We start from the raw sequence: 64,694 nt of genomic DNA, 5'->3' as shown, positions 1-64,694 counted from the left end.
AATTGGCTTGTATCTGGGGAAAGCTGCCTTTTGTTTTCAAACGGTTGTCATTTTTGGGGGGCACAATTTTAAATAATGAATGCAGGTTTCAGGAACTTTACTGCTCTGCTGGTTGTCCTTTCGTACAGTGCACGCTCAGCTCATCGGTACTTAAACCGGGTGCCCCAGAATACAAGCACATCAAATTGGAGGTCGCTTTTATGAAATCTGGTCCTAAGCTCTCGGTGCTTCAAAACATGCTAGCATGTTGTTACCTTTCCAAAGCACTTTGGGATCCACAGAAGACAAGCATCAAGGCAGACCTGCAGCAACGTTACACTGTGAAGCAGAATCACATATCTCCTGGGACTCTCTTACCTTAAAAGTGCTCTCTCCCTTCCCCACTCCTGCTGCTCCCACCCTTTTCAGGCTCTTTTTCACTACTGCTGGGTGAGACCCTCATCACCTATGGGAACTATCCTCATTGTTCTCCTCTTCAGTAGCAATGACAGCAGCAGGTGGCAGTCTGTGTCCCAGGTAGCCCTTCTCATTCAACTCTTGCTGTGGTTTGGATCAGAGGTTTGCCTTTTCCTACTTTTTTTTTTTTTCTTTTCCTGTGAAGGAAAAACAAGTTCAATAGCACTTTTTGATCTTTCTAAAAGGTCCATCTAACTTTAGTTTGCAAAGGAGACTTTTCCTTAATGTTGTATCAAAGAGAGTTTTTCTGCTCGAGAAAGAAATGCCCAATAAATCTGTCCTCGAGCACCATCTGATGGGGAAAGTAATGTATTGACTGGGGACATGTGTTTCACTTTTTCAGGAAACCACATCTTCAGCAGTGACTGGGAAACTCGCCAAATCCACATATCAATTTTTTGTTTCCAGATGGACTCACCAGTACACTCTGTAGAATTGATATTTTACTGCCCTGGTGAGGAAGCACAATGCCCAGTTATCCAGTTTTAGGGACAGTAGGAAAATATATATGTTACACTTTTAATTAGGGTTTTCTGAGAATTTCTTTCCCCCTTAGCTGCTGAGAGGCCTATAAATCAAAGGTAAATAGGATACGAAAGTAGGTATAGCAAGGGCTAGAGAGTAGAAAGACAACCAGTTATCTGCTTTAAGCAGATATTTGAAAGAGAAAACAAGAATAATTTGCCATGAGACAAAATTTTAAGGGCTCTCCAGGTAGGAGCAATAGTAGATAGAAGCATAGTGCAAGCTCTACAGAAAGCACTGGTGTTCAACAAAGCAAAACTATGCTGCATAACAATTTAGAAACTTATCCTTCTCCGCTGAAGCCACGGAGAAATCACACAGAGAAACAAAGTTAAAAATTTGGCCACAATACCATGCATGCTGTTACGAAAAGTATCTTGGGGTCTCTGGGAGCAAACGCGCTGCCCCCTGCACAGCCTTTTTCAAGAGGTCCACCAATGCCAGACTCCAGCAACATTCAAGGCTGACTCTGCAAGAAATGCTTCAGCTGATCACCATTTCCAAAACTGTCTAAGTTCTGTGACCATCCCCCCGCTCCTGAAAAAAGATGAAGGATTTTGAAATTGGCTGGAGGAATGGGGTTTATACTGTAAGAGCTCTGATCCTATAAAAATACGCTTGTGGATATACTTAAAACATGGCACCTGCAATACAGTCCCAGCCAGGCCAACAACAGATGGGTTGCAGGTGGTAGACAGATCTTCTAATAGGACAACATGATGGGAGATTGGGTTAGCATCATTTCTCTCCCAAGCAGGCAAACACTGATGCGGTTCCCATACAGCATAGACATGCTTTGGAAACCTTTTTATCCTGTGAGATTTGACAGAATATGAGGGACTAGTAGGAGGGAAAGTAATAGTTACCCTGGCTGCTCTGGTGAGTCTAAGTGTTTCATGATCTGAAACGTGCTCAGGTTAATATGTATGATTTGTGAGTCACAACAGCACCCTAATTGCCACAGGTTTTGTTTCAAAAAGTTGTTTTTTTTTGCCACAAAAATGAAAATGCATTTTAAATACCCCAGTTTACTTCATTTGTTTCATATCTAAGACCTATTTATTACAAACTGGACAACAGAAGACCAGTTCCTATCATGTAGCACATCTCAAAAATAGTCCTTTGATGCTAACATAGGATTAAAAAAAAACCTAGAAATTTGGCTTCATTTCTCCTTGTAAGTTAACACAGAAGTTTTTCAAAACTTCCCTTTAAAACAAGCCCTACAAACTTTCATTTTTATAAAAAGCCTGAACTCCACTCACAATCATGTAATTCTCAGAGTTCAGGCTACAATCTGCTCCCTTGCAAGATTCATGATCAGCTCTTTGTGAGTCTTCAAAATTACAGCAACAACAGCACAGTCGGATCTTGGGTTTTCAAATTAGTGTCAGGCTATAAAACCTCACTGACCCGGGCATATTCCACAGCACCCGTAGCGGAACGGGGGCTGGCAGCACCTGAGCATACCCAGAGAGGTTCCCATCAGCTAGAACGAGATGGCATCACAGAGTGTTTGAAGTAACGAGCGAGCCAGTTAGTAAGCAACACTCGTCCTGTTTTGTTGCTGCGTTATCTGCTCAATAATCAACCCATTCTCAGAAAATGAGAATGGTACTGACCTCTCTGATGGTGCTGCGGTGAGTAAATTCAGAGAAAAGAAAACAGGACAAGAAACTGAAATCTGCAGAACTGGTATGTTTATGAAGGATCTCTTCAAAGGTAAGCAGTATACACCAACATAGAATAAATCTTACATTTGCTTCATCATTTCAAAGCAACAAAATCAGTACATATCGTATGCTACCAGCTGTTTTACAGAAATAAATTACTATATTGTATACACAGTGTCTTCAACATCAGCTGATCATAAAGGTCAGAAGAGTAGTCACTGTTAAAAAAGTGAAAATTTAAAAAGGTAAAAAAAACCCCAAACCCAACCCTGCCTACAAGCCCCCAGAAACTGACCCAGAACTGGAGCAACAGCAAGCAAGCAAGCAAGCACAAAAAAATCTTAATCTGCAGTGATTTGTGTGTAGAAACTTTCTTTTCTTTAGTCCATATTCAGATCTCTGTTTTGTTACAGCCTTCAGATGCCACAATTGGATTCAAGAAACTGCTGAGTAATTCAGTAAAGCCCACCAGACTGAAGGCAAAATAGCTGCAACTGGTCCTTCAAAAGGGGGAGTCGCATCTCCTCATCTCCAGGGATGTCATTTACTCATTCACTCTCTGAACTTGCACGGTTATGGCAACTAAGAGACAGCACAGGGGATCCAAACATAGTCTCCAGGCACTAGGAACAGTAGCTTTAAGCACTCCAGCATAAAAACGGTAAGTTCTCTATTTTCTTTTATTTCTTCTGTTTCATTCACAGTCAAGCCACTTCTTGGATGAATCCTTGGCTCCTGTGCCTTTTGTGTGAAACGCAGGCAGATTCAAATGATCATTTTAAGGAACAGCTTGAAGAGAAAACAAACATCTCCACTTCACATTGACTTGAACCCCTCTATTTTGTGCTGTAGTTTCAGCAGAGGAAAAGGGGAAAAAGCACAGTGACAAAATGACAGACGTGGAATGTCACTTCATTTTATTTCTATTCCTTAAAAAAAAAAATAGGCAAATTTTCTGTAACTGAGTCTTAAAAAGAAGAAATGTTTCTGCAGCACTTCAGAAATAATTTTGGCCTACAAGTCAAAGACTTTCCTCTGTAGCATCAGTTGCAACATCCCCCTGATACCACAGCCTGCCACAGATTTCTCAATTCGATTATTTAATTTCATTTTTATTTAGCATATATGGAGAACTACTTTTCAAAATAAACCAAAAATATTTGCCGATTCTGGAAAGCATGTTTTTCACATAAGTATATCCAAAAACAGTGAAGTTTTGAAGGTTTTTTTTTAAGTAGAAAAGCAATATCCAGGCAGCTGTATATGTTAGTATAAACTGAATTTTATGGTGTTGACAGAATTCAGCTTTAATCAGGGCAGCAACTTAGAAGGGTAAATGTTGTCTGTTACCTCATATAACAAGAAGTATGATAAAAACTACTAAATCTTTCATATATATTAATTTTTTAGGGTTTTTTCCCTACCTTTTTTCTTCCCCCTTGCTATAGTTTCAAAACAGAAGCTCCTGACTTACAGAAGGGTAGCTTTAGGTTAAAAAAAATTTTTTTCAAAGATGGAAAGAAAGAACATAGGAAATTTAGGGCAAGAATGTTTTGGGGCACCTAACAAGTAAGACAAGAACACTTGAAAATGCCTCAGGTTCCTAGGGAGGAATGAAACACAGATTATTATGATAAGGAACTCTGAGGGTATGTGCTGAAATCATAGCAGTAATATGACACACACTCATTATGTCAACATATAAAATTAAAACAACTCAGAATTCTATACATATTCCCATGGTGGGGAATCACTGAGGTTTCAACAAGAATTTAAATTATAGCAGGCACTGGAAAACGTAAAGAAGAAAAAAAATGCAAAACACCTTATATGATTCTCCTGAAGCAGCAACACCATTTGCACGCATGTGTTCAAGGAGATAACTAAATTCTTTCTAATAACATCCCCCGCCCCAAAAAAATAAACCCCCAACCAAACCAAAAATTATACATAAGTGACTTTGTACTTTCATCAAATAATACTGGGAAAAGCATATGGAACGTTATTAGTGCAAAATAGTTTTTTCTATGTTTCAAATGAAATGCAGACATTGCTGACTGGCAAATAGTATGAGCTTGAACAATGAATAGCACAGGAGAGTGCTACAACTCTTAGTAGAGCTCTGAGAGTAATCCCTCATTAGTTAAGCGTTGCAGACAAATGAAGACTAAAATACCAACAATTACACAGTTTTTCTCTTGTCACTGAAATGTCACTTTTGCCTTCAGAGATGAGAGAATGCATTAATCCAGATCCATGAACTTCCAGTAGCTGCTCCAGCACACCTTTACAGTCATTCAAAAGAATTAAGAAGCAAATTTATTCTTAAAATGAAGGTAGAAAAATTGCACAGGAAATATTAACAAATAATTTATGACAAAATTGCTCAGTAGAAGTTATTACTAAACAGAAACCACCAGGTCAAGTTTCAATACAGCTTACGTTCAGTCTCTGTTTCAGGCTGAATGACCCCGTATTATCCTTACATTGTCCATTTTAGGCCTTCTAATACATGAGGTTAGCATATACCCAGTTCTGTTACCTGGGAAAGACCAGGAATCAGCAGGGGTCAGATGGCTACCCCAAGGTGCCTGGTCATGCTGTGCAGCAAGTTTTGTAGACAAAGTATGCCTAAAAAAATCACGGAAGCAAATGCTTTGTTAATTAAGCTACTGTCACAGCAGACAAGTGGCAGCAGACCACAGCATAAGATATCAAGGCTAACGAGCTGTATTGCAAATTCTCCTTCTGATTAAATAATAAAAATTCACCTCGGATTAAATAATAAGAACCAGTTTCTGTCTTTTAACAATCTATCAATCTAAACATTTCAAATGTGAACTACAAGCGGGATTTCTGTATTTCATGACATTCTTTTTTCCCCTCCAAAAAGGTTAAAAATCCATTTAAAAAATCGAGCCAGTACAATACAGCAACACCTGTCCCTCTCACAAGTGTTCTAGTGGTACAAGTTAGAATAACATTTGTCTAGGGTTAACATCCCTGCAGCAGAAATATTTACATGTACTTGCCTCCACATGAGTATTACGTGCCCTTTTAAACGATCCTGTTGCTACTACACAAGTCTGGCAGGTGTAAGCATCACCCCAGGTTGATTCACTTTGCCTCTCCTGTAAGATACCTCTATGCAATACAAATTTGCAGCTACTGGCTTTTTAACTTAACATTTCCACGGCTACGGTATTTTTGTTTGTTCACGTTCATTATCAGAATAGCTACTAAAGCTAGTACAACCCCTAGACTTGGAGGGCCACAAGGACTGAACTCCTGAGCAACTCCAGAAAGGAGCGGGGCAACTATACGTCCCACTGATGTCACAGACTGTCCCACGCCTAGGAGCGTACCGCTGGCCTCATTCCCACCAATGGTCAATTCAAGGTCAATGATACAAGTACGACCTATAGTAGTTGAAAAGGCTAAAAATGTGGAAGACAAAATGACCATCCATATGCTCAGCGCTGACGCGTACAGGAGAATCAACACGCAGGTAAGAGTGCTGGAGTGCAACAACATTCTGTAGGTGTTGTACTGGTAGAATCTTGTTATTGGTCCAAGCAGACAACCAGCCAGGACTCCAAGTGCACTGCTATAGCTCATCAGGTATCCAGCAAACAAGGGTTTCACCCCAAATCTCTCCTCCAAGGCCAGACTAAAATTACTATAGTACAGCAGTATAGCAACAGACATCAGCAACCGCACTAAAAATATATCCCACAGATCAGAGCATGCGATTTCTTTAATCCTCTTCAGCACTGTTGCAACTTGGATCCACGGAGACCGGAAAAGACTATTGCTTGCCAGAGCTTCTCCGCTAGTTGCTGATTTCAAGTGCAGGTCATGATTTGCCTTTGCTGAGAATCTGTCCATTCCTTTGTTGCCTTGTTGATGTTCCCGATAGCCAGTGCTTTCTTCACTCCAGGGTAACATCCAAACAAGACCTTTATAGATCAAGAAATTAGTCGCTTTCTTTCAATTGCATTAACTTTACGTGAAAGACGTTAGTCTGATTGTAACACTTTTAGTGTAAAGATCAAAATCCAAAAAAGGACTTTAACAATCATTGCACTTTAAAAAACTACAAAGATTAAGTCTAGTTTTATTCACAGTATCAGCTCAGTTTTAAATGTGGTGAAAACAAGGAAGGTAGAAACACTGATGTGATACATTTGCAAGATATAAACAAATCTAAAGGTTAAAGCCAAAATTCTGATTTCTAGTCTTTATCTTTGGGCACATGAAAAATTCCCCTTCCTGTGTCAGAACGTAAAAGTGATACATACAATACAGAGGAGAAGCACCTGGAGGTTAACTGTTTCAAAATTCCCACCCTTCCACACAGGCTCAAATTCAAAGTGTAGTATCAGTAAACAGAATGTGTGCCATAGATGATAAACACATTGTGAATTCAAGGTATTACAAATGACGTAAAAACACAAAAGTGAGGAATGAAAGGACCCAAGATGCAAAATATGACATGCAGCTTACCAGCATTCATAAGGAAGATAGAGGCACAGATGAAAGCCGTTCGATAAAAGCCATCTTCCAGCTCTGTAAGGTAGCCACCAACGACAGGCCCCAGAATGAAGCCCACACTAGAGGCTGCATTGAAGCGTCCCATTACTAAAGGGCGGTCTCTCTCAGAAACCAAGTCAGAAAGCAGGGCTTTAGAGATGGAGAGAGTGTGTTTAAAAATACCTGCAACATAATATAAACAAAATAATAAACACGTATTGCTCAGTCCAAAATATTTCAAGTGACAGAAACTATCTGAAATAGCAATGTTCAAAATCTATTTTTAAGACTCCATAAGTGACAGATTCTTCAATGCTAGAGTCATGCAGCACGTTGGGCCATGACCGTCATCCTGGCCGTTCAAGGGGTTGGACTTGGGAATCAAAATTATTCACGCATCTGTGTTGAAGAAATGCTTCTGCACCCCTGCTGAAAGAAGAAGTAATTTAGCTGAGTGCTGGAGCACACTAGGAATAAAATAGCCACTAAAATAGGAAATCGTGGGTGGGTAATGGTGGAGTAGGCATGGCTTCTCTGTTTATGAACATAGCTCTGTACCAGCTTTGCTGAGTATGTAGATTTCCAGGATTGTGACATACCAAACTCATATGGGAGACTGGTGGGTGGCAAAAGAAGAGCACAGAAGGGTAAGCATACTGCAGGAAGACTAATAATGCAATCTTTTATGCTCCCTCCCTCTGACCAGGGCAATGCTGTCACAGCCACAGTGCTGTTACATTAAAAAGTATTATGTCTACTAAGTAATGAAATAGCAACCAAATAATTCATTAGTAAGTTGTCTTTAAACTAAGACATAATATAAACAGTTCCTAAATCAAGACTACGGGCCATAAAAATGCCCTTCAGTAGATGTGTTCACAGTAATAGCAATGCTTATTATATCAGAATATATGCAAAAGGTATTCAGCTATTATAAGAACTCTGATATGAACCCTGGCACAAACTCATCTTCAGTGCTGCAAACGTACATGCTTTTGCACAACATAAATATTCTGTTGAAGCAGTGACCTAAAATTTCAGCCAAATTCTGTAGTATCACTTTAAGGTATATTTTATACATGGGAAAAAAACAATAATCCACATATTCCATTCCACATTGTAAAAACAGGCCAAGATTTCCAGCAGTGACCTGGTGTATTGTGTACTTGTTATGACTACCCTTATAATAGCCTCTTTCAAGGAAATTGCTGCACTCCTATTATAAAATTCAGCCACTCAAGGTGGCATAAAAGCTGTGACAGTTTTTGAGTATTCATTTCTAATTATTTTCAGAAAAAAAAGCCACGTGAAAGTTTGATTTGTAGAGATTTTTCCATTACTAGGGTACAGTTGGTGCCGCTGGATGATGCTGCTATGTAGCCATCAACATACCATGATTTCTCTAGTAGAAACTCTCAACCTGAGACTAGAGGGAATTTCAACTGCAAAATGCCAAGCATTTACTCACCTACAGGGACTCTAGAAATGGCAAACAGGAACACAGAGGTGGATGTTCCAAGAAGGAAGTAACCCAGTGCACTGAGAAGAATACAAGCAAGCAGGGAATACTGTCTTCCTACTATATCACTCCAGCAGCCCTTTCAGAAAGCAGGAAATTAATATTAGCTTTTTATAACATTTAACTATGTACAGTGAACAATCAGTAACTCTAAACTAAATTGAGAAAAAAGATCAGAGGACTGTCAATGAAAGCTCAGTAAGTATATTGCACAACATTCCCAAGTGCTCAAAAACTGGAAGTGACGAGCAGAATTCTGCCCTGCCAGCAGTGCACCTGCTAAAACTATCATTCTATTCAATGTCATGCATACAGCTTTTAAAAAAATAATTTCTCTCTTTAAAAATAAAATCCTGCAATAAACACCATGAAATATTAGTAGTAGGGGCCCTCTGAACATGTTATCACAACCAACCACAAATATTTCTTTGCAACAATGGTCGCTATATACTAGATGCTTGTTGAGCATCCTAAAAGGAATGATCTTAGCTATGAGGAGTTTGTCATCTGAGTGCAGACAAGTAGGAATTATTTATGAGGAGGGCAAACAGTAAATTTGCATGTAGCATGCTTATAAATCAGCTTGATTCCAAACAGAACATTTTTTAAGAAAGTAGGCAATAGTCTTGCTGTTCAAAGAAAATGCCACAAGACTATAGAAACAAATTATCCCAGGTGGCCTGCATAACAAACCCTGAAACAGTTTTTTTCATGAGATGCTCAAAATCTGCTCTCTTGAAAGCTAGGAGGTACCGGGGTAATATTAAAGGTGCTCCTGGCTAAACAAATGGATCTAAGGTATTGATAGATAAAGCATCCATTCAAGAGGTTCAGCCTTGAAGTTTAATCTTTGTACTCTTGCTTAGATTAGGATGTAAAAAAAAACCCAAATGCTAATAGAAAACAAAACCAAACAAAGCTTAAAGGCATAATGCATTAATTTAGGCCAGATGGCAAATTACAGGGCACTACTCATTAAGCAGGGAAAGCAAACTCTAGATAACAAGCTTACGAAGAGCTGACTCGTGAGACTGCTTTTTGGACAGGCTACTGCACTGAAGAAAACTGTTTTACTAGTACCAACACCGAAGAGAAAGCTGTGCGACTGAGACGTACCCAGTCATGTGTCACTGAGCCCAAACCCGGATTCTAGTTTTTGTCTAAAGATTGTATTCTGTTTCGTTCTGAAAAATTTGATAAGTGCCTATAAATGATACAAACATTTTCCACACAAACTAAAAACTGGATCCACCAACCAAAAATGCTTATATAAACACTATAAACATCTGAAAAATTTCGAGAAAAACTATTAATAACTACATCCTTTTCCCCTAAAATCCATAGAAATACCAACTTACTTAGGAATGTAGGGTTAGAACTCACCACAAGTGTGCTGGAAAATAGTTGCATTATACCATAGAGAGATCCTAAACCAAACAAGTAAAATACCAATGTTAAAAATTAAACTGATATTTTTTTAAATGAAAACGCACAAAATTTTTAAATAAGGAAATACAAGAAAAACTCTGGGAATAATTTACTAGAAGAATAAGAAGAGGGAGCAGGACAAACCAAGGGTGGAGTTTAGCACATAATCAAGGAAATAGTTTCTGCATAGTACAACTATGTAAAGAAGAAGGATGTTGCTTTGTGTAGCGTATTAAACAAAACAGATCTTGGTATTTATAATTGCTTTCTCAGAATCAGGAGAGAATTTTATTATTGGGAGGGTCTAATTACTTTCCACTTGGCGCTTCAACGTGTTACAAGGCACCACAGAAGCCCTGAAGAAACCACAGACCCTACTCTCTCATTTTGGAGGCTAGGAGTTTAGCAGCAGTTAGCAACAGAATAGAAGCAGCAAAGAGAAGCAGAGAGAAACAGCTGCCACCTCTTTCATTTATAAGAATACAACTGAAAACCCAGTTTCTTTCAATGTTAAAAATCAAAGCAGACTGTTGAAATGAAAACATAATTTTTATGAACTGCTGCTTAAAATAATACTCTGACAACTCAGAGCAGAACCAGAATTATTTCATGAAAAGTGCTAAATTTCATCCAAAATAAAAAAGGTAATAAAAGACTGAATAACAGAGCCCATGTCAGCCACACATAGCCATAAAGAAATCATACTTGTATCATTTCGAACAGTACCATAAGACATAAATAAGAACTTTAGAACCACAGAACTTCATCTTACCACTTCATTTTTAAGATAAAATTCCAAACCTTCAGAATTTACTTGTAGACACTCCTTAAAGACGTAATTATTTTGCCAAAAGCCAGCTGCAAGGAATTCAATCAAACTGGGAGCAATCACAGGCTTTGGAAAGCTCAGGAGAACCAGCTGCTGAAGTATTGTTTACAAAGCCTGTAAATAACAATAAAACTAAAAGCGACACCTCCGGCTCCCAAAGTTGCTGAGCTGTCAATTCTTGGTTGCTGGAAATGCACCTGTAAAAGTACTACTGCAAGACTTACCTGTTCTTTCCAAGAATGCTCTTTCCCAAGCACCTGCTTTCGACTACTGTCAATATGCAAGTTTGGACAGGTCTTTGGGTCTAACATAGCATGGCTGCCCTTGCAGTTCTACTTGGAAATTGGCCATACTTTTTATTATTCTACTAGCGAAGAAGAATTATCTTATAGTGTCCAATTTGCAGTAAGGCATAATCCAGTTCACATTACCTTATTCTTTGATAAATCAGTCAAGTACTGTAACTCACCTATTATTCCAGCAACTGTATGACTTGCTCCTAGAGATTTGATATGAAGGTTCATTAATGGAACAACCATGCTCACACCAAATAAATCCTGAAAAGAAGGCAGCAAAAGTTTTAATAACTGATCATTTTTACAAAGATGATGGCAACCTGGCTTAATAACAGTCAATATTTAAAAACAAAATAAATTATTTCTATACCAATACAAGATTAAAAGAAAATTTTTCATGGCCATTGTGGTATGTTGTAACCTCTAAAATGCATCCAGTTTGTACAAAATTACAAAAACACATAAACTGAAAGATAAAGGATTGCCTCAGAGGAGTTAAAACTATGAAAATAGCAACCCTTTTTTGCCCTCCAGATACAGTCATTCTGAAGATATATATTTAAACTTTAAATATTCCTTTAATGTATATTAAACCTTATCTGTTAAACCTTATCTGTTTAAATTCAAAGTAGTTTGAAATTTCAATCACCTTAAAATAATTTTTACTTGTACAAAGACAGTATATTTGGAAAATCTACAGTATTTTAACACTTAACCACAATGGGGAAGAAGCTATGGTAGATCTAAACCTACTTACAGACTGCCTTTGTGTATAACTTAAGAAATGTAGTGAAAAGAAAGAAACATGAAAAAAAAAAAAAAAGAGCAAAGCATAAATGAACAACATTCTGTAAAAGGAGGGCAAAGGACACTGCCCATCCAGAACAGTACAAGGATCTCCTACTCATTCCTTTTGATTTTTTATCTTTTGTTAAGCTAACCACACTGACCCAGTAGTTCTTTCACTACTACTGTCTGGCACAGCATACAGTGTCCTATTTCAGAGGAGGCTTACAGAAGATGTATTGGAGCAAGATCACCTTTTATCAGTAACTGCTTGAGTTGAACTAGACTAGCCTTTCATAGTATGCCCAAAGCCTGAATAACTGTGACAATGTGTATCACTAAGTAAATGCTCAGTCTGTCATTAAGTATCTTTTGATGGTTGAAGTTGAGACTTACAAGGTTAGAATCATTATTAAATACGTCAGCATGAGCAAACACAGCACATAACTTATGAACATCTTCAATAACACAATATTAGGTGTCACCTGCAAACCTGAAGAGAGGTTCAATGACCTAGTCCAGGTCTTTGATAGAGGCATTAAAAAGAACGAGTCTCAGAATATAGCCTGGCAGTACTGGAATTGTCACAGGCATGCAGGCAGAGCAAGACCCATTAACCACTATCCTCCGATGGCTAGTTATTTCTCATTTCACCTATAATTTCTCATGCTGAAAGATAACTGTGCTGTACTTGCCTTGGTTATAGGAAGCTGACATCACAGGCAACAGCTCTTTATTATGACATTTCACCACACTTTCAACCATCCTCTAAAAGGACACCCACTTCTTGGCTGATTTGTGTACGCCAGCTCAGTGTCAGCAACGTACTACAGGGTTGGAGATCCACAATGTTTAGAAGCGAGCTAAGAAGCAAAGCTTGTTCTAACACAACTTTTCCTGGAATATTTGCTGGAATTATATTGCACCTTCCCAGGGCTCATGAATCACTACAGAATACAAACCCTCTTTAAATTCTATACACCATGTTCTTTCTGTAAGGATTTTTTTTTCCCCTAGAAAAAAGGGGTTTTGTGTTTGCTTTTTTTTTTAATTTTATTTCATTTTGGTTGGCTTGTGTTTGTTTGTTGGGGGGGAGTGCTGGGTTTTTTGTTTGTTTTGTTTTTAGTTTACACCAACCACTGGTATTTCAAGGAAACAAGGAGCAGCTCTCCGATAAGCAGAAGGTAACCCTCGTCTTTAAGGGCGCTGCGCTATTCCATTGCATTCACAGGGTAAAAATGACCCCTTTGTATCACGCTGCACGGATAAAACAATGCAGCCGCTACAAGCCAACATTCAGACTCCCCCCAAAAAACTGCAGTTAAAGTGAGGTACCTCAAAACCCAGCAGCCTTATCTAGAGCGCAACGGGGGAGCCGCCGGCGCCCCCGGGGTTCAGCCAGGCAGAGGCACTGGGCACGGGGGCGGCAGGCGTGTGTGTCCCTGTGTGTGTGTGTGGCGGGGAGGGGGCGTCTGCCCGACCGCGGCTTTGCACCATCTCCCGACGGCCCTGAGGGGACCTCACGGCTCCGGAGCCGCCCCCCCTCCGCCGCCGCCTGCCAGCACGGGGCGGCGAGGGGTGGGGGGGGTCCCTTGGAGGACACGGCCGCCCGTCCCGGGCCGCGCCACTGCCGCACCCTGCCCCCTCCCCCCCGCCCCTCTTACCAGGAAGCCCACCACGTAAAGGCACCGCACGAAGCGGACAGATGCCGCCGGGCTTCCCTGGCCTCCATCCTCCTCATCTTCCTCCTCCTCCATCCGGCCAACAGCAGCCCCTGGCCCGCGCCCCGTGGCGGCCCGCGGCGCTGGGCATGCGCGCTGCCGGCGGCGCGGCGGGAAGATGGCGGCGGCGGGGCAGGCCAGGCCGCCGGGGCGAAGTCCGGTGTTGTGTTTGCGTTAACGAGTGTATTATTTGGGTTTCCTTTTCTTCACGCGAGGAGGAGGAGGAATAAGGATCCTCGCAGGTTTCGGAGGCCATCGGGATCTCTGCCGCCCCCCACCATCTGTAGGACTTTGCCCCTTCTGCCTCTTCTTGCCTGTGTGTAAATGGAGAGTTTTGCAACCAGTCACCTCAGGGCCTGAGGCTCTAAGGAAAGCAGGAGGGGCTAGCAGGTAGGGTGGAGGGGCTTTAGAGATAGTTATATGCCCTAGGAACATGGTAACGTGTTCTCTCCCCTGCACTGTTCTCTCATTTGCTGTAGAAAGATTACTTTTAAACCTTGGCACCAGTGAGCCTGCCTCCTTCGTGGGGAAAAGCGGCTGTGTCCCACCACTGCTGTGTCTCTCAGCCCTCTCACGGGGCTCAGCCTGGTGCCTTCATCAAGTGGTGAAGCATTTTCCTGCCTTGTTACATGGCTGGTGGTTGTGGTACCGAGCCAGGCAAGAAGGGCATCCCTCTTTCTGCTTAGCACTTAGCAGCTGTGCTGCGTTTCTCTTCAAGTCGGGGATAGCTGGAGTTGCAGATGGCTATTATGTTGTAATGCATTTGCATCCAAAGAAGTAAAATGGCATTCTTAAACCCCTGAGCCGCACAGGTAGAAGCGAGTGTTGCATTCAAAATACCTTTATGCTGGAGACAGAGGGGATTGTTGTTTTGTTGGTTTTGGTTTGGTTTTTTTTTAACATAGCTGCTAGGCCAGGTATCCGTGAAAGGGCTGCAGTTTTAAATACTTAAAAAAAACAACCCAAAGTGCATAAAGGGACAGGAGATGCTTTAACTTGTTTTTTAATTATCAGTAAGAAGCTGCTTATGAAAAATGATGATGACTTTCAAATTTTAAAAGTTAGCGCCGGTTGATAAAGTGTGAGAATGGTCAATCAATAACTGAAAATAGGATAACTTCAGTTCTATCTTCATGTTTTCAGAAGAAATATATATTACAGGACCGAGGGTCTTCAGCAGATTTAGGTAATAAAAAAGGAAGAATGTGGTTTTCCTTATGGTTATGAAGAAATAAGCTCAAAAAAAGCCCAAACCAAACCCAAAAAGGGAAAGTAAGACATATTCCTAGATATGCAGCTTATTTATAAGATATCAAAACAAAGCTTAGCCTAGCATATGTATAGGGAGGTGTTATCAGAGTCTCCAGAATAACTCAGTTGTTTAATATTCCAGTGACTGTGATATTTTATAGTTGGCTTAACCAATACATCCCATTAATTTAGCTCTCTGAGGCCACTTTGTATAACAAATACTCTCAGTGAGATTTTTAAAATTCTGGATATAACATTAATGAGATCACAGTTGCATACAATTCCTTCTGAAATGGACAAAATGGTTACAAGATATTGAAATATTAGAGCGTCATGGGAATTGGCACTACATTGTCTGCTCAATATTGCACTAATTTTAACTCTGATAGAAGAAATGGAAAGGGCCTGAAGATTTATCAGAGGAAGCTGTTGAAGAGGATGATGATTAAAGGATGTTTGCAAGGGTTTAGGTACTCTTCCTGGGGTACAACGCAGATTGACTTTTGTGCAAACACTAAGCCCAAGTGAAATTTATGAGGTTCTATGTAAATTTCAGTCTCTGCTATAAGTCTCAGAAACCAGAGTTAACAATTCTTCATTCTCAGATTTGGAGGATCAAAATGATCTAATATAATGGGGACAAAATATTGTAGGCAGGAATATTGAATTCCCTGACAATGAAAACTCTCTTTTAGTTTTGTCTATTATTTCAAGCTATCTCCATGCAGAATGGCTTGTAAAGCAGAGAATAACTGAACTTTTTGCTGCCTCAATAACACTGTTCATGGAGAAAAAAAGTATTTAGAAAATATATAGGTGTGTCTTCCTTTAACAGATCTCTTACTGCTTTTGTCCTGGCAAACTTGATTAGATTATTAAACAATTGTGCATATTACATGTTTACTTTTGCATAATATATTAAGAAAAAGGCATTTATATATAGTAACATGGCAAATATCTCCATTGCCTTCGAACTGAAGGCAGATGGTTCCTGCTACCTCAGAGGTTTCCACTCATGTTCTGTCATTGCAGTTACAAAATCTAAGATAAAGGCTCCCAAATAAAGAAATCTTAAGATAATGTTCCCAGATAAAGGGATGGTATGACTGATAAGGGAATTGACTAACAATTAAGGGAATGAAATACAATGAAGACCCTTTATCACAGTCTTAAGGAAAACAGAACCAGTCTGATATCTTTGGGGGCAGAATTACATCATTGTTTGATTAAAATGATGCTATCAATATAGCACACTTACATTACTCTAAGGTATTTGACTCATGGCTACTTTAAGCTGTTTGACTTGTTACTGGATGATTCTTAAAGACAGTAGAGCAATACATACTCAGAAATGGCAAACAGCATGTGGATTCAGAATTGTTTGATATATCTCCAGATTGTATTTGTGAATGGATAATCTCCCCTGGAAAAAAGGGTAAGTCTAGGTGGTCTTCTCATTTCTAATGCTTTTTCCATGACCTGCAAGAAGAGATAGAATCTAAATTATTGATTTTATGGGAAATTATGTAGACTACTATCACAACACAGTCTGAGTACTCAGCTTTCATGAATTATGAATATTCTAAGTGTAAAGGCACAGCTAGAAACAAAGCGTGATGCACGCATAAGGGTTGCACATGTGTTGTGGCAGTCAGTGATTATGAAATGAACTTAGTAGTTGTAGTAGATAACCAGCGACCGTATGTTTTTATTGCTATTCTGTGGCCCAAAAAGCGAACTCCAGTTTTTGATAAGAATAGAGGAACCTGAAGTAGAAAAGCAGGAAAACAATGGTATCAGTTATTTGGTCTGAATGCTTAATGCAACATTGTGTCTAGTTCTGCTGTCCTAATTGAAGATCAATGATGAATAAATGGAGAGGGTTAAAGAAAAAGAAAAAGAAAAAAAAATGCATTTTAATGGCAGAAAGAACATTTCTTACAGTGCTGGGCTGCCAGAGATCGGACTGTCCTCAGCCTTCCCTAGTGAGCTGTTCTTGCCTCAGATTATGAATGGAGGAGAACTAGTCCGGGAGAGAATGTCTGAGGTGCATTTTGCTAATGAGGAGAGGGCTGAAGGGTCTGCAATCCTTTACTAAAAACATCCACTGTGGCAAATGCTTCGTGTCGCGTTCCAAGCAAGGGGTTGAGGCAGCCTGCAGCTGCCTTTTCTCAGACAGCTGTGTGGCTGAGTGTGCTCCAAGCCATGACAAAGTGAAAGTGATGGGAGTAACCTGAAATGTAACAAAGTTTTGAAAAAAAAGATCCTTGCATTCCTTCAACAGGGGAGAAAATTTTAAACCTTATAAATTCTTAAATAAAGTTTGTAAAATACTTTTGTAAGACAGATCTAAGACAACTACAGCAATTTACTGTAGTTAAATGGAACATATTCTTGGATTCCTTCATTACAAATAGGTAAGGTCAAGACCCCCAAATGTACAATTTGTCATCAGATGTAGTGAATCTAACAATGACTTATTTCATTCTGGTTTACTGCTTCAGATCATTAGGGTAACATTCAACAGTCATTTCAACTTTTCATATACAAATTGAGCCCGGTAGAAAAAGTTACAATCCAGTGATCCAGAACAATTTAAGAGGTACTGTAAATGAACTTGAGTTTGGAAACTGCTGTTAATCGTAAAGACATTTAAAGTGTAATCTCTCTGAAAAGATCTGCAGATGTAAGGAATGTGGAAAGAAGCCTTTTTAATTGACTCCACCCTCAAACCTGTAAGTGCTGGTGAGCATAACGGAGTGACTTAGAAAACATTTCTAAAAACCTTGATAAAGGAAAGAATTATTTCAGGTGTTGGGCCTAGTTCTTACCTTCTGGATTTTTTCCATGGCAGCATAACTAAGACCACGTAGTTCCATGTTTCTTTCAATTTGTGTTTAACAGATAAAATAAATACACTATGATTGGTTTAGATACTATTAATACTGCTCTGGAGCAGAGGATGGCCTGGATGACTCCTGTTGACTCTAATCCATTTCTTGTACTACAGTACCCTTATTTCACACACACACACAGAGCCTATGTTTTGTTTTGAGGTTGGTTTTTTTTTTTTAAATCTTAGGAGCTCTGTAGAAGCTGGAAGTGTACAGAAAGGACTGGAAGCTAGTTCCTCAGGCTTCCTGAATGAAATCCTAAAATGTGTATTAAAGTGTCCGTGCAGTAGGTGGAAGGAGTTACTGCCTCAGACATTCATCATACCTTCCTGCTGTGAAAGGGCATGTGTAAAACAGCAATAGAAACATTAAAGGAGGGTGCAGCTCTTAATTTCCGACTATTTCTGGTGTGCAGGTGCATTAACTGCTTCCATGGGAAACTGCCTGGAACACCTCCTAAAATTAGGCAACTCACTCATTTCTGTATAAATTGCACAGAGGGATAAGTCATTCCTTTAAAGCAGGAAACATTAATGGCTTTGGCCTGGCTTTCTTAACAATTGTAAGAAAAATTCAGAGCGCTCATCAAGGATATGAGGAATTCAGATGCACCTTCTTGTACCTCTGATGATTCTTGCAGGGACATATGTTCATCACAACTTGAATCAATATCATGACTCAATTTAAAAATATTGTACCTTCTGAAATTTTTTACCTGCAATGTAGATTTAATGTAAAACATTGCAGAATGGGATACGTGAAACAGAGTGACCCACTCAGTCATACTAAAGTTTTCTCTTCCTTTCTGTGATGCTTTGTAGAGCGTCAAAGACCTGAACGCAGAGAGGGGGTGAGGCAGGGTCCAAATGGGATATGCAACCTCTAGCTTTGTTTGTCTGGGTGGCTGCAAGTGTACCACATGTTCCTGCAGACGTGTGTTGCACCAGATTGTGCTGATAGAACTGGGAGGGAGAGGCTGTAGTTTTCATTGCCTCCCACACAGTAAATAAGCAGCGTGTGTGATATAATCCCTGGATACATAAATACGTGTGGATATAATGGTCCATAAAGAGGATTGTTCATGTTGGTTTATTAGAGTTCCTGTTGAAGCTGTTGCTGGGATATGGGTTGCTTCTGTCCTTAGGTCAGAAGGGTAGTTACCATCATCTATCTCTTCATGAGTTTAGTAGAGCTCATATGAAATTAATGACTTAGTGATGATACCTGTGTTCAAAATGGCTTGATTTCATTCACGTGTAGAGTCTCTGCAATCTCTGCTCAGGTTTTACATGAGCCAACATTGTGCCCCTGCTGCGAAGAAGGTGAATGCTATCTTGGTCTGCATTAGGGCAAAGCATTGCCAGCAAGTTGAGGGATGTGATCCTTCCTCTCTACTCAGTACTGGTGAGGCCACACTTGGTGCTGGGTCCAGTTCTGGGCTCCCCAGTACAAGAGAGACATGAACTTGTTGAGGAGAGTCCAATGAAGGGCCACTAAGATGATGAAGAGGCTAGAGCATCTCTCTTATGAGGAAAAGCTGAGAGAGCTGGGGAAGTTCAGCCTGGAGAAGAAAAAGCTCGGGGGGATCCTTTAAATGTATATAAATACCTGAAGAAAGTGTATGAAGAGGACAGAGCCAGGCTCTGTTCAGTCGTGCCCAGTGACAGACCAGAAGCAATGGGCACAACCTGAAACACAGGAGGTTCCCTCTGAACATCAGGAAGCACTTTTTTACTGTGAGGGCAACCCAGGACTGGCACAGGCTGCTCAGGGAGTTTCTGGTGTCTCCAGCCTTGAAGATATTCAAAAGCTGCCTCGACATGGTCCTGGGCAACCAGGTCCTGCTTAAGCAGGTGGCCCTGCTTAAGCAGGGGGATTGGGCCAGGTGACCTCCAGAGGTCCCTTCCAACCTCAATCATTCTGTGATTCTGTGATTTCTGACCTGATTTACTGTAGTAAAGATTAAAGTGGTCGTATCTCAAACTAGTTATTCCAGGCCCCCTTGTAGTCAGTGGAGAGAGAGAAAAAAATGTAATTGCGCTTTTAGGGTGTGATTCATTGCACATTGAAGTAGTCATCCAAAAATAGGTCAGATGGACTGCCATAAAAGTGCCAATATGACTGTAAAGGGAACCTGAGGTGACCAGCTTAATTGGAGACAGCTACCCTGCAGCTGTCTAGTGTTAGGTAAGATGAATCCCAGCAAAAGATTTAATGGACAAGGTGTACTATACCCTGTATGTCTGCCCAGCACGCTGCTGACGATTGATTGTGTAGGTGCGATGGATAACATCCTGCCCGGCTGGGGAGGATGGACTGGATGAGGATCTGAATCAGCAGGTGAGATACTCCATTGCTGTTCAAAATGTTTTTCTTCAACAGTAAATGGGCAGTGAGGTCTCAGAAGGACTCAGCTCTGAGGCAGCTGCTGAAATTTTTTCTTGGTGTATAGTGAGTGAGACATGCAGCCAGTTCTAAAAGGCTGTTTTTAGATCATGGACATATCTGCCAGCACAGATAAGGAGCTGCCTGCCAATTCCAAACATACACATACAACATTTACTCAATCACACACAAACATAAACAAGCAAATAAACAACCTCCTCCTCCCATGAACTAATCAAGCTTTTTCTCCTTCAGATCGAAAAGGAAGAAAGAGACAGCCTGCTACTGTTTTGTTTTGTTTTTTTCTTCTTTTCTATTTTTAAATACAAGGAGGGGCTCAGATACTATGTTGAAGCTGGAGCTATTTAGATACTTAAATCAAATATGGAGGTTTAGGAGTTTAGCCCTACCTATCTGGAAGGCGCACGGAAATAAAATCATAAAACTTTTGCCAGCTTTGTTAAATGAGATTGGAATCCATCCATTATGTGGGGGCCCTCAATCTTCACACTAAGAATCAACAAAATCAATGAATGTTGGGCTTAATTGGCCAAACTGAGTGTATATTAAAACTTATCTAATTACTTCATTGTCATTATAGTAGGGATAAATTTGGCTAAATCACTTTGGTTTTAAAATGCCAGTCTTTCTGTAGAAATTCAGGAGTTTTGGAAGGAGTTGTGGAATGACCTTGTTTAAGATTCAGAATAATAATATTTTTTCGCTTGATAACCTGGCCCTGTTTTCCCTGCCTTGAAACTTTCTCTTTTCTATTGAGTAACCTTCAGAATTTAATTTAACTGAAGAAAAAGTGACCTGAGACTTTCTGTGAGTATTCAAGTAGTGGATAACATGAATTTTTTAAGCTGACATAACGAGTCTTAACATGGCTTCTGATTCATTCCTGACATAGCCAGGCATAATACTGGAGATGTTAGAGAATCTGGAAGATAGCACTGCCAGAGAACGTGCCATAAATATAAAAGAGAGTAATTACATTAGATCCTCTCAGGATGAACATGCTAAACTCAGACCAGAGTGCATGTGCAGTATATTAAAAATAAATACTTGTACTGCACAGGCTGTCATTTGAATTCAGTGAAACTTTTCATGCAAACTAATTTCAGTGAAGCTACTCATGAGAGTAAGTTACTCTCATGAAGAAATGGGTTAACAGAGACACTGACTTATTTCTGACCTGACACCAAGTAGGTGCAATAAGACTGAAACCAGTCGTTTTATTTCTTTTATTCTTGTGGGTCAGTGGCTGAGTCGGGTGGCTGGAGTTCTCTTTTTACTTCTGATGTAACGTTGAGAAAATCACGTCACCATTGTGAACCACAGTTTCCTTAGTTACAGGTATGAATAGCAGTGCATAACCAACTTTGAAGAAAGCTTTGAGATTTGCAGACTAAAGCATGAGAGTGAAAAGTATTTTTATTATTTTCACTGTCAAAATTCACCAAACTCAGGTTTGCATCTTTTGCAGTAGTCATATAACTAGCTGTGCAGCTGGTGTTTTGGAGGTTATAAACACGTATCCTATAATGCTGAAAAATAACATTTTTTAAGATGAGCTAAATGGTGTCATGTTAAACAGGACATCAGAAGTAATGAAATTTTATCTGTTTTTTTTTTTTTTTTTTTAAGTGGCTGTCATGAAGAAGTTTGTATCATTGATTTTGTTTATATCACAACTACCTGCATCTCTGGATTTCACTGAGTAAAGTTTCTTGAGCTTTGTGCCAATGCTTTGTAAGGCCACACATACAAGAGCAAAATGATTGGGAGCTCCAGCCCACTGAGTGGGATTCAGTTCCAGATTAAGACCTTTGCATTCAGACATCTCTGTGTGAAATCGGATCTGTGCTGCTGTTATAGTCGATGGAGGTCTGGTTAAAACAATCAGTAGTGCCTCCAGAATAACCTGACCAGCTAATGGAGACTGGTTCCAGCCATCTAAACAGAGGTATCTAGCATCACTTTCAGGTGGTGTGAACCTGGCCTGTAGCTGTCGTTCAAGAAACGTGTGGGTCTCAGAGCTCTAAGTCCCTTGTCATACCTACCTGCCAAATATGGATGCTTTAGACATCCTGGTGCATCCAATGGCAGGAGATGACAGTAAGGCAACTGTATCCCTCTGTCCAGGCTTGATTCGGTCACCATCACGTAGGCTTCTAGTGCCATTTGAGGGGAAAGAGGGTACCTAAGACCCCTGCATGGGGCTGGCAGATATGGTTAAAACTGGGACAGAAATATGACAGTGGCAGCTGAGATCCAGAGCTAGGTGTCTGCCTGAGTGCTTGAAATGAGCTCTCTGATTCTAATCTAGGTTGTGCTGAACTGCTCTCCAGGATCCACTGACTGTATTGACTAGATTGCTATTGATTATAGTGGAAAAACATCTAACTTCTGAAATTGTCTGATTTTGGGCACATTAGTCCTGAACTGAATCCTACCTTTTTTGTTTGTTTGTTTGTTTTTCTCTCTATTTTGGACATATTAGAATAGAATAGAATAGTTCGATCGGTAGGGACCCACAACAATCTTCTATTCCAACTGCCCGACCACTTCAGGGCTCACCAAAAGCTGAAGCATTATTCTAATCTGCAGGTAATTATTTTCTGAAATATACCTTATTTTTGTTTCCAGCACATTCTATGTGTTCTTCTTTTTCCTGAAGATTTTTTCTTTAATAAAGAACAATAAGACATCACTTTCCAAAAAATCACTTTCTGCTGTAGCAAAGTGAACGGCATCACTGGCTGTCAGGGGAAGCAAATATGGCAAAAAGAGTCTGTTTGACCGAAAATTCATTTACTGTTCTGCATACACTGAGACTGTGCTGTGCAAAAAGGCCACAAAATATTAGATGTGGTTTTGTATGAGGCTAGTATAGTAACAGGTTTGCATAAAATATGACTTGAAACAAATGGGAATGTGGCGTTAGGCAGATAATGTATTATAAAAACAGGGCACATCTCGGTTCATCTGTCTGGAAATAAGGCAAGGTGGTAGAAACAGTCTTTTCCTTGCTGTCCTTCAGCACACTGCTGCACTGTCCAAAAGGATACCAGCATATTGGAAGTAGGAGTCCCTCTGGAGACATAAGTCTGTTGCAATAAAATTTTGTGACAAATGTTATCTGGAGTCAAGTGACTTCATCTTTCTCTTGGTCCCAGCGCTTCCCAGCATGGGAAGCCAGTGGAATGTTTTCTACTCTAGTGCTAGGTAACGCCAGTGGAAATTTATTGGGTAAGGACTGCAGGATCTGGTGCATTATGAACTCAACAGATCTCTACAGGAGCATGCTCTGTAATCCACTAGAGATGTTTGGGAAGGCCTGCTTGGCATGAAAAGAAGTTATTGGAAAAGCTGCCTTCTTGTGCAGTGAGTCCTTAGGGTTTACATGTGTTACCTCATCACCTTCCAAAATGACTAAAGCACACGTATAGGAAAGTGATTTTTTAAAAAGATTGAAGTTTCTTTATCAGATGCTGGGATTTGTGATAGATGCAGGTAAGATGCATCTGAATAAACAAAGAAGTTAAACGCTTAGTTTAGTGTCATTAAAGCTATTACTTTAAGGGTAAGATGTAGATTTTTAACGCTAACTGGATTTGTAATAGAAGTCAGGATTTTTCAAAGGCATCTCTGCAATTTGGCTACCATGTTTTCAAAGTTCCATAATAAAATCTCAGCCTTCATTTATTAACATGATTTGCAGTAACTTCCAAAGTGTTGCATGTGTTTCCTTCCCTGCTAGCGGCCAAGGAAACATTCACTACCAAGCCTGAACTTTGGAAGTCCTTGCTGCTTCTGTGTGGCCTGTAGCACAGTTCACGTGGACGGACAGAGCCATTGCATCGCCATCTCCACTGATGTTGATGCACCAGCTGTAATAATATTTCAAGTCAATCCCTGATTAGTTAGGGGAAGGTCAGCTATTTCTGACTGGCCTTGCCCAGACAGAGAAACAGAATGAAGCTGTGCCATCAGTGTCCTAAAATAGAAGGCCCTTTTCATCTGTCAGGCTTGAGTCAGCCACATGGAACACAAATTAGGAGACGCAAATCAACTCACAGGGCATTGGGAAACACAGGCAGAAAGTCAATTGAAGAGAAACTTCTTCAGATATGAGCTATATTCTCCAAACAGCTTTTTAGTTACTTTCCCAAATATTTTATTTATTTATTTTACTGCTTCTTTTTAAGTAATTAAAAAAGCAGTGTTTTGGTGTTTTGTTTTGGTTTTTTTTAAGATAACTTTAATAATGAAACTGAGTGTGGGGATATTCTTTGGAGGCTTCTTTGCGGCTCTGGGGGTTTTGCTCTTTTTAGTGGCATTTGGAACTGATTATTGGCTTCTTGCTACAGAAAGAGGAAGGTGTTCAAAGGCACCTGAAGATGCTGGGGTTAGTATGGACATTTTTATTTATAATAAGAATTACATATGTAGGTTTCTTGGATGTGTTTATTTTGTAAGCATTTAATTCTGTATGAACTTTTGAATATACTCATTTTGACCCTCTGGAGGCTTACAAGCCTGCTTCAAAACCTGTTGTAACCAGCTGTAATAAACTCTAAAATGACTTTGTCATATTCCCAGCGTAGTATTCACAAATGACAGTCTTTCAAGGGAAGTATAACTGTTCAGTTATGCTATAGCTAACTGTCATGTATATATTCAGACAGGCTGTGTTTCATTGTGACAGTAGCGTTTTTTACCTCAATATCTATTTCAGTTGAACTTGATTCTTTCAGCATTTAAAAATGTTATGATAATGGCTTCTTTCCCCCTCCCCCCCACCCTGCAGGGAGAGAAGGCCACTTTCCATCATGAAGGTTTCTTCTGGAGGTGCTGGTTTAGTGGAAATGTAGGAGAGAATAATGCCAGCATGTGGAATTTCTGGTATAGTAAGTAACTTTTTCCTTTTATATTATCTACAGTAGTTCTCAAAATCATTGTGGGGGTTTTTTCCATCTTATGAATCACTGGATTTCACATGGCTTCTTTGGTGATCAGTTTCTTCAGCTACCCTAAATTAAGTTATTGACAAATGTTTTTGTAATCTGTACTAAAGGAAACCCTGGAACAAAATAATACATGTTTAACTATCAACTTATGCTGTGAGTGTTATGGCTGTCCTGTTAACCTGAGTCTATTCTTATCAGGACAGTTTGTTGCCACTTATTGTTAAACAGTTTATTTCCGTAACGTAGGTGAAAAGAGCTTAGTGGTTGGGGTGGTCCATGAAGTTTTGCTTGGAGAGTTTCTCCAACTAATTCTATGAGTGGGTTAAGGAGGGCGTGGGCAATTCCACTGTGAAAGTGGTGTAGGACATATCATCTCCAGAAAAAATCCCTCTACTAAATTCATAGATGATCCTTTGCTTTCTTTCACTACATGCCAGGATTCTGGAAGATCAGATGGTATTTTACAACAAAAATCTCCCATGAAGAAGAGGTCAAGTAAAACTTGTTTTGCAGTCTTTGACCCTACCTCTGAGGTACAGACCTCCCTCTCCTTATTGCAAGATTTCCACAATCCTTGTGAAAACCAGATGCCATCATACAAATTTGACTTCAGTAACCCACATTTGCTAAATATGTTGCTTGGTCTTAGATGAAAAATATAATATTCACTGTAGTTAATTTCCCCTTGTTATTTATCTGGAGAATTCTGTGGCCAGGAATCTGATATTTAAATGTGGTTTAAGCTATAGTCAGCCTTTATCTTTCACAAGGAGGATGGTGATTTTTTATAAGCATTTAATATAGAGTGAAATAACCCTTCTCGCGGGATATTGATTCCATAGACTAAACTCATATTTGTTGAGACAGCAGACTTTCTGAAGATGCTTGATATTTTTCATGTTCTTTAACAAGAGAAAAAGTAATTTCCTGGGTTTTTTTTTTTTTTTTTTGTGGGACATGCAATAATGAGACAGACATAATTAACTCTCACAAGAGAAAGGTACGTATGCATACAAAAGCACATGTATGCATTGCATATAAATTGCAGTGTGCCAGATCCTTGCCTTCGGCAAGGCTGCTTTACTGTTCCCATAGTACAAATCTGTGTTACCCTTTAAGGAATATCCTTGGCTGGCTAACAAGGCTGGTATCTCTTACCAAAGCAAAATCCACTGTAAAGCTATTGCCTGGGAAAGAACCTGGAATCTTGACCTACAAAACTCAGTTTGCCCATTTGAAGAATAGGCTTAAAATATTTTATTGTTAAGGCAGCAAAATATTAATCTTTAGCTTTCTTTCACTTTTAGCTAACCAGTCACCTTCTAAGAATTGTACACATGCTTACCTGTCACCATTTCCTCTTATCCGAGATGAACACAATTCAACCTCCTATGACTCTGCAATCAGTAAGTCTTTTTTTTGGCTGCAAATGGATACAAGGCCTGTAGTTTCAAGAAAACAGTTTGGATGCTTCAGTATAAAACAGCCTTATCGCTCCACACAGTTTAATTAACAGAGTTTTGGTGTTTCGTACTTCTCATAATTTTACAACATGCATATTTAAGCCACTGTTTAGCAAAGCACTTGAAGCTTAGCTTTAAGCATGATGGCAGAATGGAAGTATTTTCTAAAAAAAGAGGCATTTCCTTTTGTAGTGCTTTTTTATCCAGCATAAAAAGTATCTTCCTTGGGCTGAATGCATGAAACAAGTACTTCTCATGTATTCCAATAAAACTGGGGGTTTTTTTGTTAAATAAATAACCACATATGGAATTATATTGCATTTTTACTTTGTGAGGAAGAAGGAGAGGGTCCTTGATACTGTCTAAGTTTATTCAACTAACTCAGATATACTGCACTGACAGCTGGATGTGCTGGCTTCTCTCCATTGATACCGTAGGGAGCCGAGGCACTGAAATTATACTGAACAGTGCGTGCCATACATCCATAATGTAGTTTAAGATTGTAGCGATGGGCAGTTTTGTTTTGTGAGCTCAGCTCTTTTTCTCTATAATAGTTTTAAATACTTACTGTATTAAACTGACATATTAGCACCAAGAAACTCTAGTGCAGTAAGAGAGAGATGTGTATATATATGGAAGATATAGAGTAATTGAAAAACTTACGTTTGAATAATGCCTGGAAAGCTGTTTTTACAATTCCACTTAAAAATATTGGTCACATTTCATCAGATCAAGGGCTTTATGCAAATGTTTTTGTAGTAAATAACTTGTGATACCTATTTCATATGACTTTTTAAATAACCCTTTATGTGTAGATGCTGCACATCTCTGAGCTTGCTGACTCGGTGACTTAAATGATCCCTTCCTGTCCTGAAGCTGTTATTACGCCTTTGCTAACTTTGAAGTGTCTTCAGAATCCAATTTTTATGCTGCAGACACGAGAAAAAAATAAGTTGGACTGATAATGGTTCTATTAATCTTTAGAAATTATGACCTGTTTGTCCAGGTGGAATTCAGACCCCACCATTCAGAGATCTAATCTGTAACTTCACAGCACATCTAGAACAATTTATCTTTCCATTTGAAAGTGACAAAGTCATCAGCTCCTAATAATCTAGACAGAGTTTGTATTCCACCATTCGCTCATACATTCACAGAGGATCCTCAAATTATATTGCATGATTACACAGAAGTGGACAAACAAAGAATAAGGAAAGGAGAAGGAATATCATCAAAAGTTTAATTAATTTTAGTTAATGTTTGCCAAAAGAACCACTGCTCAAATATAATTTTCCTATCTATATTTCATATTAGGAGATTAAAAATAGACAGAACTGTAATATAGATGCTGGCCCAGGTAGAGTATATTCAGAGCCATTCCTGCTATATAAATAGATACAATTGGATTGCTTTTGGGCTCATTAAAACTGAAGAGGGTTTTTTTTTTCTATGCCTTCAGTTCATTTTCAGCATTCAAGACGAGTTATTTACTAGAGCAGGTGTGCTTGTTCAAGAATCTTTCACAACTTTTTTGAAGAAGGTTATGTCATCATCTCTTCTGTTAGTTCAAAACTTGTTTCTTCTTTAGTCTAGTTTGACACTCCTGCCCATGATATTTGGCAAACAAGTTTTTAAAACCTTGCTGCAACTGCAGCTGCTAAATTAAGAAATACTAGAAGGTTATCCTCTTCTTCCTGATTCGCAGCAGAGGAAATGCTTCTCTATAAAAGCCAGTGGCAAACACCCCTGGTTTGATTTCATGAAGAACAAGATTTCATGGACTATTTGTACATCCATTTGGCTGCATCTAATACCTTACATCAACTAAACAGAGAATAAAAGGGCACTACCAAAAGATTGAGGTTATTGTCCCTTTCTTTTTTGGTTCTGCTACTGTTGCCTGATACAATATTACCATTTTCATGGCTCATAGCTTTCTCAACATATTCACTTTTGGGGATAAAAAAAAAAAAAAGAAATCTCCCACACAGGTTTGTGACTGTGTTTTTAGTGAGTCCCTCACGTCCTATTTTAATTAGGAGTGGATAAGAAGAAATATTCTGTCATTTGAAAAAATGTTTGTTCTTTCATAGAAAAATAAACAGCTGAATAAAAAGCTTTAAATGTTATTAGAAAAACCAAACATGTATGTACAACACATTTTTCTAAAAATCTCTGGCTTTCTGTTAACAGTACTGTTAGTTTCTGAGCAAGCAAAGGCACATGACTTCTTTTCAGACTGTTTGGCTTGAGAGACTTTGGGACCTTATCAGAGGAATTTGGGTTTAACTGCAGCCCCTAGTGGAAACACAAGTGTGGTTTGTTGGTGGAGTGCCATGTTACCATCCAGTTAGAAGGGCTCAGGCAAAGATAAGTTTCCCGAGGAACAGAAAATCTCTGATGATTTTTGAGTGCAGTGACTGGACCAAGTTCTCTGTTGACATAACTCCTTTGGTGTTAGTATCAGTAGGAATTTGACTCGGGGCTTTTCTGGCCCAGAATTCAAAAGACACTCAATAATCTGTCCCCTCTTAGCTTATTTACATCCTTTTGTGTGTCAGTTTTATGGTGTTTGTGTGATAGTTCCCAAAAGACCTTCAAGTTAAGCATTTTAGTACACTTTACAAAGCTTTACACCAAAGGCTTGGTTCATCCTGCTGTGCAAACCTAGACTATGAGCTCTTGGTGTCAAGAATTATAGCCTTAGATGGAAATGTAAAGACAGAGGAGCCTACAGTCATGCTTATGTTGGGGATTTGAACGCATGTTTTAATGTCTCAGGTTTCTTTTCATCATTACTGTCAGATGCATGATCAGCTTCAAAGAGTTAGATAGCACGCTTTGAAATTGCAGCTTTCTGTATCTTTTAATTGCAGTTATAATGGTTTTGTTCATTCACAGGTTTTGTTAAATATCTTGGTAGAGTGGGGAGGACTTCACCTAGCTGCAGTGTAAGGTGCAGTCCACAGCTGTGCTAACCATCATTTATGGTTAATGTGCTTAAAGGAATTTGTAGGCCGTTTCATTTATCTTAACCTGAAATAGGCATCTAAGTGAACTCAGGGGAAGCCTGACTCTAGTGACTTTCAGTGATGGTACAGTGGTTTATAGTGACAGCTATTATAGTGTGAAGCTATTAAGTAGACCTAGACAGCACCTCATTGTGTTGCCAGCACATTAATTTATATGATGATCCACAAACATATGTGCAACAAACTACAAGCCAGGAACAAAAAACCCGAAATTAGCCCATACAATAAAAGTGCCAGAGTAGTGACCTCTACATTCTAAAATAAACATACACTTGTATAATCATTAGCAGATTGGTTATCCCATCAGGCTATTTTGAAAACATAATAATCTACTACTTAAATAATAATTAATTGCTAGCTAGATTAATGCATGGTATCATGCTATTAGATTACTGAACACTGACATTCAAGGACTATCACACTTTTATGAAACTCTCTTTTACTACAGGACAATTCTAGGTCTGTTTTTTAAAAATGTTGAAAGTCTTTACTTGTAAGAGTAGTCCCATTGGCTACAGTGAGACTATTCCTAAGACAAAGAAGTGCAAGATCTAGCACTTAGTCAAGTCATTAATTTTATTTTTGAGTTTTTTTTTAACTTAACTTGGAAATAAACAATAGTTCCTTAACTGTTGTAAATTGCCCCAGTGCCTACTTAATCTAAATTGGAAGGCATTTAATGGGGCTGTGCCAACACATTAGTTTAATACTCTGATTTGTAGTTACTAGTACTTTTTTTCCTAAGCATTAGTGTCTTATTTTGTCCAGTACTGGGCACATTGCCAGCATTTGATATAATGCCTAATATAATGTTAGAATACAAAATGTTCACAGGACTGAAGCAAAATTGTTGTTCAGCAACTATTACATCTAAAATGGTGTGATCAAATTTATTGGCACATTTCTTACTAGGTTGAAATTAACCTAAAGTAATCTAGATAATATCAGCAATGAAATCTGAAAATAAAAACTGTACAGTGAAATGTTAGCAGTAGCCTATTTCTAGGGCAAAAAAATGCTGTTATGTAATACAGTCACATAATTGCCCATGAGAGATTGTAATACAGTACATTTACTAAAGGAGAGCTCCCCAGCCACCAAGCAGTGATAAAACAAAGAGTATTTAAAAAAGCAATGTATTCATACTGTGAATCTTGTATTTGTTTTACTGTTAAGGTTATTTAAAAAATTATTACTACTACTAAGGGATAGTAAAGGGTACTGAGTGAAACTGAGAAAAGTTTTGCAAGGTTTATTGTGTTGCCACATGTGTCTCTTGCACTGCTGATGAGATGTGTGATCTCATTTATAGCTGTTTATCTGCAGAGAAGATACTCCTGATTTAGAGCAGTTCAGACATTTCACCTTTCATTGTATTTTATATTGTGGGTGGCATTTGATACCTCCTGTCAAAAGCATTTTGATATCTCCTACATTAAATAGAGAGGTAAAAAAGACATATTCTAGAATACAATCCACAGTCAAATCACAGGAAAGGTTCACTTTAGGATTTGAGCTTGTGGGTGAAAACACAAGGCAACATTTCCAAGTCATTTTGCCTATCCTTAGTAATGTTTATGCAGCACTGTACTCACACATGCTTCAAAAAGTTTTTCAGCTTTGTAGTGCTTAATAATTCGTGTTTGATATTAAATTTTATATTGAGTGACTGGGGTTTTTTTGACAGGCCATAGAAAATGTTTGGGCCAATGGCTGGGATTTTGAAACGCTTGAGGTCAGCAAGGGCAATAAAATACGTGGTATGGTTTCAGGAAGTTGGTGTTAACATCTCCAGTTGTCCATGGGTGTTGCACTGTGTCATTAGCTAACCTGTTCTTGAATAGCCCATAGGCTACTACACAACAAGCGTGCGTTGCAGGTGACACAGCTGCGTAACATTGTCACATATGTTATTGCTTCTCTGTCATATCATGCACCAGTAACATCTTAAAATACGAATCTGGCTTCAGTTTGTAATCAACACTGGGATCTACTATACTAGAAAAGCAGGCTTTTGATAATTCTCAGCTGTTTCTCAAAAATTTGGTCCCTTTCTCAAAACCAGGTATTTCTTCCAGTTTTTGAATGATGCAGAAGTCTCCAGAGGAATCTAAATTAGGACCTTTAGGGAGAAAAGCAAGTGGCAATGGAAAATTACAGGTCATGCAATTTTGGAGGAATATACTGCAGCTATAATGTTCCCATAGCATCCAGGCTGAACGGTACAGACCTCAAAGGCAAGCATACCGTGTGTACTCCTGTTTTCCTCTAAGTCCTATTTTATTTTTAGGGCTGCCTGTCACTGCCAAGCCAAATGTTGTACCCCAACGAAGGGGCAGCTTACCAAGAGAAGTTACAGAACCTTCTGTTTAGCACTCTTGCAACACAGAGCAATGGTATCTAAGATTAACACTGCAGATATGTTTACCTCGGACTCTTGTCTGAGCGGTAGTGCTTGTACTTTATTACTTCTACTGTAGGAAACACTAGGAATAATGCATGTAGTTGAGGTAGCTAACTCAAACATGTCTGTGAAGTACCTTGCAGAGGCAAGGGCACTCCATATCACGTGGACCAGAACATGGCCTGTCTTATGAACTGTCTCAGTGAAATTTGAAATGGTGCAAACTTCTCTAAACACTGTGTATAGGTACACTGAACCATTATTTCTTAAACAGGCTGCTTGGATCACATCCATTTTCATGGGATATAAAGAAGGAAAATTCAAAGCAGGATCTTCTGTTGTTTTTTATCTGTAATGGTTCACCTCAGTCTCAGAGCAGCAAAGTCTGTGACTTGAAGAGTAAGTTCATTCTTAGGTGGTTTTAATTTCATCCAGCTCTTTTGTGTTCGTCTATAGATGCCAGCAAAGCTAAATGACAGCGGTCGGGCTGCATTGTAGTTTTGAATGATTAGCCCTGCAGGAGCTGATCTTGCCCATCTAAGCAGAGAAGATGGGAAATGTGGTCTGAGCCATAATGGTCTGAGCATGAAATAAGGGAAGCCTTCTTTGCAGAAAATTGGTTGCTTTTTAACTCCCTTACTAAAGAAAAAGCCTAAATGCTCTTAGGATGTTTCCTCAGACCTGTGACACAAATGACTTACTGTCTTGCAGATTAGAAGGGGTAGTCTTTCACTTGAAAAGCTGCTGATTTGGGAACATTGCAGACTTTTTACCTGCCAACTCTGTTCTTTTTTCTAATTGACAGAGTTAGCTGGCTAAACAAGTATTAGGATCATCAGAATTTCTACATGTATTTATCTAGAGTAAATAATTATTTCTGGAGAAATAGAATGGAAGCTTATTTCAGATGATAGCTACATCAAATCAGTATTGCACATATAATGCATAAAATAGTTATGCTGTTGGAGCAGAGAAACTGCTTTTCTCTTGTGTAGTTACAGAGAAGTTTAAACAAATTTTCATCAGTTGCATTTGTACTCCTTTTGTGTTCAGGTTCCAGGAATATTTGAAAAAATCAAGCTTTTCTGGTAAAATTTGACTAAAAGCAGACTTCAAAGCTTCCTGTATGAAGAGCAGATAATGAAACTGTATACTAATTTTGTAATGCTGGAGAAGCTTGTGTCCTCATCCATTCAGAAAATAGAAACACTGCTGTATGACTTAGGTGACTGACCATAATGATATCGAAGAAAGCTTTTTCAAGGTCCATTTTGGCCAATGTGCCCGATTATGTAGCATGACTTTGAAGTACCTTGGGCCATCCGTGTAAAAGAGTTGGGTGGTTATAGACTGATTTAGCGGTATTAAGTTTTAAATGAGGAAGTAATGTCCCATGGACTTGGGGACTGCGATGAAGCTTAGCAAAGTAGTCCCATGAGTAAAATAATATGAAATTGCTTCAAAGACCCAAGACTGAAGGACTTGAGAGATTTACCTTTCTAGGTCTCCATTCACTGCCCATTTGCATTAAGTGAATCATTTAACTATGTGTTTAACTTTAAACAGGTACCTAAATCCCGTAAAAGGTAGAATGCTTAAAGCAGAACACACACTTAACTGCTTTGCTGAACCACAGCCTTATTCCTTACCAACTGTTTCCATGTTTTTTGTTTGTGTGGCAAGAAAACTTGGATATGAACCAAAACACAACTTTAACCCTTCTGCCAGCTACTTTCAGACACATTTGTCCTTCCTATGCCCAAATCTGCTGATCAGTGTAGTGGAAAATCATGTCTCTGAATGTTTGCCTGGAATAAAAAGGATGTTATTTAAAAAAATGTAGCTAATGTGATGTTGTGAATATGATCTCGATAATACATTTACAAGGCTGATAGAAGCAAGACGGTGTATACTTTAACATGAGTTAAGCTGGTCAAGTTAAAAACTAGATTTTTGGAACACATCAGCGGGATGCACAAGCCAATAATGCCTAGTGCACTTTCAGATTTCAGATGAGAGCAAACCCCAATTATTCCAGAATAGCTGGCTCTAACAAGCTGTATGAATTTGAAACTTTCAGGATATGGACCAGTATAATAGTTGCTTGGTTGTGTTTTGCCATAACAGTAAGTAGGTGCTGTCAAATGATAAGTGGCAGTTTCTTTTGTGACTCACTTTTCCTGACTTGCCAGCTGGCTTATATGCTTTCCCTCAGTTGGGTGGAAATGTTTTTCACTGACTGAATTGTCAGTGCTTCAAGATTTTCAGATCTGACGATGGAGATCTTTGCAACTCATAATTTTACTAATGGGTTGTGTTAATGTACCAATTTTTAAATTCATGGGAGAAATTTATGTCACTCTTGTAGCATTTGTAAAATGATGACTTTGTTAAATGGATGTGCAATTAGCCAGCTAAAAAATAATTGTTAGAAAGACTCTTTTGGCCAGAGTATGTCACAAAACTCTCGGCTCATTTATCACCAGCTGCATCCATTAATTCAGCACTGCTTGGCACTGTCTAACAGAGACTTCTGAAACATCACATTTTAAATTTAATAAAATACAAAGAGCTTTAGAGCTGGTTTAAAATACTTAACTGTTTTTCAGAAACCCAGCTTACATTTTTTTAATTTCTCCCCCCTCCTGCTTTAGATTTCCTTCTGTTGAATATGACTGAATGTAAGGAGAATTATCCAGTTGTAAATTGCAAAGAACTTACAGATTGCTATTGGTGATACACTCTGAGCACTAAGAATGCCAAGATATTACAGTTCTCTGCTTCTCCCAGACAATTTCAGTAAAACAATTGTATCCTCTCAGTCCAATAATTTATCCCAAAGAATCTTGCTGCAGCTTTGGCATACCATGTTCTAAAGAGCATAAATTTGGTCAGGTTGCTGTCATACAAGCCACTGCTAAATATTAGGCAGATGGATTTCATTCATGGGAACTTACATCCTATTTTCCACCATCATCAGATAAGGACTGGCATTCAAACCTAATTTGGTCCACATGGTATATAACATATATATGCACAATAGAATGGATGTTTCATTTGTTAATAAGGCAGGAGAAAAGAGAAGGGGAGAAGAAAAATCTTTGTTAGCTAAATATGTCACTTGTTTATGTTGTAAAAAGTGTTGTATTCTTATTTTACTTCTTCCCTTTCTCCAGTTTATCGAGGTTTCTGGACAGTTCTCATGCTCCTGGGAGTGCTCACTATTGTGATGGCCAGTTTCTTCATCATCTGTGCAGCTCCTTTTGCCAGCCACATTCTGTACAAAGCAGGAGGAGGCTGCTTCATCATTGCTGGTGGGTATACTGTTTGCTCAGTCAACTAAAGAATAGAAAGGATGAGGTATTTCTTCCATTTCCCATGACCAAATATTATATTAATAATGGTTAAAAGAAAGAAAAAGCATTTGCTTCTGTCCTTTGGGTTGTGGAGTACCTGCCTTGGACACAATTCATTCCACAGTTACTTAGTCATGAAGCTATTCTAAAAGCTACTTATAGATTAAGATAAAAAAATCCAAGGCAAATAATGGAATTACACTGCAATTTCAATCTACCTTTTTATCAAGAAAAAGAGTGCATATTAGGGATGCTGCCTTATAGGATTCTCAAAGTCTTTAGCTACGGAAAGGGTTTTTTTTAGTCAGTGACACAAAAGATGATTATGGTGGTCTCTAAAGAGGTTGGAAGATGCAACATATTCACATGACCAATATAGGAAAAATGTTTTGGATGGGGTTGGATTTTGGATTACACAAAATAGTTGTCACATATGAGTAACTCAGAGCTCTAAACCTCTGTGAATGAAAGATAGCAAATAACTGAATTCCCTCCTTCCTCATAACCCATACATACGATGGAGGGTGCAACCTCCCTGAATTCAGCTGATATGGGCACTGTTCTGTTAACTTTGAAAAGTCTGGGAAGATGCCACACTGGTGTGTAAGATACAGTTGTGCAGGATGTAAATGATAGTATGTGCTCAATCACTGTTCTTCTTTGTATAAAGCCTGGTGAGAGGTAGTCCTGTGAAAGCAGGAATGTGTTATGAGGTGGAGCCACTCATATCAGGACCAAAAGGCCTGGACTCTCTTTCTACTTGTTACTGACTTGCCCACATTGCTTATTCACTTTGCCTTGCAGCTCTGCATATGCAGCTAGTGGGCATTATTCCCTTTTAAAGGACCCTGAATGAAGTGTGGGAAGTATTTTATAATATTTTTTTCTGAAAAAACTCCTGCATACTTGCATTTAATCCCTTGAGAATTACTCCTCCACTCTATTAAAAGACATACAGAAAATATTCAGTCTGATGGAAATCCTAAGACACTTCAATGCGTTTTGTCACTAATTTGCAGGGTAAGAGCCCATGGAAGTCCTACTGTTTTCCTGCACTTGTAATCTGTAAAAAACCTCAGTTGTCCCTAGGAAGTAGCACAGGCTGTTGGAAAGGAAACGGCACTTGGAAGGCACCAGGAACTGATGGGCAGAGGTCTGAAGCAATGTGTGTGTTCTCCCTTCTGGGTCAGTCCATCTTCCCTCATTTAGGTAGGGGAAGGTTAGATCCCCAAGTCCGCACTGGTTTCCCTTGTCTTTCCTAGGAGGCCTGCAGGAGGCAATAACATTCATTGGCAGTCAAAAGAGTAGGTGTGTGAGAAGTTCCCTCATCTGGGGATTAATTTAATTATGAAAGAGGGGTCTAATATGGGTTGGATGAATGTGTTGTGGAGGAACCATACACCTCTCTTTCCTTTACTAGGGGAATCTAGAGAGACTATTTTTTTAGGTGCATGAAGTTAAGTGAGCTTTATTATCCCTGTGTGTGACCTTGGGCCTGTCTCTTTGCCCCTCTCACCCTTTGTCCCTATAGAACACATGTCCTTCAAGGGAAATCCTGACCTTTTACTCTCTCTATATGTAGTATCTTTCAAATTCAGGACTGTTCTCAATCGGGGCTTCACAGAAAAGCTGTGTTATTTTTACTATTACCATTGTTGTTGAAAAGCAAAGACGTTTAGCAAAGTCCTGCTATCATTTGCCAAAAGGTGATGGTGGCAGCAGAGTATAGGACCCTAGAGCCATTCAGTTTGCACAAAACATTCTGGCTTGGGTAAGGGGACACAGTTCCCAACCAAGCTCTTCTGCATCTACTCCTAGTCACACCAGTAGGGCAGGGCTGCTTGGAGAAGGTACTTACCGTAAATATCCTAATCCTATCTAACACCTCACCCACAAAAACATTAAAAAAAGTTTATTGCTCTCACCTCTTTTCACAAGTCAGTATACTCCTGTAGCCATGGTGAGGGTTAATTATACCATGAATTAAAATCATGCTGGAGGGACTGACCATACTGGTATAAGAAGAGCCTATGCAAAATACTTTGCATTGTCCATAGTTAAAGCTATGTTCTGTGGGATGTCTTGGGCAACAACTCAGTTTCCTGTGGTGTTACTGATCAATGGCCTGTCATGTTAAATGGAGAGTAGGAGGGATTCTCAGACCCAAAGGTATGACAGCATGAAATTGCTCTCTCTTCCTCTCCCAATAGGAATTCCTCACCATCATTAATATCTTAAATCTGGGATAACTTGGGAGCAGAGCAAGATAAGGTAGAACCTGATGCAGGAGTGTTTTACCTGCCTCTGGAAGGCAGGGTGGTGTGCTCTGCTGTGTTCCCTGCTGCCCTGACCCCCTCCTCTACCCACTTCCTTCAGGACTAGAGAGCCTGTTCAATTACTGCCTCCCAAAGGGAAACAGGGGATGGAAGGGGAGAGTGATGAGAAGTGGTGTGTATTTACCACTCATACCAACATGCAATCGGGGTGCAGCCAGGGTGTGCATCTATTTAAACACAGACCTAATGGGAAAATAAAAAGACGTAATGTGACTTAGATCATAGGTGAAGTTAGAGTTCTTGTAAGACAGAAATCAGCATATTGATTTGAAGAAAAAAAAGAATTATGTACATTGTTTTGAAAGGGCCCAGATGTTGTCTTACCACAAAGTTCAAGTAGATGTTACACTGGAAAGAAAAGTAAGCTTCTGAGAAGGAAGTTAGACAAGGTGGGTGTTCTGTGGAAGTTTGGGAGAAGATAGAAAGACCAGTCATTTTCCTACTTTTAAGAAAAATATTAGCTGAAGCAATTTTAATACCTGTTGTTGTACTGAAGTATCTGTTTCCTTTTGCAACCTTAACTGACAAATTATGTAGCAGATAAAAGCTCTGCCTCAACTGAAGAGAACAGGTTGTAGAATGGTCTTCTCTGCCATCTTAGGGTTCAGAAAGCAGCTGAAGAAATTATTGGGAATGGTATTCATGCCAACTATTTAGCCATCCAAAAGCTAAATGTTTTGTATGAACCAGCTACTTAAACTTATAGTGTCAATAAGAAAAACACTCTCAGAGTGACAATTCACCTTATCTGTGCTAGGGCAGATAGACTTGCCTTCTGGAGGGACCCATGGAAGGAGCCTAAACAGAGATCCTGAGTGACACAGAATAACTTTAGATTGGAAAGGATCTCTTGTGGCAATCAAGTGTGACATCCCTTTCAAAGCAGGGCTGGCTTCAAAGTTAGATCAGGCAGCTCAGAGGCTTATCCAGTCAAGTTTTAAAAATCTCCAATAATTGATGTTCCGCAGCATATTTGGGCACTTGTCCCAGTTTGACCAACTTTATTGTGAAAAATTGTTTGGTTTTTTTTTAACTTATATCCACCTGAAATTGTTCTTGCTACAGCTTGTGACTGCTGTCTCATTTCTCCAGTGTGCATGTCTGTGAAGAGTCTATCCCTATCTTCTCTGTAACTCCATTTAGAAAGATGAAGACTGTTTTCTTCTCCACACTAAAACTCCCCAGATTGCTCAGCCTCTTCTTGTCCTCCATTCCCCTAAGCATCTTGGTGGTCATCACCTCAGTTCATCAGTATCTGTCTTTCAGCAGGGGGCCTCAAACTGAACACGGTATTCCAGATATGATGCCACAAGTGCTGAGTAAATGGAAATAGTATTATTTTCAAACCTGTTCTTGCTGACGCAGCTCTGCATGAGGTTAACTTTAATTTCTGCCAGACCTGCTTGAATTCTTTCACACTGAGAGGGACCATTCTTGTGCTTTAAGGAAGTTGCCTGTGAGGAACAAATAGTTGTTCTGGGCCCCTTTGCCCTTCATGGCATCCCTTGTCCTTCAGGGCAGCCTTGCCCTTCAGGGCAGCCTCCCTTGGGATCCTACCTACCATTTCCCTGAACAGGCTGAAGTCTGTGCTCCTGAAGTTCTGGGTCTTTAATCTCCTACTCACCTTCCATATTCCTCCTAGGATACTCAACTTTGCCATTTCATGGCTATTATAACCACAGCTAACACCATCTATCATATTCCTGACCAGTTTTTCCTTATCTGTGAGTAGCAGGTCCAGCAAAACACTTCCAATAGTTGGTCTGTTCCACATGTGTTTCAAAAAGTTATCCTTGATGCAGTCCAGTTACTTACCTCCTGGATTGCTTGCTCTCTGCAATGTTGCCCTTCTAGAAGATGTTGGGGTGGCTGAGTCCCTCGTGAGAACCATAAATCATAACTATTTTTCCGGTCCACTTCCTCTTCTTGATTGGGTGGCCTGTAGCAGATGCCCACCATGACCACACCCTTTTTGTCCACCTTGTTGATCTTAACCCCTAAGCCCCTGTTACTTAGAAGATATTTGTCCATTCAAGGTATTTCTTTGTGCAGGCTGCAGCCACCCCACCCCATCTTAACTACCCGTTCTTAAAGGGTCTGTATCCATCCAGCAAAGCATTCCCATCAAGCAGGCTGTCTCACCGTGTCTGCAGCTGCAGTGGCATCATCCATCATCCAGTGACTGTACAAACTTGAATTACTTCTGTGTTATTCCAAAACTGAGTTCATTTATGTACATGCATTTGAGATGGGCTTTCAGTTATGCTGCTTTTCAGTGGAAGTGTGTGAGCCTCCCACATTGCTCTGTCCCATGCATATGCTCTCCATTCCCTTCCCCCTGCTTACCTGGAGGCTTTGATGTCCATCTGCCAATGGTCCTTGCTTGCATGCCTTCTCAAAAGGTTACTGAGTTTGTTGCTCTCTCCCCACCTTGTCCGATGGATCTCGCCTCTCCCAGAAGTCCTCGTATCTCAAAGAGGGTCCCATGGTCACAAAAGCCAAAGCCCTGCTTGCGGCAGTAGCTACAAGTCTAGGAGCTGATGCATGCTGTACGCCAACTTTTGTGCAGTTTTTTTCCTTTGGGCAGCAGGTTTAAGACCATCATCACCTGGGCCTCCATGCCCTTATCTCTCGCCGTCAAAGCCCTGTAATTACCCACTCAAGGACTAAAGGTCTCTCTGCCAGCATCACTGGTGCCTGTGTGGATGAACTGCAAAGGCTCTCTGAGGGCCAAAAGAGCCTCAGAAGACTCTCCACAATGTCACATGTCTGGGGCCCAGAATAACAGCAAACCTACCCACAGAGCAATTCTGATGTCTGATCTGTGGCAGAGTCACACACCTGCCTTTTCTTCATCCTGATCTTTAAGAAAGGCTGCCCACTTCTCTTATTGAGTGATGCAGCTGAAGTACCACAAATGGAGAGGCACACACAATTATTAGTACTGCTGGCAGCTTATTGACTAGCAGCTTTCCCTATTAAGCTTTGTAACGGCATTAACTACCTGAGGCTGCAGGTGAAACTACAGATGCTACCCCTGTGGGGAAAAAGTGCCTATCAATTCAGCGATTCCACAGCCAGTGACTTGAGCACTGTCTTTGCAGCCTCACTTCCATGCCTGCAATATCAGAGGAAGGACAAAGAGCAGCTACGGTAGTGCAAACTGTAAGAAGCCTTATAGTTGCTTCAACGGTCATAGGAAAGGAGGGAAAAGCTGCCATAAAATAGTCACTTAGAGCAGCCTTCAATAATGTCCATGATTACCTTGGGCCTGTTCCTGCCTGGGTGGCGGTGAAAACTGTCCTCTGTACTCTGAAAACTGTACTGATGTCAAACAAGCAAGCCCCAGGACACGCACAGAGCACTACAGAATCACACCCTTGTGAAGAACCAAGATTTGAAGTACGACTTCTGCTTCCTGCCAAAAGAGTGAAAGAAGCTGATATTTTAATTCTAGCTCCTAGATGAGGACAAAAATCTGTCTTCAGAGCTATGTGCCAACTCCCACAACTCTTTAGTGGGATCCTTTGTACATACTTCGGAGCAGAATGTCAACCATACTTTTTAAATAAAGGTCACAAGAGACCAAGGTAGGTGGTAAAATCTGTAAAAAGGACAAGGACAGAAAAATGCAATTGAAAGAAAAATATACACACGCATACAAGTTTTCCTCAAGTGAGATAAAGAGTTCTAAGCTTCTAGGCACAAGGAAAAAGTTCATATCATTCTTTCTAGCACCTGTTGTCTTCGTGTCTGCATAGTAAAAGATTCATGCCATAAACAACCATTCACCATTGACAAGTGAAAGGCATTTCTACGTGGGAAGAATAAGTACTAAAGGCCAGCAAACTGCTTCTTGAATTCATAGACATTTCTAAAGGTTCTCTATTCTTTCTCCTCTGCAATATGCACAAGTCTGCGTATTGTCTGAAAGAAATTCAAAAGAATAAATGTGAAAGAGAGAAAATAGTGACCTCAGAGAAGTCCATGTCTTATCACACTGCACAGAGCTGTGTATCAAACGTGTGTTCTTAAAAAAAATGCAAAATGGAAAAAAAAGAAAGAAAAAGTAGGGGGAGGAGAGTATTTATTTGTCTTAATCTCTTTCAGACATATTTCATGTTCTAGGAATAATTTCCCCCATCGTTCCTGATTCATGCAGCTGCTGTTTTATTTTATATTCACTAAAAGGCAAGGGCAAATGGACACCCACACACTATGCAAAAGGTCTCACTGCTGAAAATGTAGAAATACATCATAGCACACATTGTTCCTAAAAATATTTGCTTCATGAAATTATGGAGGTTTTTTTTTCAATCTCATTAATTTTGCCTTGGATCTTGGCTATGAAGGTTCATGACATTCACAACAGATAGTCAGTGCAAGACTGCAGGAACAGATTTCCCAGAATAAATATATATTCATTTTAGTATGTTCTTCTCCATAATGGACAGGCATTCATATTACACTTGTAATGGATGCTTTCTCAGCTCTTACTGGCATGACTAATATTCTGAAGGAAAGAGACAAGCTAGTGAGGCAAACTTGTGAGTACAGAAGTAGGATGGAAAAGCAGTAGTGTAGTTATACAAATAGAGGAATTTTCCCCATTGTCTTCCACAAGCAGCATAAAATTTATCTAAGAAAATGTTCTCCAGCAGTTAAAGAGTCTAATTTGGGATTTTCAGTTTTTCTCCCTTCAGTTTTGCATGGACTCTGCCAATGGTTCTGTGTTACTAATATTCCAGTGACTCTACTAGATTCTTCAGAATCAAGTAAAAATCTTGTGATTGGGGGTGATGTAAAGACATAGGCTAATTTTAAACTTTTTGCGATATATGATATTTCTTCATATTCATTCATTCAAAAATACCATATTCTCTACATATAAATTGATGCAGTGAGATTTTGCAGTGATAGGAGCTAGTTTAAAACACTTAAGCAGATCAAGACAGACAATTATGTCGTAAGATTTTGCATTGCCTTCAGTCTAATGCCTTTCCTTTTAAGTGTGCTCCAGTGAATGATTCTTCACTGACTGGTATAAATAACAAAAGCAGAATGTTGCAGAAATAGTGTAGATGTACACACAAGGTAGAAGGATGAAGAGGCAGAAGACTTGTATTTATTAGCAACTCCGTTATGATATGTGTTATGTGTTAAGCAAATCTGCCTTGGCTTTGATGAGCAAAACACCTTTGAAGCCAGAGCCGAGACCAAAGCTTGGGTAGTTAGAACCTCTGAATATCAGATTAGCTGTTTCTGTGCCTTATTTTTCTTTCTACAAAGTGGAGATAAACCCAGCTTTTGATCTGTAATTTTGTAAACACCATATGAAACGCTGACTGTTATTTGACATGACTAGTACAGTTCATAATGCGTAGACCAAATTGATATCTAGTGGCCTGTAAAAAATACTTCACGTTATGTGCATCTGAATTCTACATGCCAGTCAGTCTGCTTGGCAAATTGTTTGTACTCTGTTCTTGATACTGCTTTTTCTTCAAACCGTTCTTGAACTGTTAACATCCCTCCATTTCATTAAAGTAAGACAATGCAAACAGACATGTGATCATATAATCTGAAAACAAACCGTATTCTTTTGGGGTCGAACAACCAGATAAATACTTAAGTGCTAGTAACCATTCATTAAGCTCACAACATGCCTTTGAGTCAGGTATTTTGATGCAATCAGTGTGTATGCCAGGAGGAAGAACACTTTAAGTCAAAGAGACTTGCACATATGCTTAAATTTAAGCACAACCTCAAGTGCTTAATGCATAGGAAGGAACTAATGCCTCTGGCCCTAAACATCAAACATTTTAAGTAGATGCATTAGTGATAGTAGAAGTACAAGATCTGCTTCCCTGCTCTTACCACTGCTTCTCAAGTACTCTAACATCTTAGGAAACAAGACCAAATGGACAAAACAGAGGGTCTACCTGTTAAGAAATGCTTCTGTTTTCCTTTTTCTCTGTTACCATTTGTAACACACAAGAGCCTCAGTAAACTCCTGTGAAAGTGCTTAACTCCCATGAAATCATAACTGTGAAAATTAGCCAAAAGGAGCACTAACGAATGAAATGCTGTTGGAGGCAACAGGACACGGTCAGTTTTTACTTAGCCTGATTCTACTGTTCAAGACATTTCTTGAACACACTAAGCAATGTACCTACTAATTATCCTCCATTAGCAGATTGTGAGAACCCTTAAATACTCCTCTAGTGCCTTAATTAACTAAGAGGGTTTACATATTCTCCCTTTCTTTTTCTTTCTTTTAAAGAAGGACATTTATCTCTGCTTGACATACATTTCTTCAGCACATTTCCATACCCAACAATTTGCCACACACAGGTATTAGCAGCTTGCTGTGAAATCACCGGATGGATTTCAGCTTCCCTGAAGTTGTTTTACCACTGGCAGCACTGGCTTGCTATTTTGCACCCATGTGGAGTTGGCCCTAGGTTAACCACCTAGCAGGTGTTGCTTCAGACTGCCTGAAGAGCAAGGGATGCCCATTTTGTGATTGAAGCACCTCTGAATGAGTTTTGCTTTAATGGCAGATGCTTCTGACTAACTGGGCTATATAGCTTTGCGTTGGCCCGGGGTGCTGGAGGTCAAAAGCATTCCAGATGTGCAAGTTCTGGTTACACTTACTGGCTGCTACAGTAAGGGAATATACATCACTACTTTCTGTAATTATTATTGGTTTGGACTAAGTTTGCCCCGATGGAGAGAGTAAACAGAAAACTACAGACATTTGAAAAGGCACAGGCACAGCCATCTGAAGAGGTAAATTCCAGTGTTCATATGGGTTGTGCCATATTATCAATGTCTCCTTCCAAATCTTTGGGCTATTTTATTTTTTAGTTAAAGTTTTGAAACCTTGAACAAACTCCGTATCTCTAATAACTCCATTTATGAATTTGGCCCTGAATCTTCTTACATCAAAAGTTACTACTTCTGGTTCCAATTTTCCTGTGTTGCTACATTATCTGTTATCGTTAGATGTTCTGTTACAGAAATATTCTGCTCAGTTTGACTTATATTTGGAGAGTCTTCAATTTAATTTCTTATTCTTTAAGTCTGGCCCTAAGGTGATCCTCCTCTCCGATTGTTTCACCACTTGTATGTTTATCAACTGCAGCACTAAATTCCATCAAAATGGAGTTTTACTTAGGTAAAATTCTTTCAAAATTGAATTTATGCCTTTTAGAGTTGAGTGTTGTTTTTGTTTAAACTTTGTTAGTAATTTGAGCCCTAGCAAAAAATGTAATCCTGGAAGTGTATTTCATAGACAGGAAATGTGTCTGCCTCCTTCTTTATTTAGTTTTTCTCCTTTCAGCCTTATAAAAATTGCAGATCCTTTGGGATTTTCAGTCGTGGTTCGATTATGCCTCAGGTTAACTACTTCAGTTCATTTTTTTTGTGGGCTTCAAAAGGTAGTGCTCACAAACATTGAGTTGTGAGCTCTCACCTGTCAGATGTTCAGGATGTCCAGAATGTAAAGGTATTACATTCTGACAATAAAGCACCAGCAAAAATGTCAGCAGATCACCAATTTAAACTGCTGCAGCTAACCTGTCTGGTTTTGCCTGAAGCAAGTGAGGGAGTGGTGACAAGAGTTGCTCCCTGGTAAGCAGGTTAGGAGGGTCAGGGAAAGGAGGTGGTGAGGCAGCGTCCCGGGGTGGGGCTGGGGAAAGGTTACCAGGTTACCAGGACTGGTGGGTCTGGAAGCAAATGCCTGTCCATGTGTGCTGACAAAGTGCATTTTGCCACAAATGTCACATTTGTGCAAGGTCGCATTGCAAGTATTTAGGAGGATGGGGAAGAGACCACAAATTCTTTTGACTCTGCTGTTCTACAGCCTGTAGACTCAAATTTGGCAATAAGTGTCCCCAGGAGTATGCATGGGGTTGTGGTTTTAATGAGGCACCTAAACATCCTGGGATAAAAACATGATGGGGTGGTGTCTCCCAAATATTTTAATGTTGGAATAGATAGTCCTGCTGCTGTAACTGTGCTGTGACAGCTGGAGCTCAAGGAGCAAGTGGGTACAGGCTGGAGCATGCAAAAAATTCAGACCTGTGCCCTCAGTTTTCCAGCAGATCTGCTAGAGCATCTGTGCTGCAGGCTTGCATTTCTCAAGTGTCCACATTCCTCTAAAGTGAAATGAAATATTAGGCATGCAACTGATACTTTGGAAAGCACTTTCTTCTTATATCTCCTTCTGGTGCATAGTAACAAAGAGATTAACAAAGTTTGTAAGGACATGTGCTCCTATTACTATCATGTGTAAACAATCCAAAGGCCTTTCAGAGGAGTGGTTGGGAAAAGACTGTGAATTATGTGGTGGTTTAATTCCAGGAAACTGTTGTATCCAATCTGAGGTTAATACTAATAGCCTGCTTCATAGCTATTATTTAATTATTGTTGGGTTTTGTTCCTGTACCAGGAACTTCTGTTCTAATGTGGAGGGTTTTGAATGAAATGCATCTGAATTTGTCTGCAAAATATTTGAGTAGAATACTCTGAAGCTAGTATGTTCCAAACAAAGCCCTTTTCATAAGAAAAAAGAAGCAAAATGTAGAGAGGTGAAGGTGACAGAAAGATTTCCCATCCCTTTCCCCTTTCCGTATCTCATCCAAAGCACTGTGTTAGAAAAAATGTCAGAGTTTGGGAAGTAGGTTTTGTTTTTTTTTCTCCAGGTCATCCTGACCTATTCCTTCTTCTTTCCCCTCCCTTGGCTCATGAATTCAAAATAGTAAATACCTGCCAGAATTTTGTCGCTAAACAAAGTGGGTGTCTGCCCACCAAAACCAGATATAAACTTTGTCATGGGAGTATGCCTTTCAGTGCAAATCAGAAGCAAGGTGGAGATAGTGCGTGTTAGGGGAAGCCAAAGGCAGAAAATATCCAGTGGTGGCTGACCGTGCCTTGCAGACGAGGCCTCAAGCATTGATGGGTTTTTAGGTATTACAGTAAATGCACCCAGGATTTTTCTCACACTCTGCTGTTAAAACCTGGTGTTTCTTTTCCAGGTGTCCTGTTTTCGCTGGTAGTCGTGATGTATGTCATCTGGGTCCAGGCGATGGCTGATCTGGAAAACTACACAAACGTGAAAAAAATGGGTTGCCCAGACTTTGTTGTTTATGTACGCTATGGCTGGTCTTTCATGCTGGCTCCTATAGGAGTATTTTTTGCTTTATTAGCAGGAATGCTGTTCTTGTTGGTAGGGCGTGCCATTTATTTACACTCAGACTAGTCATACACTGCTGAAGAGAATACAGGAATCCTAGTGAAGCTTCATGACAGTTGTAAACTGGAACAAAATTTTATACATTATTACCATTATGGCGACCTTGAGTATGCAGTCAGACTTCTGGAAGTTCTTTTGTTACTTGTTTAAGGGTAAAGGACACAAAACTCAGTACAGGAAGAAACCACCTTTAGTCCCAACGGGTTGGTTTTAATTCTTTAGAAAGTACCCACGTGGTTCCCCATATTGTGCTATTAGCAGCATCTTTGTAGTTTTGCAAACAGAGGAAGGCAAAAATTTCCTGCAACCAAAAGCCCAACATGAAGTGGGCCAAATTAACGTTTTATACATTTGTCTTTTAACATTTACTTTGTGCTTCTGCTTGTGGAGAATGGTAAAACGTGGAGGAGAAAACAAACATTCACACGCAGTAATTCAATCTACATCCTCTCCTGTTTTCCACTACTTGCTTTAGCTTCAATGCAACCAAACATGTCTGCACTTCATAAAAATAGAGTGCAGTTGTTCGTGCAGCATCCATGGGAAGAGAAGGCAATTGCCGTGAACAGTGACGTGGTGCTAGTCCGTACATGTAAAAGCTTAACTGCTTCCATTACACGTTTCTCTTCTCTGTGTGCATTTGAAAGCTGTATACTTCTGTATTCTGAAATCCATGTTTGTTGCATGTTTCTGTAAGCCAATATGCCATAGTTAAATCACTAGCTGAAGTTACGCTGAAATTGTACTTTGAATTATAGCATTAATATTTTAATCAAGTTTTAAACCTTTAATTTTTGAATGGAATAATTGGCTCCTTCAACAAACATGTTCCTGGTTGTGTAAAATGACTTTTTTATTAAAAAAGGTTTATTATGAAGACAATATCTAGGACATGAAAATGTATGTTTTATGTAGCCTTCATTTTCCCAAATATTAAAAATTGACTTTATAGACCAAATCCAACTTGCCTACTAGTCATCCCAGGGAAAGCAAAGAGACTAGCTAAGACAGCAGGGGAGATGGATCTGGTTCTGTATTGCAGGAGTGGCTGGTTCTCTGTGTCTGTGTGTGTGTGTGTGTGTGTGTGTGTGTGCACGCATATATTTAGAAGATGGGTGACGATGGGACTGTATGCATGGTATGGAAAAGATGGAGTGGAGTTTTAACAATAGAGAAACTTTGTCTGGCGTTGGGCCCAAGCTGAAATCAAATCCATCTGAAAGTGTGTTGGTTTTCACTTTGTAACCCAATGCAGAATGGTTTGGGACTGATGGGGAAAAATAAAGACTGCATGTTGGTTTCTTCTTGTTCATAATGCTTAATTCCACAGCTGTTATGAATACTGAAAGCATCGCTAAAAGGCAGGAAAGGAGTGCCCACCTAGAAGATGTGGTGGGCCAGATTGGATGTTGCTTCCATTTTGGGAGCTTTTGTCATTGGAAACTTTCCAGCCTTCCCTTCTAGTTATTTATTTTTCCACCATCAACATTATAGAACAGGAAGACAACAAGGGTGGGGGGTAGGGGGGGCTGGGACTATGAGGTTTGGAACAATTACCAAATCACTAAAATATTTTTATTGGCAGCTAACATGGTGGTTTTAATTACTGTGTCAGAGAGTATGATGGGTGAATTTTAACCAAATATTCATAAGCATATATATGAACTCCATATAAATGATAGCCATCCGGAGAACATTACTGTTACACCATAATGCCATTGGTTAGTCAGGAAATGGTGAAATTAACCCTGCCCCTTGTGCATATGGTATTATATTCCTGCCCTTAATTACACAATCACATACTGTTTCTCAAATAATACAATCTGTTGGTATTTACCCCCTTTACAGTCTAAGATACTCACTGGTAATTGTGGAGGTAAATTCAATAATCAAGAGTTATTTGACTAGGTATCCCTCCCAAACCCTGTCTGCTTCTCTGCAGGGGAGAGTCCTTCTCCACAAGAGCTTAGAGGGGGCAATACGCTTGAGCCACTTTCTTGCAACTTTTAGAAGCTGGAGGAATTGAGAGGTGCCTCAGAGCTGGACTTCTTCCAGCAAGCCTAACCATGTGTGCAGCAGCAACTAATAAACTCTGCAAGGAATGAGCCAAAGGCTCCCGTGGAGCCCTTAATTCAGCCCATGTGCATCTTCAGAACTCTCTCCATTATGCAGCTAAATTAGCTACACCCCTGTGTGCAAGGCAGCCTCTCTTGGAGGCAACCCTTCAGGTCAGGCTGCGGGCGTAACGGCCGTTGAAGATCCAAGGTGTTTCTGAGGGTTTCCTTAGAAACTTCAGGAAGCCTTTCTGGCGTCAGTAGAAATTGCTTGAGTGCTCATAGATTCTTCACTCAAACTCACACTTTTGGCAATAGTCCGTAGCCCTGTCCATTTGCTTTAGTTGGATACCACCTTCTTCTCCTTACGGCAGAACTGGGAGTCAGGTTCCTTCTGAAACAGTGTGGGCAGGTTGCATCCTCCCTCAAAAACATGTATGTAGCTGAGCATATGATGTAGCTGCTGCAGACCAGGGAACGTCGCTGAGGGTGATGGGGAGGCATTTCTTTATGGGTATTACCTACAAGCACAGTCTAACTCTTGTTCTTCTGATTTCATTAAAGAACTATGTGCAGGGGAATAGGTTTGTAAGAACTCAGGGAAGACAGGCCAGCTAAGGAGACTCACTCCATGGCATTCTTCCAGATATGCTTTTGTCTAGAAAATCCTTGGTGGCGATGCAGGGATTTTCATGATTAGAGCTGAGTAAAAGATTGTAAAGGGGATTAAATACTGTAATCAAAATATTCTGTGAAATTGGTTGAATAACTGTGTTTCTCACAAACATATAGGGTTTGGGGGTTTTTATTTTTAATTGCCTGGCTTGCTTAATAGCCTGTGGTCATATTGGAAGAAAAGAGATTTTTTTAAGTAATGTGTTTCAATCTGACAAGCATCCGCTTGTCCAGTGCAAACATGGTGAGAACCATGACTGCCCTCAAAGGAGGCAGCGAGAAAATAAGGGGATGGAAGTAAGAGAAGAGGGAGAGAAATGAGGGTGAGCATCCCTCTGCGATGCCCTCTGCCAGCCCGCTGTGCAGCTGTTGTGGATTCCTGGGGGACGCACTGACACACCGTGGCAAAGGCAGCTGCGGACAAAAACAGTCAGAAAAAGATTTGCGCCGGGTTTATCCTTGTTACTCATTGGGGTGGCTGCTGGAAGATTCACTGGAGCTGAACTTCATGAAATATGTGGCTGTTTATTGACATTTATGTTAGTGAGGTAAAGGAATATTCTCCTTTGAGGAAATGCAAAATAAAGCCTGCCTTATTTCTCTGCAGGGTGCCTAGCTGCTGCAACTGAGTCTGTATGCTATAGTGTGCTAGTAAACTGCTAGTAGGACGATCGTAAGTATTGTCGGCACTGCTGTGTCCCCCTTCTTGCAGAAGCCTAACTGGCTGCAAAATGTGTTGTGCTTATTATCTTTTATGAAGTCATATTGTACCTCTTAAATGAGCTATTTACCTTCTGATGCAGCAGCTGGGTTTTCCTCCGCCTCTCCTGTTCCTATCTGTACTTTTGGCAATGTGATTTCCAGGCAGTGAAGACTGGATAAAGTATGTTCACGTGAAGTTCTGCTGTGTTAACTTAGAGTAAATCTGGACTGATGCTGCTGAAGTCGGTGGAGATACTGAAATTGAAAACAGAATTCAGTCATCTATAATCAAAAGTGACAGAAGGGATGAAGAATCACAAGTATTTACAGTGCCACTTTCCCCTCCATGTCTCTTACTCACACTACCGGTTTAAACTGGTCTATCTTTCCGGTCCACAGTGTGGCTCATCTACCCAAGAGACATGTTGACAATAGGAATCAGTAGAGCCATTTGACATGAAGGTAAGAAGGAATGGAGGGCTGGCAGCGTCTCCTATGTTAGACACCTCCAAACTCTGCACCTAGTTTTTCCCTGCATCCCAAAGAGCCCAGAGGGGCCTCGTGGAGTGCTGCAAGGCTCTACATTTTACTGTGAGGATAAGGGGAGAGCCTGAAGCAGAAGTCACCCCAAATTGTTTGCCGTAGGTCTGTTCCTTATCTGTTCCTAAAAATTACCAAGGATGCATTTAGTACAAACTAGGGGGAGTCCCTACACATGGAAGGTGCCTTTCATGCTGGGAGGCAGCCACTCTGAACTGGGTTGCAGCAAGGGAATGGTCTCAGTGGTGGTACTTCATATGTGGCACACCGTTTCCCCCGAACCCGTGCCCTGGGTGCCCAAGGAGATGTTCTCTGAAATGACCTGCACATGATTCAGGTTTTAATCAGTTTAAGGAAAAGATCTTAAATTCATGCATCTTGAAGATAGAAACACATTCGAAACAGAAAGAAACCCAAAAAGATAATGAAAAACGTTCCCCCCTCCTTTTCTATACCACATCAGATTGACTTATCCTCTGTTATGTGGCTTTACTTTGAAACAGATCACTCTCATTGCAACACGTTCAATGCTGCCAGCCACCACATGGTTATTTGGCAGCTATTTAAAGCTCAGATCATATTACTCTGTCGCAGTGCTAGGCACCCGTGTTCCAACTGGTATACAACTGATCTAAAGAGAAATCAGCTTCAGGTTTTGTTCTCTGAAATTAAATGTGACGGCATGATCTCTATGATCCCTTTTTTTCCCCTTTTCTCCTTCTTTTTTTGGTATGCATTATTACTTTTTGGAACAGCATTTTGCTAGCACCACAAGGGAAATTCAGTTAGGTTGTCAGCCTGATATAGTGTATTATCAGAGGCGTTAGCTTTTCCTACCTCTTACATTTGCTTAAGAGCTTATAAACCACAGAGAATAAAAAGTGCTAAATAGAATGAAATGACCTGTCAAGGGTAGATATGGTATTTGTGAATGACTTAAATTCCACCAGCTTCAGGCACTCCAGTCTCACTGACTGTGCTATCTTGAAGTCTGGCCTCTCTCTTTTTTCCCCAAAGTAAAGCACTTTGATGGTCATTGATCTTTGATAATTGTTTCTTGAAAAGGACTAATTTTGCCTTCCCATATTCAGTCTGGGATGAGATTTTGTAGCAGGAGAGGATGCCATTATGAGATTTGAAATAGATTTGAATCCTGATCTTAATATAATAAGCCTAATCTTGAATTTTACAAAACATTGAACAAAGTCGAGACAAGTGACTCCCAAGAAGAATTAACCAATAAATACTTTACACTGCAGGGAATTTAATTATTTTATTAATGAAGAATAGGAGAATTCTCCATAGGAAATAAAATGACTGATCTCATACCCAGGTCATTGTTAACCTTGATAGATGTATTAAATTGAGGAGCTGGGGCGATCAGCTTGCATTTAACCTCTATCAGGAAATATGGGATAGTGCTTACCCAGAAGCTCCAGTAGGTATTGATTAGGAGACTGAAGTTTTGTATGTAATCCTTCTTTTACTCCTTTTTTCTAAAGTCCTGCCCATGTCATTTGTCATTGTCCCATCCCATGCCCTCCCTCTCCCACAATTACATCAAAACCTTTTCAGGGTTTAAATCTTTGCCCTGAACCTTAAATAGCAGATCGCTAGTCAAAGCAATATGAACAGGATGTTCTATACATTCCAGGACTAGTGCTGAGGTTATAACGTAACTTGTTTCTTTCGCACGTACATCACGTAATCTGGTACAAGAGCACGGCTTTCAGCCTTCCCTGAGGACCAGGCTTTAGGGAGGGAGGTGGTAAGGCTCCCTCGGGGCACCGCATGCTTTCGAGGCTCTGGTGTGCTGCTGCCACGGACACAACAGTCCCGGACACGCCTCGTGTTGAGACGAGCCGGCACAGCTACGTGAGCTGCTCCAGGACCCACACTGGGGTCCAGATGTGGGAGGATACAGCTTAAAATGCAGTCTCCAGAGATGTCTACGTCCCAATGTTCTGTGGACATACCAACCAACTCCAAAAAGTTTGCCCGAGTACTGGATTCTGCCAGCTGATGACGACTGTGCTGTGGTGTGCAAGACAGATTTGGTCAAAGAGAGAGGAGGGCCTATAACCTGGACTATGCTCTCTGCCTTGCCCGCAGAAACATGGCCTAGTGTTCCCATCACTGTAGCTATACCTTTGCCTAAAGCAAATTCTTGGTTTGTTCTTGAAGTTGCACAACATACCATTAATTTGTAGGTTTTCCAAATATCAGCTGTGTCTGAGGAAATGAGCCTGGTGGCATTCAGAGCAGAACGTGATACGTGTAGGTTGCGACTCTTCAGCTGGATTGATACAGTATTGTATAGAAGCTGTGCAGAGCTTCATATTTCCTTGGAAGACCTTTCTGATAGAGTACTAACTCTCTGTTTCTATAGAGAATGCAATCCACAAGAGGTACGTGCTTCTATTTGCTACCAGAAAAAAAAGCACTAACCCGATCAAAAACACCCCAACTCCTATCAGCCTAGTTTTTCTAGCCCAAATTAAAACCTAGCAGTACCTTATTTTACGAACAGTCCCATAAAAACTGGTGTCACAAGGCAATGACGTACATGCTCAAAGACAGGATGGTGGCAGCTGGTTCTAGTACATGAGACCCTCTTATAACTCTAACCTGTGATTCACCCAATAGGAAAATATTTGGATAACGTTTCTGCAGTAAGAAGCATTACTTCCTAGTTCAGATGTGTGGGAATATTAAGTAATTATATCCCAATTATTAATTGCTATAAAAAGGTATGTCTGACATTTTTACTCTGCAGAAAAGAACCCCAACAAATTCTATGCATATTTCAATGTCAGTGAAATACCCTTCAGTTTGCCCTTGGTAATCTGTGCCTGTATCTCCACTGCTCCAGTGAAATAAGCACATCCCTTGAAGACTTTGCATGAATCAGCTATGGGCTTTTTAATTTAATAAGGAACTTCTGCACTCAGAGATGGAGGAAATTCATGAACTAGAGAGACCAAAGTAAAAGCCCCAGTTAGAAGCTAATGCCCTACATCTTGGTTTCTGAAATTCTTTGATCAGTCGTATGCTAGGGTTATTTGGTCAGATCCTTATTCCAGTACGAACGCACTGCCTGTTCGGTTATCGCCTGTATGTTGAGACTTAGGGATACCTTTAGATGCAAGAGTGTCTAAAACCTGATCAATAATAGAATAAGATGGGGCGCTGAGAGAGCGTTTTAACAAAAAGCATTTGGCCCATGCCAGCTTTTCAGTGCACCCAGATTCTGCTGACGAAGAGTGCTGAAGGCGTGGCTTGGAAAGTTTGGAAAGGACACTTGTACTACACGAGCTTCTGAACTACCTGTTCTTCCAGTGTAAGGCAAATGTTTGGCCAAAACAAACTCATCTCACGGGACAAGTTTGCCCACCAACTGCTTTCTCTGTGAAAGAAGAACTGCAACCTGCATCGCGTTTAATAGAGATTTGTGTTTGCTGTTTATCTTAAGAGGGAACACAGGTAGTATCCAAATACCCCCTGTGCAAGCCACAACCCATATGTTGTACACAGGATGGGCATCCCGTCAGCTGATGCCTGCATCCATCAGCCCACCACTTTTTACCCTCACTCGGCAACTCAAAAGCGGGATGGACGAAGACGATGATGAAATTTTCGAAGAGGGGGTGCATGGGCCAGGGGGGTGTTGCTGTGACGAGGTCTGCCCTGTGCCAAGGGGCAGGCTGGGCTGCGGCAAAACTATGGAGTTTCCAGCAGAGCCGTGGGGCAGTGGGGCCGAGGCAGAGGAGCCCAGGAGTGGTGCAGGAGTGATGTGGGAGGGATGTGGAAAGGATGCAGGAGTGGTATGGAAGCAGTGCGAGAGTGATGCAGGAGCGGTGCGGGAGGGATGCCGGAGTGGTGTGGGAGGAATGAGGGAGTGGTGTGGGAGTGGTGCGGGAGCAGTGCAGGAGCCCAGGAGTGGTGCAGGAGTGATGTGGGAGGGATGCAGGAGCAGTGCGGGAGTGCAGGAGCGGTGCGGTGCAGGAGGGATGCAGGAGCAGTGCGGGAGCGGTGCAGGAGGGATGCAGGAGCGGTGCAGGAGGGATGCAGGAGCAGTGTGGGAGCGGTGCGGGAGGGATGCAGGAGCGGTGCAGTGCGGTGCAGGAGGGATGCAGGAGGGATGCAGGAGCAGTGCAGTGCGGTGCAGGAGGGATGCAGGAGGGATGCCGGAGGGGTGTGGGAGCGGTGCAGGAGGGATGCAGGAGCGGTGCAGGAGGGATGCAGGAGCGGTGCAGTGCGGTGCAGGAGGGATGCAGGAGCGGTGCAGTGCGGTGCAGGAGGGATGCAGGAGGGATGCAGGAGCAGTGCAGTGCGGTGCAGGAGGGATGCAGGAGGGATGCCGGAGGGGTGTGGGAGCGGTGCAGGAGGGATGCAGGAGCGGTGCAGGAGGGATGCAGGAGCGGTGCAGTGCGGTGCAGGAGGGATGCAGGAGCGGTGCAGGAGGGATGCAGGAGCAGTGTGGGAGCGGTGCAGGAGGGATGCAGGAGCGGTGCAGTGCGGTGCAGGAGGGATGCAGGAGCGGTGCAGGAGGGATGCAGGAGCGGTGCAGGAGGGATGCAGGAGCAGTGTGGGAGCGGTGCGGGAGGGATGCAGGAGCGGTGCAGGAGGGATGCAGGAGCGGTGCGGTGCGGTGCAGGAGGGATGCAGGAGCGGTGCAGGAGGGATGCAGGAGCAGTGCGGGAGCGGTGCGGGCCGCCCGCGGGCGGGCGGGGGCTGCAAGGCGGCCGGCGGCCACTGGGGGGCTTCATTTCACCTCGAAAGGAGCTCAGCCGAGAGCTGCTTCCAGAGAAAGCGGCTTGTTAGCCCTAATAAGAGCTTGGCTTTTCTCCCGTCGCGGAGCGTTTGCTGTTAGCTCAGGTTTTATCCATTTAAAGGTATCTCGGCCTCCCTGTTTATTTTGGGGGCTGCAAGTCTGTCGACCTTCACAGAGTTGAGGCTGATACACTTAAGCACATTTTCCCCTTGGCAGGGGTCTTGTGTTACCTTAATAACAACAAAGGCCGTTTCTGGGACAGGACAGCCCCAAATGTTGTGCTAAAAGCTTTACAGCCTACCAGATTCCTGTTCCCACAGTGCTGCTCTACTTTTTGCTATAAACGGGTGCTTCAATAATTTCTTGCTTAAATAATTAGCCGTGAGAGTAATACATATTAATAACTATAATACATGGGGTTTTTTTAAACACTTATATTCATTCATAAGATCTCAAAGTGCTTTTTAAATGAGGTCAGTGCAATTAACCCTATCGAACCACTGCTGCAAAGAATTTCCAGACATGCTCGTAACTGCTGCTGTCACTGTGCATCAACCGGGTAAATGCTCCTGTTTCTAACACCTTTAAGCCAAGGCTGGAACCAAAACCAAAACAGCGGGAAGCCTCCGTATTAGATAAGGCTTTTGGTCACAGAAGCTGCTGCTGCCTTGAAGGGAGGAAGAAAACAGCCTGGAAGCATTTGGAAACTGCCCTGCTGTGGTTAAAATGGTTGGGGATCGCTGAAGAGCTGAAATGAGGAGAAGCAGCAGTTGGCAAAAACTGGAAGAGGTAGCAGTGAGAAGGAGAGCGAAGTTTCTTAATTAACATGTAGCTTAGGGAGCTGTCACAGTTTTGAGATAGGCTCCTGCCCTCCCTCGGAGAAAACTGTTCCCAGTGATCTGGAAGAGTGAGGGGGCTAAAGACCTAAAAGGAGACCTCCAGTTTTAGAAATGTCTCTCCTCTCCATAATCCCTCCACTTTTATAACATTTTCTAGGTATGACATTATGCAAACTGTGTACCTGACAAATCCTCCATTTGCGTTAGATTTAAGTGGCTTCCATCCCATCACTCCTCACTGTTAAAAATACATTACAGAAATTACTATCCTGCCTAAGAAAAAGTATGATGACGCTGGTGTCTGTCGTTTATTTCTAAAACATTTTGGCACTTTTCCTGCCAGGTTGTCTTTTCCCTTCAGCTTCGAGGTGGGAAGGGAGAGTGCAGCATTAGGGCAAGATTTTCAATTTCCCTTGTTATTGCATGCATGCATTGTAGCCCACATGCCAGGCCTGATGGGATCTAAATGCTGAGCAGGAGCAGTGAAATCATCAGGAGGAAAGGAGAATAGAAAGCACAGGGAAGCCACGGTTCGGGCTGTCATAAGAATGGCTGGATCAAATTGGACCAAAGGTGTTGGCCCAGGATCCTGTCTTCCTACGGTGGCCAGTATTTACAGAAAGACTCTCAGCAAACAGCTAATGTAACATGACCTTTCCTCTCGAGTGAGCTGTCAGCTTCTGCAGATTCACCCCTGCTTTCACCTCCTTGCCACATGGGCTAAATTTAGCCCTCCACATCCAAACGACCCTTCGATCTCCTTCGCTCCTTTCTCCTTCAGGCCTCCGGCTGATGCTCCAGCGCCTCTTCTGAGGGGCTGCTCGCCCAGGGCATTTCTCAGCCTTAATCATGCCGCAGAGATCCGTTTTCCCTCTGATAAGAGCCCGGCTCAATCTGCAAGGAAAGGAGGAGAATCAATCTGCCTGATTGCTGTAGACCCTTCATTTTGCACTCGTCGAGCCCCTTGCGAAGCGAAGCAGCGGGGGAGTCTCTGCTCAGTTGCTCCCAGCAGGTGTCACTATGGAACGGGAAAATGCAGTTCCAGGGCTGGGAAAGGAGCCTGGCTGCAGGCAGAGCATCCTCTGACACTGCTGCCGAGGTAGCACACCGCTATGTCCAGGAAACTTTCATAATTTGATCTGAAACAGATGTGCTGCTGCCCTCTGCTTCCCCCCCTTTTTCTCCTCTATAGCAGCAACCCTAATAGCAGCTCAGAGCAGTTTTCCCATTTTGTAAAACATTGCTTAGCAATGAGTGAAGAGAAACCCGTCTTCATGGATCACTACCCTGTGTAGTAACACTCTACAATAACATGTGAAGTTTCCAGAACTGTTGGTAATTACTGATAAGCCCAGTTCAGCTCTCAGTTACATACAAAGCTGGGTAAACAATGGGAGGAAAAAATTAATTAGAGCCTGTGTTTGCTAAAGCTGGCTAGTGATTCCATCTGATCACGTTTCTGCTCCTTTTATTCCCTTTGCACAAACATTTGGGTGGTCAGATTTTGCTGGCACCTAGGTGTGCAGGAGGAGCTTTTGTCTGTGCAAATAGTAGATCTCTCCCAGAGCATGGACCCTTCTGGTGAGCGCTCGCCTGTGTTCTACCCTTGTGTTTGCAGCTGGGAAGGTGTTTGGAGGCCTGGGGAGGCAGAGGTTACATGGTCATATCTCCCAAGCAGTGCCAGGAATCTCCACATCAGGAAGAGCAACAAGGGAAGAGGAAAGAGAAGAAAACCAGGAATGGGAGACAGTGGGAAGGACACTCATCTGGAGACATTTTGCATGTGTTTTGGTCCTCGAATACTCCTGAGAGGCATGTCTTCTGTGGCAGTAAGCACAGCCTATGTGAAAAGGCAGGGAGGAATTCAGCACCCCACAGAAAGTTTCTCTTAGGCATCCTCTGGACACACTGGTGACACAAACGTTGGGCTTGGCTTGGTCTGCCTCGCTGCCTGGGAAAACCGGAGCAGGCCCAGTTCTTCAAGTTTTGTCCCGGCCAAATAGTAAGGTTTGATGAGTGCTACACGGCAGCCTGAATATTGCATGGGCTGCTCGTCCCTCCCCAGTTCCTCATCAGGGACTCAGGCAACTTCTGTCTGTTCCAGGGGACTGAGGGTGTCAGAGGGTGTTGCCAGGGCTCTAAAAAGCATGTTCTCCTTCATGACTGATTGATTGAATGCCCTCACTATGGTGGATCTGATTTACTGATGTCAAAGCTAGCCCAGTCTTGAGAAGGTGGTCAGACCCGATGACCTCCAAATGTCCCTTCCAACTAAACTAACTCCATAAGTCTATGAATGTTGGGTCACATTTTCTTAGCCATGCCCTTGAGCAGAGCCCATGTTTTCTGCATGCCATTTACCAGCTTTATGCAGTGGCAATACCTGTTCTTCTACTCTGCCATTCTCAGAGATCAGGAAGGCTGAATGTTACATCTCCTCAACCGATTATAAATCTGGTGTACATTTTCCCTCTCCTTCATCCTGGGAGGAACCTGAATAACTCTGCAGGTGAGGACCATGACTGGTCAAGGGTGAACAGGAAAAGACTTCAGAGCCTTCAGCATTATCTGCTGCCATGCACCATTCCCTGAAGTCCTCCCTGAGTCAGGGCCTCAGCGATTTCTTCAGATTGAGCTCTGAAGTGCAGAAACCAGGTCAGGCAATTCTGGAGATGGCTTGATATTTTGCTGGCAATGAACAGTTTGGTGAGACCTGGCATCTGCTTAGACTCATGATGTGTTTCTTCTCTTGTGAAGAAATGCTTGGCAGATGGATCCATAAAATCCTGCCCTTAAGTGCACCCCTTTTATTGGTGCTGTTCATGTCCTGGTGCACAAAGCTGTGTTTTATGGCGTGCTGGGAAAGGCTAAGATCAAAGTTAATGTGATTTACCCATGATACTTTCAGCAAGAAGAGGAGTTCAAAAGATAGGAAATCATCTATGAGGACAGTCAGGCTTCACGTATCCTTTCCTGTACTTTATGCAGAGTTGGGGCTGCAAAAAGAAGGGTTCTGGGCAGAGGCCTAATATCAGTCCCGCCCTTTTCCCACTAGCAACCCATCTAGCTTAGCCTGTGGGGTGTCCCCTTGGCCTCCAACCACAAGCATCTGTCCTGACAGTGCGCTTCTAAAACACACTCGGACTGTGTGGGTGTAATTAAATTCTCCCCTCTCCCTGTTTGAGGTACTGTTAGGAAAAAAATTATCCCTATGCTCTAATTTTTGTTTATTCTGAACACAGTTGCTGGATGTAAGCCATTCTAATTAAACTGCAAACTTATTTTGTAGAGAGCTCAGATGTTGCTGAAATCAATATCAAGCGTTACGCAAGTCTGTATCATTTGCACTGATCTTTCTAAACTCTGCTGGCATAGAGAAGGAGTAGCAAAAAACCCAACCCCCAAAACCAAGCCCCCAGATCTATTTACTGTTGCACTTCAGCTGTCCCTGGGGTCTCCATGGAATTTACAAAACCAGGAGCAGAACCTGACGCAGGGCGTCAGCTGGCAAATGTGGGTGGTGCTTGGGCGTCAGACAAAAATTCATTTAGAAATGCAACCGAGGAGAAGAAAGCCTCCTTCCATACCCAGCACAGCTCTTGCAAATTTGGTATCATGCAGCGAGCATGTGCTCTGCAAGTTGTTCCCCACGCATAAGTTACAGAGGTGATGGTACTTTAACCTACATAGTTGCACCGGGTGTCCAGTAGAAGATCCCGAGACACTTTGCTAGTGGTGCGGGAGGGTCTGGGACACGAGCCAGCCGAGCTGCATACACTTGCTCATACTCAATTAGCAGGTTCAGGCTGTGTAGGTAATCCACACTGCCTACAGTGCCAAGCCGTCAGGTGCCCTCAGCAGCTAATAATATAGAACTGCGAAGTACAGTTAATTAAGCAGGTACAATTTATTCCATAGTATGTTCCCTACATACAAAATGGTGTGTAGTTTTCTGCTAGCGATGTAGGATGTTGCTTCCAGAGTTGTCCCTTGTGGTCCCAGTCTCAGGTGCTGATGCCTTCTCACATGCTGTGTGCGGGACTGTGGCCTGTACCTGATGTTGTGGAGCGCATGACTGGCACCAAAAATATTAAGTCTTCTTTTGGACTAAAGTCTTAGTAGTCTTGGAGTCTGGACTTGTGATGGTCTTTCTTTGGCTACCTTTGCCGTCGCTTGCCTTCTAAGCTAGGACCCCAGAGAAGATCTACAAGCGTAGTTCTTTGTTGTTGGAAAATTACAGTGTGGGAGGTAGAGGGCAGGACAAGAATGGTCACTTTTCTAGGCTAGCATCAGGGTTTCTGTGGAAGCTTCATGCCACTTGCTCATGGTCTTCCCCGTCAGTGTTCGTTCAATGCACTGAAACACTACACAGCCGTCTAATGCAGGGATTCTGTGTCAGCTTTGGTCGTGCAGAGCGGCAGAGAGCTATCACTTAGAGGTACAGAGGATATACGGGAAATGCTTTGCAGATAGGAAGGGGCTTGTTTTATAAGCTGCCAGTGAGTTCCCTTTCAGAGAGAAAACATGTTTTTCAGGCTGTGTGTCATGTTGTTTGAAGGCAGATTTATGACAACTGCGTTGTTAGTTATGGGGTGAAGAGGGGTGCAGTGAAACTTTATAAGGACACTGAAAATCATTAAAGAAAAACCAAACCCAAACCAACACTGGAGTTACTTATGAATGACTGAGAGTAATCTGGAGGCGATTGTATGAATGAAACCTTGCTTTCTCCTCTGTCCCTGCTCGTTACGGTGAGATTTTGGCAGAATCTGCCATTTGTCTGGGTCAAGGTGAAATATCCATTTGGTTTTGAGGAGGAATCAAGCCTTTTTACAGCACTTCTCATCGTATTTCAAGTGTTATTCTGGGATGCAAAGAAAGCTTTGCTACCACAATGTAAATGAGGTGTAAGTCCCCCGAAATAAACTCAGACCAGTCTAAGCAGAGACCCGAAAACAGTACCACATGTTTCTTTTTGAAAAGAAAGAAAGAAAAAAACAACAAACAAACCAAACAACAAAAAAGCTGGAAGAGACACTGAAAGATAAAGATGTATTTGAATGATCTGGTAATTATATGTACACCAAGAGCCATTCATTTGTTTATCTATTCTTCCTTTGCCAGCATTGGCGAGCAGGCAGAAATGAGACTCTTCCAACCTTCTCTGTCATTTGCTGCTTCTTTCATCTGCTTTCCAGTTTCAAAATCAAACACTTAGCTCTCCCTCTGCTCTGGAGATTTGTAAGGTTTCTGTTGTGTTTCCTTCCTTGAGCTGGCTTCCAGTTCACGCGGCAGTGGACGGGTCCAATACGAAAGGTTAAATGATTAGTCCGTAAGACTGAATGATTACTTTCAGGAGAAAATAGAAGGTCATGAATCCTGCATGCTGGGAGTGTCACTCGCAGTGATGAGGAAGGCGTCTAGGTGTTAGGGAGGGCTGATGGACACGTAATGGACACAGCAATGTGCCACTTCTCTACCACTGGTACAGGGATAATTGCCCTACACACACATTTCAGAATGGGAAGGCAAAGTGTCTGCCCGTAACAGTCTAGGGTTTGACTTAGAACAAAATACAACAACAATTAGGAGGGGAAAGAGCAAGAATTAGGAGAGTAGTAATAAGATCGCACAGTAAGTAACTGCCTACATGCACAATTAGACAGTTCCTAGCCACTTTGAAGTGGAGTTCTGTGAATAATTGATTTTTTCAGTTCACTGGTCAAACTGAAGAAAAAAACCATTCATTTTGGATTGACCTGAAACTAAAATTTTATTGGCTTTCTTGGCAAAATGAAAAAAAAGTTAAAATATTGATTTGGGATTGAAGTCAAAGTTAATGGTTCACTTAGTTGGGGGAATTGTAACTCTCGTTAAGTGCTTTATAAATTTAGAGAAGTTTAGAAATAATAACTTTTGAACAAAAGGTTGCAATATTGTGAAAATATGGAAAAATTTTCTCTCTTTTGAAATCTTATTTTCAGTCAAAATTATTAGCCAAATCAAGCCAAAGGCAGGAACAATTTTGACCTGATCGGCTTGCCTGATACCTAATGACAATGGTTCCCTCTGTCCTTCCACCTTGCTTTCATAGGACTGTGCATTTGTTGGAAGAGAAGTTGCAAACAGTTTCTGAGGGAAATGACAATTTGATTTTTAAATTAGGATCTTTAACTCACTTCTGTTGGAGATGAAGGACATAATTCTAAACCCATTCTTCTGCTATAAAGCTAATATTACAGAGGAAATATTGAATTGGAGTGATTCTACAGGGTTTTTCTTAAGGTAATATGTGAATAAGGCTTGATGAGGAAAGTAGTTATTCTTAAGCAGTCCATCCAAACTGCTACTGGTAAAATCAGTAATTACCAGCCCTAAGAAATAAACCAGAATAAAATAATGTGTGGTGTCAGAGTATTCAGATAAGTGTCACGGATTTGTAGTGGAGTTACAAAGTCATCATTCCTGCAGCAAACTGGTGGCAACGGTGGGTGCAGAGGGCCACTCTGTGGAGCTGTAGACAGGGGAGGTTGTTGTCTGGTCATGCTGGCTGCCTGGGTGTCACCTCCCAAGGCTGAACTTCTCATTTTCACTCACTAGGGAAAAGCTGGCTTGCCTCCTGTGGGCTGTGCTTTCAAGGTTGCTCTTCTTCCTGCAACAGTTCAAAGATCAAAGAAGGAGAAGAGGCTATTTCCCAAGATCCCAAAAGATGCCCATCACATGGGTCTGGCAGAGGTGCCTGGCAAAGAAACAGGTTTTAGTGATCGTTTTGGTTAGTAGCAGGTTCCTTCCTCCCAACCCCTTACTCTTCCTTATGTTGAAAGTATTTTCTCTCTTGTAAGTACCATCTACTCTTTATCAGTCTCTCTCTTTCAAAAGCGTGCTTTATTTTTGCACATCACACTTCATATGCACTTTAAAATTACTGAATACACTACTTCTACTTGCATTAGCTGAGTAACTTTGAGCAAGAAAAGGAAAGAAATTGTCTGACATGACCACCCCTCTCACATCCATCTCTCAGCATCACTGACCTGGTGTATTTGGTACACGGGGCTTCTGCCTGCATCGGGGAGGGGAGATCTTCACCTGGAGGGAACTGTATCAACCTCTCCTCACGCGGGCTCAGCACAAGAGTACAGGCAGTTATTCATGGCTCTGAAGCCTAAGCAGCTATTCGAAAGGAAGACACCTTGATCCAGTTAGGTTATGGAAAATAATGGGCACTATACATGCACTTTGATACGTTTGCTTTTCTTTTGATTTGACTGAAAGCCTCTCGCTCTCTGTCTTTCCTCTCCCTACTGTCATTTCTCTTTTTTCTCTTTCCATCTGCCTTTAAAACCTCACTTAAAGAGTTTATGAAGGAGAACCAGGCCCCAGCACAGCCATTGATCTTAAGGTGAGCAGGTTTCTGCCCATATCAGTCTGTCCTTTGGGTGCTGCTGAAGCAATCAGCCAATTGATTCCTTTTATATTAAAACTATATTAGGGACAACCAACCTTGTTTTTCTTTGTGTGTTTCTCTGTTTTCTGCTCCAGAAAAACAGAAAGAAATGGTCACACCAAGATAAATTCACAGAGCAATTAATAATGACAAAAATAATATCATCACTGTCATTAATGTACATACCTTCATACTCTTTTTCAGGTAATAGATCACCTTTTCATTACTTCTGTGGGTCTCTGTGCAAAAGATTAAAAAAAAGCTTCTCATGGTGTATAAAGAAATTGAAACCTGTTTATTTATGACTGGATAAGAATGAGCTGCCTCATTAATGTGGTATAAAATGGGTATAATTCAGCATTCCATACAATCCTCCATGACGTGTTGACAGGTGCTGTCATGCACTATCACTTTTAGGTTATTGCACTCTAATAGACTACAATTATAGCTCATTTAATATGATATGACAGTGGGAAAGCACGTGTGAGGTTACAAGCAGTTACACTTACAAAACAAGCTGGTGGCAATGGGTACAGCTACA

At 41.1% G+C, this 64,694-nt stretch overlaps 2 protein-coding genes across 3 annotated transcripts; one reads left to right on the top strand and one right to left on the bottom strand.

Annotated features, from left to right (window-relative positions):
* Positions 1 to 4,950: 4,950 nt before the first annotated feature.
* SLC67A2 (solute carrier family 67 member 2) lies at positions 4,951 to 13,910 on the bottom strand. Its single transcript, XM_075092400.1, has 6 exons — positions 13,710 to 13,910; positions 11,433 to 11,520; positions 10,090 to 10,133; positions 8,656 to 8,785; positions 7,161 to 7,370; positions 4,951 to 6,613 (listed from the first exon to the last, which is right to left on the bottom strand). Exons 1-6 carry the CDS (start codon positions 13,800 to 13,802, stop codon positions 5,820 to 5,822), a joined length of 1,359 nt encoding a protein of 452 aa, XP_074948501.1. The 5' UTR covers positions 13,803 to 13,910; the 3' UTR covers positions 4,951 to 5,819.
* On the top strand, positions 13,181 to 48,433 carry TMEM182 (transmembrane protein 182). Of its 2 annotated transcripts, none has more exons than XM_075092415.1 (5): positions 13,181 to 13,229; positions 25,113 to 25,212; positions 26,580 to 26,678; positions 35,348 to 35,485; positions 46,905 to 48,433. In XM_075092415.1, the coding sequence occupies exons 2-5, from the start codon at positions 25,194 to 25,196 to the stop codon at positions 47,126 to 47,128; spliced, it is 480 nt and encodes a 159-aa protein (XP_074948516.1). In that variant the 5' UTR covers positions 13,181 to 13,229; positions 25,113 to 25,193; the 3' UTR covers positions 47,129 to 48,433. The 2 variants fall into 2 exon arrangements, with proteins under 2 accessions (XP_074948516.1, XP_074948511.1); XM_075092410.1 differs by lacking the exon at positions 13,181 to 13,229 and adding an exon at positions 24,334 to 24,710 and having other exon boundaries at positions 46,905 to 48,429.
* The last annotated feature ends 16,261 nt before the right edge of the window (positions 48,434 to 64,694 follow it).

The sequence above is a fragment of the Phalacrocorax aristotelis genome, chromosome 1, assembly GCF_949628215.1.
Source record: "Phalacrocorax aristotelis chromosome 1, bGulAri2.1, whole genome shotgun sequence".
Taxonomy (NCBI): Eukaryota; Metazoa; Chordata; class Aves; order Suliformes; family Phalacrocoracidae; genus Phalacrocorax; species Phalacrocorax aristotelis.
Note: the sequence above shows the minus strand (reverse complement) of the source record. Positions and strands in the feature narration are given on the sequence as shown.

Coding starts and splice junctions, on each gene's coding strand:
- SLC67A2 (XM_075092400.1), bottom strand. CDS start 13,802: ATGGAGGAGGAGGAAGATGAGGAGGATGGAGGCCAGGGAAGCCCGGCG. Junction 8,786..10,089: donor TATTTTCCAGCACACTTGTG/GTGAGTTCTAAC, acceptor GCTTTCTGAAAG/GGCTGCTGGAGTGATATAGT. Junction 6,614..7,160: donor TATCTTCCTTATGAATGCTG/GTAAGCTGCATG, acceptor TGATCTATAAAG/GTCTTGTTTGGATGTTACCC.
- TMEM182 (XM_075092410.1), top strand. CDS start 24,570: ATGAAACTGAGTGTGGGGATATTCTTTGGAGGCTTCTTTGCGGCTCTG. Junction 24,711..25,112: donor AGGCACCTGAAGATGCTGGG/GTTAGTATGGAC, acceptor CCCACCCTGCAG/GGAGAGAAGGCCACTTTCCA. Junction 26,679..35,347: donor CTCCTATGACTCTGCAATCA/GTAAGTCTTTTT, acceptor CCCTTTCTCCAG/TTTATCGAGGTTTCTGGACA.